Below are 72,089 nucleotides of genomic sequence, written 5' to 3'. Positions count from 1 at the left end.
CCATAAATCCTGTTTTCAGACAATAAACATGTCTGAGGAAACTAATATTCATGAAGCTAGAGCACTGAGCTACAGTCACACTGGAGCTTGCAATTTTGATGGACGACATGAGGAAAATATCCAGAGCATAAATCACCACCTTGTTAACCATTTAAAAGGCTCCTAGTCAATTTGTAAACATCCTTCCCACAAGCCTCACCAGTTTTAGTCGGGGCCCAAACCTTACCCCCATTTAAATTAAAGGATCAAGATTGTGCTTGTTATTTTTGCCTCAGAAACTTTTGTAAACTTATCCCCCTTTATGATCTTTAATATAGATATATATTTTCTTCCCTAAAGCTAATCAAAGCTATAGTTATTAAGGAGATAATGCCACAGTAGTAAAGGGACTGCTGTGTCATCACTAAATTATAATTAATAAAATAATGTGAGTTATTCAATAACTATGGGCTATATACAACAATTGTTCCTCACACAGAACTCCTGTTGAAGTCAATGGGAGTCTGGGGTACAGACTGACTGCCATATGTGAAGTTTGTGTAATTAACTCATGATCATTATACTAATAAAGACAATAATAGCAAAACTAAGGGTCTGACTTACCAGTACCGTCCAGCTGCTTTGCACTGCACTGGAGACACAAAGCAACCATTAAACTTGGCTTAACTAGAAGTGAAGGTAATGCATAGATTTATAGATTCTAAGATCAGAAAAGATCACTATGATCATCTAGTCTGACCTCTTGCACATACAGGCCATATAATTTCACCAAGTGATTCCTGCATCATTCCCATTTTGGTTATTTTGCATCTGAGTGCCATACAGAAGCCCTGTTGTCGAAATGTGAATCAACATCACACACCCCTTCCACTCATATTTTATTTACTCATATTGTATACAGATGTACTTTGCTAGCAATTGCAAATTCTTGTAATGTAGGAGAGCCCATTCAAGTTCAAGACTAGCTTAAAATACCGATGCCCAAATTAGAAGCTGTTTTATATAATAGATAACATTTTATCATTCCACAGCACCCAATGATTGGAAAACACTATACAAACGGTATAAAAGTATCATTATCCCTGTAATACAAATGTGAAAACTGAGGCATATCACTGTGGCAGGACTTGCTTAACAACACACAGGTTGTCAGAGTTAGACACAGGAATGGAATCTACAGTGCTTGGTTCTCGGGCCCATCTTCAATCCACTAGAACACAGACTCATATGCTTTGCCAGCTTAAAACCAGGCAGTGGTTGTATTCAGTATCTCCCACTTGGCAGAGCTTGGGGGTTCAATGAGGAAAAAAATTTTGGCTTTTCCCTAGTTCTAGGGTTTTTTTTAAAAAAATGCTATTGAAAATTAATTAAAACATGCTGGGGCCTGATTAGATAAAAATCAGCAGGATTTATTAAAAAAACAAAACAAAACCACAAATGTCTAGCAAGTTTTTTTATGGGTTTCAGAGTAGCAGCCGTGTTAGTCTGTATTCGCAAAAAGAAAAGGAGTACTTGTGGCACCTTAGAGACTAACCAATTTATTTGAGCATGAGCTTTCGTGAGCTACAGCTCACTTCATCGGATGGACATGAGCTTTCGTGAGCTACAGCTCACTTCATCGGATGCTGTCCATCCGATGAAGTGAGCTGTAGCTCACGAAAGCTCATGCTCAAATAAATTGGTTAGTCTCTAAGGTGCCACAAGTACTCCTTTTCTTTTTGCGAAGTTTTTTTATGGTATAACTGAATATTCAAAAATTGAAAGTAAAAGTATAAGATTTAGGACCATTGAAAATTGACTGGTCATAATTACCAAAACTCTTCTACTCAATATTTTTCAGCTGACCAAATTCTGCACAAATCTTGAGAGCAATAATCTTCAATGTTTTTAATGTATGCTGTGGTTGTCTAGTGGTTACCTATTGGGCCTCCAAATTTACCCAGGAAAGTCTCAGCTAAAATTTAACATCAGTTTTGACATCTGCTCATTTTACCCAATTGTCCAGCTAAACTAAAGATGTGAAGGAGTGAGGTAATTAATCCATGCTTAGAATGTGAATAAGTATTTGTAGCGATAAGGTATTTAGGGCTGCATTCTTTTCTCAGTTACATAGCCGTAAATTTTGGCAAACTCCTTTGATATCAGTAGTCTTATACAAAATTTCCAATAGTATAAGTGAGGGCAGCATTTGGTCCTTAATGCTTAGATTCTTTGGAAATGTGTACACTTGAAGCAACTAAAATTAAATGATAGATTTAAAACTAGGACCCTGTTAGTCCTTAGTATTTTATTCTATTACTTCTAAATCTAAAGTTCATTGAAGCCAATGAGAAAACTTCATTGACTTCCATGGACTTTGGATCATGCCCTTAGAACCCACAGTAAAGATATTAGCTCAATGGACTGTTTTGATACCAACTATAGAAGACACTTTGCTCAATGTCTTTATGCCTTTAATTGTATTTATCACATTTTAAAGATGGCATAACAGGCCCTTCTAGTTACAGGACTTCATTTGAAAAATGTTGCTATCATCACATAGAACATCCACTGATGGAGGATTTATTTCTAAACAGTAGAATGTGGTTTGCTTGCTTTGAGAAATATTGAATGCATAGTTATTCTGATGTTAACATTGTTACAAGGTAAATCTCTTGTAGCAAATATTCATGTATATAAGGGGATAAAACAGGTATCCAAAAATGATTTTGTTATAAAAACACTCACTAAAGGGAACGAAGACATAAGTAAACCAAGGAGTCTCTCTAGCTGTAACCACATGCCTTGTTAGAAAGCCATAAGAATTAACCACATGTGCAGAGAAAAAAATGTCATTTTTGAGAGTTTGTTCTATATCTTTAATAAATTTAATGCACAGGGATTGTGTGCATCTTTTATGTACTGAAGTATTTTACTAGCAACATTAAAGTATTTTAAAAAGTTAAAGGAGAAGAGTTAAAGAGGGGCTATGAGGTGACATGGTAGGTGTGAGGGACATTCACTTCCACTTAATGTGGAGAGCAGTAACTGAGCTATTGAAATAGAGTAGGAACATTCTGGAAGATTGAGGAGACAGCCTATGTCAACTCTGAAGTCTACAATCCCACACATCTACCATTCAACTTTTTTGATGTGACTTGATTCCACAAAATGGAGACCTTGTATAGAGGCCAGATTTAAACAGGGACCAAGGCCTAGACAGCAGGTGAGCAGAATCTGAGGATTTATCACTGAGGCTTCAATATGAGGAAGTACCTTTTCTCCCTAAAGCTTTTCCCTCCCACCCCCCATGAACATAACTTTTGGCTTTCAAGGCTCAACACTATCCTCATCATCATTGCTTGAAAAGACAACTCTGAGAAACAACAATGCCAAATTAAGGACAGGAACCAGGCCGGTAGAATATGATCTTCTTACACACATTGGCTAATAATAAAAGTAATGTTAGGCCGTAAAGACTGAGCCACACATGATTAGATTAAAATTATATGTATTATTTTCACAGATTTAAGCCTTCATTCAAAGCCCACTGAAGTTGATGGGAGTCTTTTTGTGGACTTCAATGGACTTTGAATCAGGTCCAGAGAAGCAAAATGGACTTTCATTCCAATGTTTAATGTGCTACTCTATCTGGCCTTCCTACTATCTGACTCAAAAGAGAAGAGAATAATTTTTGTTTCAGGTCAAGAATCACTCCTACAGCCCTGCAGTCTCTGAAAATACAGATCTTTTTTCTTTAATGCACAAACATTTTAAATCTAAACACACAATCCCAATCCATCTAGTATAAATCTACATAAAAGACATCTAGAGCCTCAATGATTGTTTTCCAGATGGTTTAAACAAAAGAGAGTAGCACAACAAACATTTCTTTGACCTGTACTATGAACATACACATCTGAAGTCTGCAAGGTATGCTAATAGAATATTCCTTGTAGCATTCAAGTAGAAAGAGCTCTTTTCTGACCTCAAGATTTTTACGTTTTCCCATTATGTAGATTGACTGTTCTGATAGGCTAAGGTGACTGATGATAACTGGGTCTCGAGGTGGGAATAAATCAGATTGTCTGTGAATTGGTAGAGAAATGAATACTCAAAGCAATTGTCAGTTGCAGTATTGGCATTGCATTAACTGCAAATCAAATAAAGCTTTGAAGGAGCTAATAATTTTCAGAATGGTCATTGAATGACAACATTGGCAAAACTGAAACGATAAAGAGACCAAAAAAAAAAAAAAAGTGAGTGAGATAGAACAATAAAAAAGGCCTGGATATTGTCTTTCTGATGAGTATCATTTTTATTGTCTAGTTCTAAGAAAAGATTAAATGAAATGATCTCTGTGGCAGTTAAAACATTGACACACAGCTGCAAACTGAAATGGAGAGGGTCCATTTTCCTAAGGAGCTCAGTTCCCTTTGGAATTGCAATGTAAGCATACCCGTTTTTAAAGGTACTATATTTCATAGGGTGGTGAGTGGCAAATGCTACAGTTTATCATATGGCAGTCAATGGGATTTAGGCCCCTACATGCTTCCATCCCTTTCAAAAATTAGATTTAAGTTCCTAAATTAGTTAGGAATGCTGCACACACAACACCTAGACCTAAGTGACTTGCTCAGGGTCCCATGAGACATCTGTGGCAGAACCAGGAACAGAACCTAACTCCCCTAAACTCCACTCTAGTGACTAAAGCACAGGACCATACTGAATGTAATTAACCATGGCATACAGCAGAATGGTCAAAGAAGCATTGTTCGTAATTCCTCTCAACTGTCCCAAGAATTGAGAGAATCCTGGATGCTAGGCCTTGCCAAAGGGCTGACTGCATTTCTATAATTATGTCTAGACATGGGAGGGAAAACTTCTCACTCTGATTCTCTGAGAGGAGTTCTGAGAGTAATCCAACTGCTTCTTTGGGTGGGGAGACAAAAAAGATGTGTGTCTTTAGACAGAAGATTTTTTTGCTTCCTTTGAAGCAAAGGAAGTAAGGAAGGGACCTGGTAGATAGCTTCATCTTTTGACCCAGGATTATGCAGGATCACAACCTATAGGTGACTACAGCCACTTGGAGAGTTAGCCCTTCTCATTCTCACCGGCCCTTTAGAGAAGGATCCTACCTCATTTTTTTTCTGGCTTTTTCCTGTATTTCATATACTGGTAAATTTTAATGGAAAGCCCAATATTAAAAGGCTACTTAAGGAACTTTATGGTACCAGTTAAATTAATGAATGCAAAAACAAATGTTTAATTTACCAAATGCAAACAGAAGCTGTTTTAATTAGTTTCCCCCCTTATACTCTGGAAATGCAAACAGGGCACTGACAACCAGTGTCTCTTTAGGTTCAGTAATTCCACCGTGAAATAGCCCTCCCACCTACTCTTGAGCAAGTTAATAGAATTCAAGCCAAAACCTTATTAGAAATAAAGTTTTTGATTTAAAAGAGTAATGAGCTACTGTAATTTCAGCTGAAAGTCTGTGTTGTTTTAAGATGAATCCATTCAGCAGAGCAAAAATTTTGCTGGTGAAAATTGCTAGAACCACTGACATATCTCCTAAGTAGGGCACAATGTTTACCACTAGAATGTACAATTTAATGGTAATAACAGCGATGAATTACTGTGCACTAGAATATCTTCCAAGTCTTGTATCTTTCATCACACACCTTTTTGTGTTCAGTAATCCCTAAATTACATAATGCAGAGAAAATGGCATTCAAAGTGATCTTTATGAACGTTTTTTATGTTTCATAGCTTGAAGATAAGAGCTTCTGTCTGCCGTGGAAAGTCTCTGTCAACAGAATCTGCTTGATCAAAGCATCCTTTGTCAGTTATTAGTAGGAGAGAAAATCCACTAAATTGTGATTCTCTGTTATCTGTAGCATTTCCAGCTTGCAGCTTTTGCAATTTTCATGCTTTCCAAATTGTAACAAAAGTTTAACATTTCAGATATATTTTTGGTATGCATCTAGAGGAGCATCCAGGAAAATGTTTATTTTGTTTATTTTCCTTGGAGAATAATTGAGGATTTTTCTCCTGAGACATATTATTGCCCTGACTTGTACAGTTCTCCATCATTCCTGGACTCCTAACTTATATTTTTATGAGTCATTAACCATTACAATTGAATGAGTCCCAGCTTAGCCTCTGTGGTGAGCTAAGCCACTGTCATATGCAGGATAATGGCCAATCCATGGTAAGAAAATGGAAAGTAAATCACTTTTTCATTGTATAAGGAAATAGCTCCCGCAGGTATAAATTGGAAGATACAACAGTAAAATATGAGGTAAACCTGAATTCTCCTTCTGTCTCCTTAATCCAACATAAATTGAGTTCCAGTATCTTTTCTCTGATCTTTCCCAAATTATAAATTCTTTATAGTTTTTAAAATCAAAATATATTATTTCCCCCCTTGCTGATTCCAATATTTTAAAACAATTGAATCACTCCACTGACTTCCACCACTATGCCTCATTAGATAATTGAGTTAAATTGATTCAGAATAAAGTGACACACTTTATTCCACAATGATTGGTTTGCATCAACATTTGCCTTTTTTCTTTCTTTTCATCTCAGGTTTTCTCAGTCTACTGTTCACAAAGTTCTTTCATTGTCTTCAGCAAGACGGGCAATGAAGACAAGTGTTGATCAGCTGTAGCTTTATAGAACACATTGTCAAAACTCCCTTGAGCACAATTACTTCTCTATATAATACAATTAAAGCTGTTAAAACATGCCAATTATTTTTCATGGGAAATGTTTAAAAAATTATTTTTACAACCTTTTCCCATAAAAATTCAGCAGTTTTTCAATGAACTGAAAAACAACAACAACCAAACAAGAAACAAACTGAAAAAGGTTAGTTTTCAAAAACTATTCTTGATATAAGAAAGTTGGAGTTTGGTAACAAGTCTTGGTTTTTGAAAATCAAAGTCCCACTTTTTTTTAATACAGAAAATGTTCTAGTCTTTATTTTCCAGCTTCTCATCAAAGAGTTGGAAAATATCAACCAAAGTAAAAAAAAATATGAAAATGTGCATTTTGATGGAAAAGCTATTATCTCTCAAAAATGTTTTGACAAAAATCTTTGAACCACCTCTGACTATAATACCTTTATAACACTGAATGAATTTTAAAGGGCCAGCCAGCACTGTATATGTTGTCATTAAAGATTACAGACAAAAAGCAATTTTAATCAGTTGTGCAGTGTACCACCACTCTTGTGATCGTGCACCCTCAAAATTTTGATCATTTTACAAAATTTGGGGAGGCTGGGAAATAGTTTGCACTGAAGCACTTACAGAGTCAAAAAGGGAACTTTTTCCTGAAAATTTGCCCATGCATATATTTTAACCTGAAGTGCAAGGAGTCTGAGCTTCATTGTGCTCTGAATTACATCTGTGTAAATCAGCACTTACTCCACTGAAGTCACACTAATATAAAACTGGTGTAAGGGACTTCAGAATCAGGCCCAGGGTGCATTTCTTGTGATTTGTTTCCCCCTCTGCCATTAGATGGCCTTTATAACATTTGCCCTTACAAATAAAGGTAAAAATCACCCTAGGCTTACTCCATTTTTAATCACTCTTTACACAGACAAAGTCTCTTTGACTTCAGTGAGACATTCCCTTGAGTAAGGACTTCAGGATCTGGCTGGGTATTTATTTATGTCTTACAACACACCTACAACATTGGTGGTAAATACTATCATTACCTCGAAAGCCGATTTTGTATGTATACTTTGATAGTCTAAGAGTTCCATGTGTATATTTGAGGAATCTTCTTTCCCACACACCATTACAGATCAACAAAGGGAAGGCCAGCTTTTCTTCAAGCAGGCCAATAATGGGAGAGGTACATTTTGGGGTGGCCTATTGCGGGAGTGTGACAACCTAGACAGACACAGAAAGAAGTAGCTAAGGCCCCACACACTGCAATCCAGTTTCCTAAAGTGGCTGAGCACACTGTACCTTACCCTGCAGCCAGATGATCTCTTGGCCCCAGAAGTCTATGCTGCTCCTAAGGTGTAGAGGTAACAGTGAGTATGAGGTAGGTGGAAACAGGAGGAGGAAAATACTGCTGCTGCAGGTGAGCAGATGATAGCCCACATGGCAATTTCTTGTTTTTTTGAGGCCACCCTTTTTCATCACTCTGGTAGTCTAGATGTAGGCCATAGCTAAGTGGCAGCCTGGCTTACAGCAGGGGTAGCACACCCGTCAAGAATACCAAGAAATTGTAGTTAATCAGTAGGAGACAGCTACAGCCCACCTCTGTGCATCAGGGGAGTCATTGTTGGCCCCTTATCTTGAATATTATGTCCTGCACCTGGTGATGCTAGTAGATGGAATGAATGCCTGTGGGGTGGAGGGTCACTTCCTGCGGCCCCACTGTTAGGACAGTTTCTAACACTGCAAGCTTCTCTTGTGCTTCCGGTAGCAACTTCTCCTCTCCCACCTAGGGGACAGGTAATATATACTGTGGCAAATTGCTGGCACTTTATTATGATGGGTCTCGCGGTCCTCTTCTTGGGAAGGGGGAGCGGGTTCAGGGCACCGTTCCTTGCCCCTGAACTGGGGTATTAACTTCCCCACTAGTGTCCTAGAGGAGGGGAGTGGAGAGGGAGGGACCTGGGCCCACCCTCTACTCCAAGTCCCAGCCCAGGGGCCCTAGGGATAGCGGTAAACCACTAGAACTAGCGGTTCCTTCCTCTACAGGGAATAAGGCTCCCGTCTAACACTCTTCTGCTGCCCTCTGGTCATGCTGTATCACATATCCCCCCTTCATCCCCTCCCCCGCTTGACCCCATGGGGTTGAGCTACTTGGGATGAGAGGCAATGCTTTTGTGTTGCCGTGTTGGCTTCCGGCCCTATGTTGTACCCGGAAATGGAAGAGCTGCAGGGATAGGAACCACCTAGTCACTCTTGAGTTCTTCTCCTTGTTTGTGTGCATCCATTGGAGTGAGTAAACCGCCGTCCCAGTAGGTAGTAGCAGAGAGTCTCCATAGCCCATTTTACCGCCAGACATTCCTTTTCAACGACGGCATACTTTTGTTCCCTGGGGAGAAGTTTCTGGCTGAAGTACAAGACTGGGTGTTCCTCCTCCCCTACCATCTGCAAAAGGACAGCTCCTAGCCCTACCTCCAAGGCATCTGTTTGTAGGATGAATTCCTTCTCGAAGTCTGGGGCTATGAGTACTGGATGGCAGCAAAGGGCTGTCCTTAAATCTGCAAATGCTCCTTCTGCCACATCAGTCCACTTTACTAGCTCAGGGCCCCAAGCCTTTATCAAATCTGTCAATGGCCCTGCTCTTGTGGTGAAATGAGGGATGAATCTCCAATAGTATCCTATTATCCCAGAAATGCTCTGACCTGCTTTTTGCAGACTGGTCAAGGTCAACCTTGCATTTCCTCCACTCAGGGCCGGTGCAAGGAGGTTTCACGCCCTAGGCGAAACTTCCACCTTACGCCCCCCCCACTCCCGCCACCCACGGGAGCTCCCCGCCGCCCCCTCTCTTCCCTCGGCCCGGGGAGCCCCCCTGCGGCAGCTCCCCACCCAGCTCACCTCTGCTCTGCCTCCTCCCCAAGCATGCCGCTGCCACCGCTTCTCCCGCCTCCCATGCTTGCGGCGCCAATCAGCTGTTTGGCACGCAAGCCTGGGAGGGAGAGAAGCAGAGGAGGGCGGTGCTCAGGGGAGGAGGCGGAGCAGAGGTGAGCTGGGACAGGGAGCAGTTCCCCTGTGCGTCACCCCCCCATTACTTGCTGCAGGTGGCTCTCCCTGCGCCCCCCGTCCCCAGCTCACCGCCGCTCCACCGCACGCCCCCAACCACTTGGTGCCCTATGCGACTGCCTAGTTCGCCTAGTGATTGCACCAGCCCTGCCTCCACTTTATTCCATTGGGGTTTCACCAAACCTCTTCCTACTACATACCCGAGGTATCTGGCCTTAGCTAATCCTATCACACACTTGAGAAGGTTGGCAGTGAGGCCAGCCTTCTGCAGGGAGTCTAGCACTGCTTCTACTTTTCCTAGGTGCCAGAGTAACAGCCGTGTTAGTCTGTATTCGCAAAAAGAACAGGAGTACTTGTGGCACCTTAGAGACTAACCAATTTATTTGAGCATAAGCTTTCGTGAGCTACAGCTCACTTCATCGGATGCATTCAGTGGAAAATACGGAAGATGTTTTTAAACACACAAACCATGAAAAAATGGGTGTTTATCACTACAAAAGGTTTTCTCTCCCCCCACCCCACTCTCCTGCTGGTAATAGCTTATCTAAAGTGATCACTCTCCTTACAATATGTATAATAATCAAGTTGGGCCATTTCCAGCACAAATCCAGGGTTTAACAAGAATGTCTGAGGAACGTTGGGGGGGGAGGGGTAGGAAAAAACTAGGGGAAATAGGTTACCTTGTATAATGACTTAGCCATTCCCAGTCTCTATTCAAGCCTAAGTTAATTGTATCCAATTTGCAAATGAATTCCAATTCACCAGTCTCTCGCTGGAGTCTGGTTTTGAAGTTTTTCTATTGTAATATCGCAACTTTCATGTCTGTATCACGTGACCAGAGAGATTGAAGTGTTCTCCGACTGGTTTATGAATGTTATAATTCTTGACATCTGATTTCTGTCCATTTATTCTTTTACGGAGAGACTGTCCAGTTTGACCAATGTAAATGGCAGAGGGGCATTGCTGGCACATGATGGCATATATCACATTGGTAGATGTGCAGGTGAACAAGCCTCTGATAGGGTGGCTGATGTTATTAGGCCCTGTGATGGTGTCCCCTGAATAGATATGTGGGTACAGTTGGCAACGGGCTTTGTTGCAAGGATAGGTTCCTGGGTTAGTGGTTCTGTTGTGTGGTATGTGGTTGCTGGTGAGTATTTGCTTCAGGTTGGGGGGCTGTCTGTAGGCAAGGACTGGCCTGTCTCCCAAGATTTGTGAGAGTGTTGGGTCATCCTTCAGGATAGGTTGTAGATCCTTGATAATGCGTTGGAGGGGTTTTAGTTGGGCCTGAAGGTGATGGCTAGTGGCGTTCTGTTATTTTCTTTGTTAGGCCTGTCCTGTAGTAGTCTCCAAGGTGCCACAAGTACTCCTTTTCTTTTTCCTAGCTGCGTTTCCCAGTCGGGGCTATGGATGACTATGTCGTCTAGATAGGCAGCAGCATACTTGGCATGGGGTAGCAGCAATTTGTCCGTAAGTCACTGGAATGTTGCAGGGGCCCCATGGAGTCCGAAAGGGAGGACAGCGTATTGGAACAGACCATCGGGTGTAGAGAAGGCAGTCTTTTCCTTGGCATTCTTGGCCAGGGGAATTTGCCAATATCCTTTGGTCAGGTCCAGGGTGGTTAGGTATCGGGCCTTGCCTAACTGATCAACTAGCTTGCTAATGCATGTTTGATAGGCATCGAATTGGGATACTTCATTCAACTTCTGGAAGTCGTTGCAAAACCTCAGTGTGCCGTCAGGCTTGGGGACTAGGATGATAGGGCTGGATCACTGGCTGTGGGATTCTTCAATAACCCCAAGTTCGAGCATCTTCTTCACTTCTGTCATAATTTCTTCCCTTTTAGCTTCCGGTATCCAGTATGGTCTTATCGTCACCCTTACTCCGGGCCTGGTGACAATATGATTTTGGACCACTGTCGTATGGCCTGGCTGTGTACAGAACATGTTCTGGTTCCATTGGATCATCTCAATGACCTCTGTTCGTTGTTCTGGAGTTAACTCAGGAGGTATCGTCACCTGCCCCTGTGAGTCATCTGTCTGGGGTGGAGCTCCCCGAATGACCAGGCATGTCTCTCGGTCATGCCAGGGCTTCAGTAAGTTGATGTGGTAGATTTGCTCTGGCCTTCGGTGGTCTGGTTGTCTGACCTTATAGTCCACTTCCCCAATGGCTTCCACTATCTCATATGGTCCATGCCAGATGCCCAGGAGTTTGCTTTCTGCTGTCAGCACTAGCACCATCACCCATTCCCCTGGCTGAAATCGACGTATTTTCGCTCAGTGGTTGTAATATGTCCACTGGGCCTCTTGTACTTTTTCCAAATGTTCTTGTACTATAGGGATTACTTGAGTTATTCACTCTCTCATCTGTGTCACATGCTCAATGACATTCTTTTCTGGGTTGGGTTGTTCTTCCCAATCTTCCTTTGCAATATCTAGTATCCCGCGTGGGTGGCGTCCGTATAGTAGTTCAAAGGGAGAGAAACCAGTGGACGCCTGGGGGACTTCCTGTATAGCAAACATTAGATACGGTAGAAGGGTATCCCAGTCTTTTCCATCCTGAGCTACCACCTTCCGGATCATACTTTTAAGGGTACGGTTAAACCGCTCGACCAGTCCATCTGTTTGTGGATGATAGACTGAGGTCCGTATGGCCTGGATGAGGAATAGGGTACATACGTCTTTCATTAATTTTGACATGAAAGGGGTTCCTTGGTCTGTCAGGATCTCCTTAGGGATGCCTACTCTGGCAAAAACCTGGAGCAGTTCTTTTGCTGTTGCCTTGGATGTGGGGTTTCTTAAAGGAATGGCTTCTGGATACCGTGTGGCAAAGTCAAGGATGACTAGTATGTTTCGTTGGCCCCGTGCTGATCTTTCCAGTGGGCCCACTATGTCCATGGCTATCCTCTTGAAAGGGACTTCAATAATAGGCAAAGGTACTAATGGGGCCCGGAAGTGAGGTCGAGGGCTATGCAACTGGCATTCAGGGTAGGAGGCACAATAGCGCTGGACCTCTGCACATATTCCTGGCCAATAAAACCTTCTTAGGGCTCTATCCAGTGTCTTGTCTACTCCTAGATATCCCCCAAAAAGATGACTGTGAGCTAACTCTAGTACTGCCCTTGTGTGTTTCCTTGGGTCTAAGAGTTGCTCTACTTCTTCCCCTCATATTTGTGCTATCCTGTACAGCAGATCGCGTTTGAGCACATAATATGGCCTTGGGCCTTTGGTCTTTCCTTCCACGGGTAAGCCATTTACTTCCATTACCTCCTCCCTTACATTTGCATATAGTGGGTCATTGGCTTGGTCCTGCCCGAAATTCTCACGTGCGGTACCAATCTGACCTAATTCCAGGGGGCCTATTTCTACTCTGCCCCTTGGGTTGCCCCTACTTGGGCTAGGAACCGCTTCCGAGTCCTCACTGGCCTGAATTATCTCCTGGCCTCCTGAACGGGTTCGCCTACCAACAAGGGAGGTTTTCTGGTTCTCTGCTAGAATCCTGGTCCCCAATCTTTTATCTGTCCTTCTTTCCCGCCTAGACTTTTGGGGTTTTCTGGGGGATGAGAATAACTCTGGGGCAAATTCGGCAAACATTGGGGTGAGGCTATCTGTAGGTGCCTCCGTCTCAACCCCGGGGTTGCTACCGTCCCCTGGCTCTACTGGGGGAAATAAGCTCTCAAATCCAGGGAAGTCCCTACCAATTAAGACAGGGTAGGGTAGCCTTGGGACCACCTCTGCAGTCACCCTGGTAGTACTCCCCTGGATCTCAATCCTTACCAGGATTGTGGGGTAGAAGTTTATAGTGCCATGAACACATGTTTCCCCTGTGTTTTTGGCCCAGGTTAGTAGGTCTTGCCCCACCAACTTCCCCAAGACCAGCTTGACAGCACTCCCAGAATCTATTAATGCTATGGTCTCAATACAATTCATTTTTACTGGTCTTGTATACCCATGCAAGGTCATTGCAACCCCTATGAGGCTGATTAGGCCACATTGCTCCCCGTGATCCCCCAGATTACATAGGCTCTTCCCTTTTGGGGCATTGGGTTGCAATATGCCCCAATTCCCCACACTTGTAATACCATCCCCTTATTCCAGTTGCCACCCTCTGCCTGGTGCTATTTGGCTGCCCTCCCCAGTCCTCTCTTCCTAAACCCCCAGGTTCTTCTTGACCTCAGGCCATTCCTCGGTGTCTTTCCTCCCAGTTATGGTTCTCCTGGAGTTCTGGACAGTCCAGGGCCTTGGGTTTGGGACTGGCTTCCTGGTTTGCCGTGTCTCACCCCCTGGGGTCTGGAACATTTTGCAGGCTGCCAGCTGTCTTTCCATGAGGGAGACCAACTCATCATAGGTGGAGGGGTCATTCTGACCAACCCAAGCCTGGAGGCCTGGTGGTAGCCCCCTCATAAACCAGTCCAGTACCAGGAACTCCATCATCTTCTCAGAGCTGAGGGCCTTAGGGTGCAGCCATTTCCGGGTCAGGTGGATCAGGTCAAACAGTTGTGATCGGGGTGTCTTGTCCTCTGCATACTGCCTCTCATGGAACCTCTGGGCTTGCAACGCCGTCGTTACTCTGCATCTGGCCAGGATCTTTGCCTTCAGCTGGGGGTAATCTGCTGTAGTCTCCGCGGCCAAATAGTAGTAGACCTTCTGGGCCTCCCCATACAGGAACAGCGCAAGGATACCAGACCATTGATCTGGGGGCCAGGCCTCCTGCAGGGCTGCTCTTTCAAAAGCGAGGAGGTATGCCTCCACATCATCTTCCCATGTCATTTTCTGTAGGCAGTGGCTGGCCCGTATGGTCCGGGTCCCATCACAGTTGCGGTTCAGCTCCATAAGGGCCTTCATCTGGTTCACCAGCTCTTGCAGCAGGGCTCGGTCCTGGGCAACCTGACTCATCAACAGATGATTAGTCTTCTGCTGCATCCGAGTCGCCTCCTGTTGGGCGGTTGCTTGGACCCAGGTAGCCTCCTGCTGGGCTGCAGTGGCTTGTATTAGGGCCTTGACCACATCATACATCTTAAGGATGGGAGAGTTTTGGCTAACCCTGGTTTAAGTCCCCAGTGCATAGATCCCACGGTTGACACCACTTGTGGCAAATTGCCGGCACTACTATGATGGGTCTCGCGCTTTCTCTTCTTGGGGCGGGGTTCAGGGCACCATTTCTTGCCCCTGAACTGGGTTATTAACTGCCCCACTAGTGTCCTAGAGGAGGGGAGTGGAGAGGGAGGGACCCGGGCCAGCCCAGGGGCCCTAGGGATAGCGGTAAACCACTAGAACTAGCAGTTCCTTCCCTCTACAGGAAATAGGGTTCCCTTCTAACACTCTTCTGCTGCCCTCTGGCCATGCTGTATCACAATACACACATGTAGGTACCTTTGGACGTTGGTAAAATAGTCTGGAAGCTCAATCATTGCTCCTTCTTGGCCACTACTGGCTGGTACTTCTCATCTTATACATCCTCTGGACTAACATGGTATCATCCTACTGTATATCAGGTATTTCCTTTCCAAATGAATCCTCTTCTCTTGATTCTGCCACAGTTACCTCATCATTATCAGAATCAGATTCTGCGGGGACAGCATGCTGCCCGTTGTCTGACCTCAAAAAGTGCTCCTGGGTCCATGGCTGTCTGCTTCTTTCTGTCAAATTAGCCATAACTTTCCCTGCAACAGCAATCTGTGGTCTGCTTCAGGCAAAGTTGCTTGGTTGAAAGGTGCCCAGCAAAGCCATGCAGCTGCTGGAAGCCTGTACCCTAATGTTTGGCTTTGGCCCATTTTATATTTGTGCCTATTTTGAAGTCACATCTCTCCCTTTTGCAAATGTCTTGCAACCACTGCTATTATTGTTGCTGCTACTGTCCTCCTCCATTGTGTGCAGATGCTTCATTTGAACAGAACAGACCTCAGAGGGCAGTTTCCCTTAGGGCATGATACACTGAATGTAATGCAAGCAGGAGAAATATGAAACCAATGGTGACAAAATAAATTCCTGTCATATCAAAGTTAGAGGGGCAGTTGCCCTTAGGACAAGGACACACACTTGCAAAATGGTGTACTTCAACAACATGATGTAAAATAAAAAAAAATAAAGTGTGCAGCAAATAACTGTCAAAGCCAGTGAAATCCAGTCTGTAGTTTGATCATGGGAAAAAAAGAGACTCTGGTCAGATCCCTGTTTAATCAGGATGAATTAAAACATAATAAATCATGATAATTAAAAATTCACAGCACACATAGAGTACTTTACATTTTTGAAGTGCTTTACAAGCATTAACTGTTTAATCTTGGAAGGATAGCAAACCTTATATCACAATGAGTGAGGTCTGATGGATGGCCCAGCAGAAAGGAGTGCACAAGGAGGTGGCTGTGTTCAGGGCAAGGACCCAGTCCTACACCAGGATAATGTATTTTGTTTATGGACTGATAAATAATAATCAATTGTGTAGCAAATGCGTTTCAAAGGTTGAAGCAAAATGACCTTTATTTATATTACTCTGAGGTACGCCTCACGTATGCGAGGACAGAATGCCTGTAATAATGGCTCAGGAAGGAACGCAGTCAGACAGTATACCAAGTAAATGTCAAGCAATGGTATGTGAGTAGGTCAGCACTGCTCTGAAACACAGTCCACTCATGTAGTGTAGCCTCAAAACTCGCCCGCTCCCTGGGGTTTGATTGTTTTAACAAATAGACGAACAGTAAAACAAATCCATTCCTAGCATATTTCCTCAAGTCCTAGCTCAAGGTTGTGGGGTCCACACTCTAGATCCTCTCCACCTCAGACCCACCATTCCTCTGCCAGGGCAGCCAGCTCTGAAGTCTGCTGCCATCCATTTTATTCCTTCCACCTTCAGGGAGGAACTTTGTGATGATGACAGGTGGAGTTAGGTGCAGCCAGCTTCCACCCCATCTCCAGGTCGGTCCATTAACTCCTTCCTGGCCTGTTCCAGTGTGGGGGCCTAAGACAGGATATAAATGCCTCTGATATTCATCAAAATATAGAGGGGACATAAAATGGTTTCCTAATGCTTGCTTTGAAGAATAAAATTCGTATGTAATGGCTGTTTTATGCTCATCTGAGTCAAACCAGACAGTCAGGAGCTATGGGGGAAGGGGAAGGAAGAGTGAGGTGGGGGAGAGACATTTTTCCAGGAATAAATCTGTGAACTGAATCAAAAGCAGGTAGTTAAAGATTAGAGCTGTACAAGCTTTTAACGAGTGGCTTTTACTCCATACAGCACATAGCTACTAAAAAAAGATTTAATCTGAATTAATATAGAAAAGTGTTCATTTCAATGTTTTCTGTCTGCTGAAAACTGTACTAGGAGAAATGGCTGTATTATATTAAAATGGCATTTGCTTAAGAAAGCCTCATGCCTTTAAAAAAAGGGGGGAAAATGCTGTCAATATTATTTTGAACCTAAATATATTTTTCAGCAGATATAAAATATACTTCTAGTCCCTTGAGTCTGATCACAGCAGAATCTTACTGGATACTCCAGATAGATGAATTTCTCCATAAACATGGCAGTGTTCGTATGAACAGTGAAAATATTCAGACATTGAAACCTCTCTTTCTCTCTCTCATACACACACACACATGCACACACACACATATACTGATTGGAGTTAAAATTAATAAACTTTCTCATTTCCATCAGTCTCACTAACAAAGTTACTGAGGTAAATCAAATATTGGGCCCAATTGTGCAATCGTTACCCCTAAGATTAGTCCTGTGAAAGTCAACAAGATTATTTGCATAAAAATTTCTTGTGTTGAGTAAAGGTTGCAGATTGGATCCCATTGTCTCTTTCTAAGACCTCAAATGTAAAATAGCAAATGTGTAGGTCCGCAGTCTAAGTGTTAAAAGGCGCAAAATTGCATTCCATAGTCATGTGCTTTGTATGGACTAGAATCTGTGTATGCACTCTTGTCCCTAAACTTTAAGAAATGGGGTGTGGGTAAACCTGGGTTTTTGCTTCTAGTCATGGCCTGAATTCACCTGTACACTCATGTGGAGGTGAGAACAGGGTCTGGAACACCCACCATGGCAACCAGAATCCAGCTGGGAAGCAGGTAGGAACCCCCAGCTCCAGATGCAAAGCACCCACCACACTCTCCCTCTTATCCTTGACACCCAAACCTCCTCCCTCCAAGCAAACTTCCATCACCTCTGTTTCTGAACCCATGGTTGTCACCAGTGTGAGGTGGTAACATATGGCCAAACATGTGCTTAAGCAAACACAAACTGCTGCAAGAAGAATGACACACGGTCTGACTTCAAGGTGTAAAATGGCTGATCAAATAAGTCAATGCTGGGCAGCTGGTCACTTAAGGGAGGCATTACCAGGCACAATTTATGGCACAAATGTGTCACGAGCAACCAGACTCATCCCTTTGGAAAAGCCATCCTGGGTGCATTTTCCAGGCCAACTCTTCCCACCACAGCCCTATTGACAGGAACAAATGCAATTAGTTTGTGCCCCTTTTGAAAACAAGTCAGACGATCAAACATCATTTGTGCCTGTTATTACAGATGTAAAAGCCCATTTGCTGCTGGAAATCCTTTGAAAATGTAGCCCTAGAGGTTTGTTAGCCCACATTAAAATCCTTCTAGGCTTACATATCTAAGTATAGGCAGCTTAATTCTCCAAATCAATATACAAGGGGGAAAAAAGTCAGCTGGTGTTTGACAACAAGATAATACAAGTTGTATGGTTTCTTCCAGCCTGCTCAATTATTACAAAGGCTGGGGATTATTTAACACACTTAAGAGTTGTTAATTTTCATAGCAGTAGCTTGCAGACAACCTAAATTAAAACAGACTGCTATTGTGCTAGGTTTCAGAGTAACAGCCGTGTTAGTCTGTATTCGCAAAAAGAAAAGGAGTACTTGTGGCACCTTAGAGACTAACCAATTTATTTGAGCATGAGCTTTCGTGAGCTACACCGATGAAGTGAGCTGTAGCTCACGAAAGCTCATGCTCAAATAAATTGGTTAGTCTCTAAGGTGCCACAAGTACTCCTTTTCTTTTTGCTATTGTGCTGTTACTTTGGATAATTTCTCAGATAGGTGCTCTGCATTTCCAGACAAGTTTGTTGAACGCAAATCAGTAGAACTGGAGAACTTACGTGTAAAACTATTGCCAAATAGATGTAATAATTTATTAAGTCGTGCCATGCTAATGCTGTATTCTTTTCCTAAAGGCATGTCACCTTGTGTTACGTTGTATCATGCAAATATTATGCTATACTCAGCATGTGACATCATGTCATGCCACACTATGGGAGCTTACAGCAATATGACATCAAAAGTATGATTTGGTGCTTTTTTTTTTTTTTTTTTTTACTGTGCAAGGTTTATAAAGAAGCATATTTAATTTTCAATTTTGTGAGTGCTATCCCCAGCATCAACTCAAACAAATTTAGGGTATAGAAGACAGGCATATAGTAAAATAGCCATACAGGACTACTGTTTGCATCACATCTGACCTCTTACCTGATTTAGACCTGCTCAATATGGTATATTGGTGTTTGGGAAGACTGCAATTAATTGCTCCTCCCTTTCCTGATTGATTTATAATCTTGATTTATAAACAAAGAAAATCTGCATATTGCATTCAACATTAGCTGAACATCAAAGGGGATAGCCTATTAATCGTTAGCAATTTGTGCGTGTGTGTGTGTGTGTGTGGTGGGGGAGCTGTTGTAATGTTTTCTTTTAACATTAGAGCTCAGCAGGGTCCATTTATTGTAAAATAAGTTTAACGTGATCTTAACTGATCAGTAAGATACAGTAAAAGTGTATGGAAATAGAGGCTGTTCGATTTCTAGATGAAATGACTGCTGTTGGCATTTGCAAGAAATGTTTGGTGTGTGGTGGAGAGGAGGCATGTCACAGAGAAAAGAACAAGCAAGAGAGAACATGAATAACAGAAAAGGGCTGTGTTTGACATATTTATGAAGTACATATGTTACACAGATATAAATTAAAGAAGTATTTTAAAAAATGATAGAGCCCATAGCTGATGATAAAAGCATCTCTGAGTTCTGCTATGGGAGAGTCTGCAAATATACTGTACAGAGAATATTTGCATCCATCAACTGCTGCTACATTTTCATTGGAATTCTTATATTTTGCTTACCCATTCAGACTACAGTACCACAAACAAACTATAGCTTAAACATACATTTGTACAGGAAACTAGGTCCTGAGAAAGGTTTTCTTGCTGTTATTAACCTTGCTGTCTTAACCATATACACACAAATATAATGTGGAGGGGAGCACAGGAAATATTTGGTAATGCAAAAACAAATGGCTGTTCAATAATTGACTGAACACGTGAACTAGTCTGGAACAGTTTCAAAGTATCTGAAGTAGAGGTAGATCTGAGCTGATTTTCAAATCCAGACCTGCCCAAATTTGGGGGGAGGGTGTTGATAGTAGCTGAATTCAAACCCCTAGATCTGAACTTGTCACGATGGTTTTTACTTTATGTTGGATATGAAATGGAAGAAGCCTGCTTTTCTGGATCTGGTTCAGACTTGGACTTAGATGGAAACCATAAGAGAACAAAGGCTTACATATGAAGATACAAAAAGAAAAGGAGTACTTGTGGCACCTTAGAGACTAACCAATTTATTTGAGCATAAGCTTTCGTGAGCTACAGCTCACTTCATCAGATGCATACTGTGGAAAGTGTAGAAGATCTTATTATATACACACAAAGCATGAAAAAATACCTCCTCTCACCCCACTCTCCTGCTGGTAATAGCTTATCTAAAGTGACCACTCTCCTTACAATGTGTACGATAATCAAGGTGGGCCAAAACCTGGATTTGTGTTGGAAATGGCCCACCTTGATTACAACAAAAAAACTTCAAAACCAGACTCCAGCAAGATACTGTTGAATTGGAATTCATTTGCAAATTGGATACAATTAACTTAGGCTTGAATAGAGACTGGGAGTGGCTAAGTCATTATGCAAGGTAACCTATTTCCCCTTGTTTTTTCCTACCCCCCCCCCAGACGTTCTTGTTTAACTATGGATTTGTGTTTGGAAATGGCCCACCTTGATTATCATACACATTGTAAGGAGAGTGATCACTTTAGATAAGCTATTACCAGCAGGAGAGTGGGGTGGGAGGAGGTATTTTTTCATGCTTTGTGTGTATATAATAAGATCTTCTACACTTTCCACAGTATGCATCCGATGAAGTGAGCTGTAGCTCACGAAAGCTTTTGCTCAAATAAATTGGTTAGTCTCTAAGGTGCCACAAGTTCTCCTTTTCTTTGTGCGAATCCAGACTAACACGGCTGTTACTCTGAAACATATGAAGATACAAAATCTCATGATTTTTTTTTTGGGGGGGGGGAGTCATTTTGGAAGAATGGCTTGCGAAGGTTTGATGCCATTGAATCCACACACAAACTTTAGTAAGGCCAGAGCTACACTACTAACTTACATTGGTATAACTATGTCACTCAGGGGTTTGAATAATCCCCAGTGTAGACAGAGGCTATGTCAACATGAAAGCTTCTCCTGTCAACATAGCTATCACCTCTTGCAGAGGTAGATTAACTATGCTTCACTAAAGTGCTGCAGCATTTTAAGTGTGGATCTGCCCTGAGTTTGACACCAAACTGAATTCTGAAACCTCTTCCAGACCTAGATCCATAGCCCTTAGGTCCAGCTGTTCTTTGAAGACATATAGAGTAATTTTTTTTTAAAAAGAAGAGCACCTAAGTGCATTAGGAGTCTATGGACTTGTGTAGATGAACACTTAGCCTGGGGCAAGTTGGCAAAATCTACACTGCATTAGCCTGCAGCACACTAACCATCTTTATGGACCCTCCTGCACTGAAAGTTCCCTGGTGCACTTTAATCTGCTCTTGTTTCAAAGAAGGATTGATCACAGTAGGCTAAGGAATTGGCAGCAGGGTCCACAGCAAGCTAGTGTGGGGAACGTTTACACACCAGCTTTCTGTGAACGAAGTGTTCATCTAGATCAGGGTAGTCTATTTTTTGTCAACATCCAAATTTATTGGTCAAGGTACAGTTAAGTCCCATACTCCAGATAAATATTTTTCACACTGCAATAACAATAATAATGCCAGGTAAATAAAAAGATTTCGGGGTCCATTCAAAAACATCTGGTAGTCTAGATTTGGCCTGCATTCCACCTATTGACTACCCCCAATCTAGGTAAACCTTAAGTCTTATTGAAAGTCAATGACTTTTAGGCAATGAATTTCAGTGGGACTTTGGCACTAAAGTGATGTAAGTACTTTTAAAAACAGGACTAAGCCTCTTGAGCCAGTTATTCACTTTTGACAATTTTTCCCATGGTCACTGTTCAAATTTTGTCAAGTAGATGGGAAATTTTAACTATTTGGCCTAGCTGGTGACCACTGCCACTATGCTTTCAACTGACAAAGACACAATTGCATTGACCTACATGTATTAGTAAAACCAATGGCATTGCTCAGAGATACTGCTTTCCAAAAGTATCATTTCCAGGAATAACATAAAAACGTGCTAGGTGGCTAGTCCCCGATGCGGAGGTTGGATATCTAAGGGGCAAGTGCAGCAATCGAGTGTCATTACTCGATCACTTCATTGGCCCTCAGATATCCAATCCACCCCCTTGTACATCCACCTTCTGTTTTCTAAAATCAATTTAAGAGCAATAGATACCAAAATGGGAAGGTCATTTAAAAATCCCCAAAGACAACAAACCCACATTTCTTTAAATAGTACTGCATTTTGGGAATGGGATTTGAATGTTTCACAGAGTAAGTTTGTAAATGTTATGTTGAAGAAATGGTGTCAGCAGTAATAAAAGAGCACAACACATGGGAACAAAAATGTGACTTCTCACATTTAAAGAGCTGACAGGAAAGTCAAATGCCAGGGGGACAAGAATAGCACTCCATTGGCACTGTCAGCTCAAGTTAGATGGTAACACAGTCACCTGACCAAACAGAAACATATGGTCCTCGGTAATAGTAGACTTCACAATTACACTTGCAAGCAACATTATGTTTTGTAAATATTGCTGTGATGTTGATTTCTCTGTAGAGTACTTGTGTTTGTTTAAATGGTACTAGCCTTTAAAAATAATGTGTTCTCTGCCTCTTGCTGTTCTAAGAATTGTTCCTACAATAAACCACCCTCTATCCATGAGCTGGTAGGTTTTTATAAAAATCTTTTAGCCTCCACAATTTACTTGACTTTTAGTGGCTCCTTCATATCCTCTTCCTCAGCTTTGTTCTCACAGGCACACCCAGTTTTATAGAGCTTCAGGTGCAGAAATCTTGATTGCTGATTTGATTATCACATTCTTTTTAAATGCTTATGTGCTGGCTATGTGGGAGGTAAAGAACAAATCCTCTGGCTCTACCCCAGCATCCATAACATCTCAGTCAGCATATATTTTTGGGTATCATTAATCCTGGATATCTCTACTGAGTGACTGATTTGAATTCCTCCTAATTGTGAGGAAATTGTTGGTTATGCTGTGGAGAAAATTGATTGGAATCAGCCTGAATTGTCTTCATCCAGGAAAGCAGAACAGTGTCTTTTGGGGGCAAATACTGCATTGGTTCTACTTGAATTTCAGATAATAGTGTATTCTGTCTGAGGATCCGTGGGTGTTGGAAGAACTTGTGCTACAACCTGTGACACGTATCCACATTCATCCTGATGAAAGCTAGTGGGGAGATACTGGGATGAGAACTAATAGAGATTGTCAAGGCCTCCCTTAAGGAGGGGAAGCTGCCAGCTCCTCTGAAAGAACCACGTAGTGTTCTATGCTTTGGAAATCATCACCTGATATTGACAATCTTGCTAACTATCAGCCTATACCTAATCTTCCTTTTAAGATTATCAAAAAAGTTGTGAACAACTCTCATAATATCTAGATGCCTCTGATTTCTTTGACCCTTGTAAATCTGGGTACCTGCCTAGGTGTGGTAACGATGATTGTGATCATTGCATTGGTTGATAGTTTCCTCCTAGTGATGGATGAAAATAAGTATTCTTACTGATATTGTTAGATTGCCTGACCTGAGATCTTTGATCACAAAGTGTTGCTAATGCTCTTGCAGACCTTTTGGGGAATGGCTGGAGCTGTTTTCAAGTAGCTTCATTCTGATCTCATAGGTTAGATATTAGGAAAACTTTCTAAGGATAGTTAAGTACTAGAAGGTGACTAAGTAAGGCTATGGAATCCTCATCACTGAAGGTTTTTAAGAACAGATTAGACAAACACGTGTCAGAGAGGATCCATGTATACTTGGTCCTGCTCCAGGGGGATCGACTGGATGAGCTCTCAAGTTTCCTTCCAGCTTTACATTTCTATGATTCTATGGTGTCTCTGAGAGATCCCAGATAATAGTGTGTCTGTCTGTCACATTTTGGGGTGCAATTCACACCATTTAGAGGTTATGTCACTGCCTGCCCTGTAATCCTGGGTGCTTTAAAATGCTCTGCTACTGTAGTTCCCTTGTCTGGATGCTCCCAACGGCGCACTCAGTGTCTGTGTGATTAGCAGCCCTGGTTCAGTAACTCTGAATCCTGAAGCCTGCTTGTTACTCTACAGCCACACTCTGGTCTCCACCAGTCTTTGTACTACTAGTCAAGTGTTACCAACACACACTCCTGAATTTTCCCCAATCCATCTGCCCTGAAGTGTCCACTCATCTCCGGGACCACTCAAAGAACTAATAAGGTTTGTTTGCTTCCTTAAAGAGACAATAACCAGCAGCTTGCCATATTAACTGTAGTTGGCAATTGCTTCAATTCAGACACAGCACTGGATGGTTTAGATTAAAATTCAGCATATTTATTAACAACAGAACATAGGTTACAAGATGCCATGTAAAAGAATTAAAGGTAGAGATGATTACAAGCAAATAAAAGTGAAAACGGAAATATAAAAGTCTAAAACTTAATCTAGTACGACACAGTCTTTGTAAGATGGTTTCGCTCAGCAATTACACTTGGTCCAGCATGGCTGACTGTCTCTCAGTCAGAACCTTCCATGAAAGTTCAAGGTGTGGGTTTCTCTTGTCTTTTTAGGTGAAAGATAACTTAGGGGTTCATTGCCCATCTCTGTAGAGTCCACTAAACCTTTGAAAAAATCTCTCTTAAAGTTCATGGAAGCATCGTTTGTATTCAAGTCCTGGGTAGATCTGTTTTCTGCTTTGTTAAAATACAAACTCTCTTAGAATCATAGAAGATTAGAGTTGAAAGAGACCTGAGGAGATCTAGTCCAATCTCCTGCTCAAATCAGGACCAACCCCAACTCAATCATCCCAGCCAGGGCTTTGTCAAGCTGGACCTTAAAAACCTCCATAGGTAACCCATTCCAGTGCTTCACCACCCTCGTAGTGAAATAGTTTTTCCTAATATCCAACCTAAACCTCCCCCACTGCAACTTGAGACCATTGCTCCTTGTTCAGTCATCTGCCACCACTGAAAACAGCCTAGCTCCATCCTCCTTGGAACCCCCCCCTTAAGATAGTTGAAGGCTGTTATCAAATCCTCCCTCACTCTTCTCTTCTGCAGATTAAATAAGCCCAGTTCCCTCAGCCTCTCCTCATAAGTCATGTGCCCCAGCCCCCTAATCATTTTCGTGGCCCTCCGCTGGACTCTCTCCAATTTGTCCACATCCTTTCTGTAGTGGGGGGCCCAAAACTGGACACAGTACTCCAGATGTGGCCTCACCAGTGCCAAATAGAGGGGAATAATCACTTCCCTTGATCTGCTGGCAATGCTCCTACTAATACAGCCCAATATACCATTAGCCTTATTGGCAACAAGGACACACTGTTGACTTATATCCAGCTTCTCGTCCACCATAATCCCCAGGTCCTTTTCTGCAGATCTGCCGCTTAGCCAGTCGGTCCCCAGCCTGTAGCAGTGCATGGGATTCTTCCGTCCTAAGTACAGGACTTTGCTCTTGACCTTGTTGAAACTCATCAGATTTTTTTAGCCCAATCCTACAATTTGTCTAGGTCACTCTGGACCCTATCCCTACCCTCCAGTGTATCTACCTCTCCCCCCAGCTTAGTGTCATCTGCGAAATTGCTGAGGTTGCAATCCATCGCATTATCCAGATCATTAATGAAGATGTTGAACAAAACTGGCCCCAGGACAGACCCCTGGAGCACTCCGCTTGATACTGGATTCCAACTAGACATCGAGCCATTGATCACTAGCCATTGAGCCAGACGATCTGGCCAGTTTTCTATCTACCTTATAGTCCATTCATCCAATCCATACTTTTTTTAATTTGCTGGCAAGAATACTGTGGAAGACCATATCAAAAGCTTTGCTAAAGTCAAGATATATCATGTCCACCACTTTCCCCATATCCACAGAACTGGTTATCTCATCATATAAGGCAATCAGTTGGTCAGGCATGACTTGCCCTTGGTGAATCCATGTTGACTGTTTCTGATCACTGTCCTCTCCTCCAAGTGCTTCAAAATGGATTCCTTGAGGACCTGCTCCATGATTTTTCCAGGGACTGAGGTGACGCTGACCAGTCTGTTGTTCCCCAGATTCTCCTTCTTCTCTTTTTTAAAAATGGACACTATATTTGCCTTTTTCCAATTGTCTGGGACCTCCTCCGATTGCCATGAGTTTTCAAAGATAATGGCCAATGTCTCTGCCATCACATCAGCCAACTGACTGCCTCAGCACCCTCAGATGCATTAGATCAGGCCCCGTGGACTTGTGCACATCCAGCTTTTCTAAATAGTTCTTAATCTGTACTTTCACCACTGAGGGCTGCTCACCTCTTCCCCATACTGTGCTGCCCAGTGCAGCAGTCTGGGAACTGACCTTGTCTATGAAAACCGAGGCAAAAAAAGCATTGAGTACTTCAGCTTTTTCCAAATCATCTGTCACTAGGCTGCCTCCCCCTTAGTAAGGGTTATACACTTTCCCTAATCTTCTTCTTGTTGCTAACATACCTGTAGAAACCCTTCTTGTTACCCTTCACATCCCTTGCTGGCTGCAACTCCAGTCGTGCTTTGGCCTTCCTGATTACAACCCTGCATGCGCAAGCAATATTCTTATACCCCTCCCTTGTCATCTGTCCAAGGTTCCACTTCTTTTAAGCTTCCTTTTTGTGTTTAAGTTCACCGAAGATTTCTCTGTTAAGCCAAGCCGGTCACCTGCCATATTTGCTATTGTTTCTGCACATCGGAATGGTTTGTTCCTGCACCCTCAATAAGGCTTCTTTAAAATGCAGCCAGCTCTCTTTGACTCCTTTCCCCATCATGTTAGCCTTCCAGATGATCCTGCCCATCAGTTCCCTGAGGGAGTCAAAGTCTGCTTTTCTGAAGTTCAGGGTCCGTATTCTGCTGCTCTCCTTTTGTCAGGATCCTGAACTTGACCATCTCATGGTCACTGCTGCCCAGAGGACACACATAATAATATCAGAGGACATTTGTAACTCCACATGCAGCATTGTCACATATATTCCACAATGATATTACTGACCAGTGCGTTGCTAATTTTCAAACAATACCTCACAAAGCCTATTTTGTACAGATATCATTACAGTAGTGTGTAGGGTATAAATACAGGGATGCTTAGGGTCACATTGGCATTGCTTTTCTTTGATAAGAGAACATTCCTGTGGAATAATGAATGTTTTCATCTTGTTCACCCTTTTGTTCAATATGTATACGAGGCCATGAATAAGGTAGTAAGGAAGCATGAATAATACCTCTGCCGCATGTCTCTATTTCTTTCAATTCAGATGGTATATCTGAATGCCTTTCTTAGTGCCTGGTGCACATGAGAGCATAGCTGAAAGCAAGCTGGCTGAGGTTCATTCTGGATAAAATAGGTGATGTTAGTGGACTAGGCTTGAGAAAGATCTTGCAAGGATTGTACCAACTATTCTGATTATTTGCCTGCCATTTCTTACTCCTGTAGATATCCAGGGTTTCAGCATTAAACAGGATTGCCTTTATGCATTTGCATCTGGCTAGGAGGTTGTAACTTCCTTTCTGATGCAGATCTCACTATCATGATTCATTCCTCTGTCATCTTAAAACTAGATTACAGATACATGCCCTACTTCAGGCTACATCCTAAATCCATGTGGAAACTGAAGCTGGTGCACAATGCAGTAACCAGAGTAACTCACCATATACATAGTACAGTGGTGATCTGCAACAAACTCCTGTAGGATTCCAGGTAGAATTTCAGGGGCAGATTGTGACCTATATAGCTCTTGATGGCCTGGGACTCTCCACTTGAGAAACCACATCCTGGTGACAAATATCAGTCAACCCACTTAATACACTACTGGAAGGCATTCAGATACTGTGATGATAAGAGCAGTATTAGGATAGAATAGAAGAGTTGAGGCACTCAAGCTCGAGTTCTTTTGATATAAAAAAAAGGGGGCTGCTGGTAGGATGTTCACCTTGATGTACCCTTGCCTTTAGAACTCATCATCACTCCTTGTTGGTTTGTCTTCAAGGTATGTTGCAAGGATCATGATTTTAGGCAGACTTTTGGGGAGAGAGGAAGGTGCTTGAAGGCCAGTTTTTCAGGAGGGAAGGGGGATTCTCTCCCAGAGCCAGACTTTTAAAGGTATTTAGGTATCTGATGCCCATTGTGAGTTAGACACCTAAGTACCTTTAAAAACCTGGCCCATAGAATTTAAGAGAAGCTCTTTGTCCATTTATTATACATCTCCATACCCAAATGCGATACATACATACAAATAATGCGGGAACTACCATCCTTGCCTTTGCTGCGGAAACTGCTCAACAGGGCTACAGAAATTAGCCACAAAGGGAGTGACACCGAAATACATGGTCTTTCATTACAGCAACACTGGTGATTTGGCCCTCATCAACAATACTTATCGAATTGGTTTGGAAGTTGTCAGTCAACAACTTTAGGTTGTTTTAATCAAAGTTGACATATTCTGGCATTAGATTATATGGTCAGAACATGTTTCAGATTGGACATAATAATACTAACAAATGTTGTCACATTTTTACACTAAACATTCTTGAGCTAAAAATGTGCATGGATGCACTGAAGATATGTTTTTGACTATGTCCTTGCAGAGGGGTCAGACAGAGCAAGGCATGAAGATAAAATTAATATTCTTTTGAAGACAGTTATTAACTTGATCTCCCCTGCCCCTCATCCCATTACACTTTGCAATTTTAATTCCTCCTGTGTAATGAGGCCTCCATCTTCCTGCTGTCCCCATCCACACTGGTATGCTTGAAGGAAATATTGGAGTAGAGCTTACCAGGAGGGGCAATAGTGTGTGATGTAGCTGCTGTAAGTAACTCTTTTAGAATTGCCTCAACCACCCCTTTGTCCTATTTATAATTTGTGTGATCTCACTGCTGATTACTCTGGTAGTTTATTATTATAGATAATATTTTAAGAAATCCAACTTTTCAACTGTACAAAAACCTAACACGCTGTCCTTTCATTTGTTGAGTCTAATCGTCACTTCACAATATATATTATATACAGATGTGCATGCATCCCATACATCTATACACAACAGACATCTCATTTCATGCTGTCTGTATGTGATGGCCACCCATTTGGCCAACATACCAGGGACTGCATCAGGGACCTTCAATGCTAAAAGCACGAGCTTCTGCAGCTAGAGATAAAGAGCCATGGCTTTATAGCTGGGGACTATAAAAATTCATATATATTTATCAGCACAGAGGGGACCTTGTAACATACTCACATGTACATGCCTCTGCTCTCTGCAATACACCAAAATGGTGAAAACTATGGATCAGATTCCATGTTATTGTTAATTCATTGTAAAATTCCTTTTGAATTCAGCATTAGAGTGAATACTTCACAGTAAATAATTTATAAGACAATTTTAGTCTCCTTTTTAGCGTATGGAGTATGTGCAAAGAGATTGTGATCTCCTCCAATGAATTTGTTATTTGAATGCATTCAATGAATAACTTTTCAAACATTTGTACTTTATGGCTTGATGGTGATCATTTAGAATGTGAGTTGTGTTGGTAAGCTGTGACTGGTCACAGAAGTCACATGATATTGCTTCCATTCCTCCACTGATGAGGTTGCAAGCAATCCCAGGGTTAATTCTTGCATGTGCAAATTTAAAATTGGGTTCCCATGAATGCTCGTATGTGAGACTTTGAAGTTTGATTTCCACAATTATTGAATTCTTATTGTTTGTAGAACAAACTCAATGGGGGGAAAAGAAGACTGAAGCTAATTCATTTCAAAACTCAAATGAATATTCATGGGAAATATTTTGCTTTATTCATCCAGGTCTACTGAGCATCAAACCCCAAAATGGTGTTGTAGTCATAAAAAGGATTATATTAACATGACACATCATTGCTCAGCATAGAAATATTTGTTTATCTGCTTATTTATTATATCCTTAGTCTTATTCTTATTTAATGTTTATACCCCAATCCTGCAACTTCTTGTTTGTAGACAAACTGCTATCCCCTCATGGAGCTTTATTGGAGTCAACTGGTTTCCAGATAGGTGCAGCAGACTGCTTGACTGCAAGAAGTTGCAGGACTGAGGCCTTAAACTGTAATAATACTCTGGTATTTCAAGCTCTGGACCCCATTGTCCCTGAAATGTATCTGCTTTCTTTAGTGTGGCACATGCTTATGTGTTTACCTGAACACCTAAAGAGATCTGTTCTTTAGTTAGCATCAAAGAGCTGGTATGGCTCAAGATTAGTGAGCTGGGTTCTTATCTGCTTAGACCATACTCAACAAAATTGTCAGGCAGCTGCAGCGTTCCCTCATCTCCTGCTGGTGCCCTGGGTTGAAGCTGCTCCTCAGCTCCCAGGTCCCAGCCCGCTTTGCTCCCCCAGAGGCAGCCGGTAAGAGCTGCCTGGGTGGGCAGACCCGGCTCCATGGCTGGCAGACACCTCCGGGAACAGGGACTGCAGGGAAGCCCTCCCAGCACACAACCCCTAGTACCCCTCTCCCTGCACCCTGAGCTACGTCCTCCCTGCACTCTTAGCTACCCCCTACCTGCACATAGCCTCTAGCCACCCCCACCTTGCACCCACAGCCACCACCTGTGTGCACACAGCCCCAGCTACCCCCTCTCCACACCTTGAGCTACCCCCTGCGTGCACACAGCCCCTAGCTAACCTCTCCCTGCACCCCGAGTTACCCCCTGCCTCCACACAGCCCCTATCTACTCCCTCCCTGTGCCCTAAACTGTGTTCAAACTTTTTGAGTTAAGCTCCCCACCTTTGAGTTATAATTTTTGGTTGCACCCCCACCCCAGACAGGAGGTGAAGGTGGAGCTTCCTCCCTGGACCGCTGGCTCCTCCCTCCCCCCAATAGAAGTCAAACTACAGCTATGCTCAAGGCCCCTGCCCGAAGCCCTCCCAGCCCTGCACCACCGCTGGGCCATGGAGTTTTTATACCATGTTGAGGGGGGCCTCAGAGAGAAAAAGGCTGAGAACCCCTCTTCTAGACCATTGTGTAACTCAGCAATTTTGCATTTCAGTACATTTTTGTGAAATGGACAGTTTCACATAAAAGCGTATGAAAAATTAAATATATTGCCCATTGTTTAAAGGCAGGAAAAGATCTCCCTCTGAAAAAAAAATATTTAAAATTTTCAGGGTTTATGCTCGTGGATTCATGTTTATAAATCTGCACTTCGGACCACTCTAAAGCAATTAAAATAGGATAATTTTGAATGAAAACCTTAACATTTCACAGGCATTTTTCAAAACAAGAGCAATGAAGTCAACTTAAACTGAAAATGCAAAAGCCAATAATTTTGACGTGTTTTGAATTTTATTGAATATTCCACACAGCCCTGGAAAGAACATTACTTATTTTTCAGGTCCCAGATTGAATTTAGAGCACTGGCAGTTAGAAAAATCATCTCTGGACCTGTAAACTGCATGCATTTGATGTGAAAGCCATTGAGAGAGAATAAATATGGTATCCCACTATGTCATTCATACAGAGTCACTTTTTAGCACATAACAGCTAGCTTGACAGAAGAATTGTAACTAAATATAAGTTCAGCCAAGCATGGAGAGATTGGCTTTTTCCAAGTGAAAAGCAGCAGTCTCTTGACTAGTCCTGAAGTTGTTTTTAACTTTGTTATACTTTCAAGGACATTTTGTCCTCACTTATGTAGAAATGTCTGTACTGTGCACTCACACTGCCACTCACTCACCTACACACATATATGGAGGATGAAAATAAAAACCTGCATAAAAACTTTGTTTGGAATCAATATTTCATTCCATTTATCAAATCTTGTTCAACTTTATTCATAAATATTTCAGGCCTGACAATATAATTTTTGAAGGACAATGGAACAAGAAATAAAAAGAAGAGAGAGAGAGACAGAAAAGCGGGAAAAGCAGTTTCTTTGCTCTCATTATTACTATCTTGTCAAAAATGTGCAGAGTCCTCTGTCAGCACACAGACCCTTTCTTCTTTGTTCTTTTTTAATGATATTCTTGGAGAAGTTACAGCTAAGTTCCTGCGTGTGTATCTTTCACTGACTGTGAATCAGAAGGTATATGAGGATCCATTCATTTACATCATAATTCTGATACCAACCTTGCCTGTTACCACAGAAACACAGTCCATGACCACGGCTTTGTATTATAAAAGAAATATATGATACTATCAATGATGACAGCTCCCATGATTTAATCCTTGATTTTTGCCATAAAATCTGACCTTTACAGGATCTTACTGCTTTACTTGCACATCTGATTTTCAAGACTGCTGATAGCTTAGCTTCATTTGTTTCCTTGGTCTGCTCTAGTGCAAATCTGCAGGCATCAGAGTTTTCTAAATGCATTGGCACTTTATGTATTTCTGTGGTAAACAGAATGTTTTATTTTTGCTTCAAAGCTCTCTAATAACAAATTCTGGAATCTCTAATGCCTATAATATTTATCACAAATTATCTTGACTTCTTTATCTGAAATAGTGTCTCCCCAGAATATTTTCTCTATTTCATTGTTTCTTTTTGTCTGCCTGGTTATCAGTTTTTACACTCTCTAACAGACCAAGCACATTCAGAGTTTTCAATGGCTACTAGTGTGGGTATAGGTCACAATCATTTGATATCCTGTTCTGATGTTTCTTATTTAACTTCTCTTACTGAGAAATCTGATAAGTGAGTTGTATGTGCTATTATACCCGCATTCTAACTTCTGGAATTCAGGAAGACTGGAATTAGTTAATAAAGATTTGAACCTATACATCATCCTGTGAGAAGGTTGACAACATAAATCTTTCCACAAACGAACAAAAGGTCTAAAAGCATGTTCACATCTCTTAGTTTCCAATGATAAGACAGCCATTTGCAAAACAGCAATTAAAGTCACACCATAGAAACACATATTGTAATTCTGTTCTTCACAAAACGGAGACAGAGCTGCCTTGCATTTTTACTCTGGAAGGACTGATATCCTCATAATAAATCTGATTCCTTAAAATTGTATCCCTACTTATTTCTTTTTCTTGTTAACAATTGACATTTCTTCTATCTCACTAAAATGTTTTCTTTTGTTGTGGCTTTTGGATCTAAAATGTTCTCTTTTGTTGTGGCTTTTCAATCTTTAGCCTTCAATTTCACGTTAGGTATTATTCATTCATCTACTAGAGATTATAGGAAATTGAAGGCTACTGGTTTTGACACATTCTGAAAAGAAAAATCACAGCAATTTTTAGAGTAAACTCAATTGCTCTAAGTTTGGATACTCTCATAAAGAATGTTACCATCTGACAATAAAAATACAGAGCATTATGCAGCCCTTTGCAGCTCCAAAGTACTTTACAGACATGAGCATTTCACAGATCTGGAAAATGAAGCAGAGATGTTAAGTTGGTTACCAAAGGCTAAGAAGGGGTTATTGTCCACAACAGGATTGAGTTCTTCTTTCCCAGTCTTGTGTTCAGACCATGCCACTCTTTTCAGTAGTATTCCAACTGAGACAGGACCAAATTGCTTTTAGCACCTCTCCTCTCACCAGCATGCTTCTGTTACAGTTGCTGAAAATGCCTTGGCCAAGTCTGCAACAGCAACCAAACCATTTTCAAACATGACTGAAGCATCCTACTTATCTTGTACTATCTACCATGATTAATATTTCCAGGGTAGACAGGGCTTTAAAGGGGTCACTCACTGTAAGCAATATGTTCTGTTTAGCCTGTTTGTTTCATTATATCTTTGTCCAGTGGGAGTCAGGATATGAGTTCTGGATATCTAGGTACCTGGCTTCTGATCAGATCAGTGCCTCTGACTCTTTGTGTGAATTTGGGTATGCTACTTCGTCTCTTCCTCAGATTTCTCTGCTATGAAATAGAGTAGTTAACAATGCTTAGCCAGTCTTGTAAAGCACCTTAAGTTCTCTGGGTAAAACATATTAAACTGAGATTAAGTCTCCATACTGCCTGTGTTGACATTGTCCAATTTACCAAATGTCTCCTCTACCCCACATCTTCAAATATGAGTTCATTATTAGAACTTGGGAGAGGTGCATCTGGAAAGTGTTCCCCTTTTTCCTTCAACAGACTGTTTATGTACCTCTGACTTCTGTTCTTGAATTGAGAGCAGATTTAAAAACAATTCCATCAGAGATTTGTCAGTTGATCCAGCCACTGGCACAGCACAGCCAGGACCTTCTATTATTTCATCTTTTTTGAGGGCAGAAGAAAAAAGAAAGTGGGAAGGGTTATTTGCTTCCATCCTGCAACATCACCTTTCACTGCAGCAATGGCTAACTGAGCTGGACCACAAGATACTGAATAACAAAAGAGGAAAAAGTGACAACAGCTGGGATTTAAATAAACTTGCCGGGATTTAAATAAATGTAGAATATATCAACATGGCAAGAGCCAGCAGCATCTCAACTGTGAGGAGATGAACTAATTGGAGTGGGATTTTTATTTGTGTATGAATTCAAGAATGAAGTTGTGAGTATGCCAGGAACTTGACCTGTATTCTATCATATTAGTATTCCCTGCATTTCTTGTTGGGAAACAGTGTATCTGTAGCTGACGATCTGTATGGAAAATATGATTAACTAGTGTGGTTTAAAGATTTTGGAGGAGGTTTCCAAAGGCATACGCTGCCCAACACTCACTGATGTTCAGTGGGAATTAGGCACCTGTAGTGAGGTGGAGTGGCCTCCCTCCAAGGCTAACTGGAAGGAACCACTCACTGCCCCCTGGTGGGTGGAGTCAGGCTGAGCCTACCCCTCATGCTGCAAGCAGAGGGGAGGGGCAGGAAGTATAAGAGGCAGGGCTTCCAGTTCAGTTGGACTGGAGCCAGCAAAGGAGGCACATGCCTCTGCCATTTGCTAAATAGCCCAAGGAACTGCTAGGACTGCCGTCCACCAAGTACCCTGAGGAGACAGGGTACCTGCAAATGACAGAGCCCTGTGAACAGACTGGGGTAAGAAGTAGCCAGGAAAACCAGACATTAGTCCGGTTTTGGTACCAGTAGTTGAGTCAGCGTGTTGCAGTGGGATCCCCACTGACCCAGTGGGAGGATCATTTGCCACTGCTGGATCCAGGGCTGGGACCCGGTGGACTAGGGTGGGCCCAGATCTCTCTATCCCCCCACTGCCCACCCCTCCCCTGGGAGACAACCTACCCACCTGAGGCCAGGAGGCCTGTGTTTGCGATCTGCCTAAGAAAGTTGGGTTAAAGACTGCTAGCTGCTCTGCCTGCCCAGAGGGCTAGAGCCTGATTGTGGTTGCTGTCTGCTCAAGTGAGGGAGCTTGGATGACAGACTGCTGGTTACCTGTTCCCCGCCCCAATGGGCTGGGGCCATAGACCATTAACTGCTACTATACCTTGCTAATCCCCTGCCATTTGATTATTGATAGCTAGGTGTCATAGTGAGATAGAGTGGCCTCCCTCCAAGGCTGACCAGGAGGAACCACCAGAAGCCACTACAGTACCTAGCTGCCCTTTGTGAATTTCTACCTTTATCAGTACCAGTTAGGAAGCGCCACAAAACTCACAAGTGGCAACAGTATGCAAATCATCCCAAATAAATGCCTTTAAACCTACATCACAACATCATAGGTGAGCCAGATTATCTACTCTTTTCATTGGATTCACAATCACATGAAGCCAGAGTAGCAAATCTAGCCTCATGTTTTCTATGTATGCCTCATAGTAAATTCTTTTTGTTAGGAATGATTTGGAGGTTTTTTAAAAAAATAATATTAGTACTATTTTTGTGTTCCTCTTCCTATAAAGCCAGGTGCCTTAGTCACCAGGAGCCCAACAGTGCAGGGCCCAGAGGGAGCCATTAAAACTTTTGAATATTTCTTTGCCTTTAAAGTAAAAAGTTGCATTGTTAAAGTCTGATAGCTGTCAACTATGATGGGCCAGAAGTAAGTACTAGGTCCCATTGGGAACCTGCGACTGTCCCCTTTCCAATAGTACAAATTTTCATTTGTTAGTCCTGCAAGACCGTGAGATAGTGAACCTTCCATTGTGACATTTGATGTGGAGAAAAGCCTTCACTGGTCTAGGACTGAAACGACACCTGGTTGGGGCCACAGTCAGAGCTGCCAACTGCACAGAGTTGCTGAAGAGGCACAGGGATTCCATGAAGATGGCCCTAACCACCTCCTGCTGATTTCCGAAGGTTGACTCCATTCTCTGGGCAACATTTGAGATTTGGAGGTGGGTCCTGTGGGCTATTTTTGTGGGGTAGGGAGAAGGAAGTGTTTCACATGCAATATTATAGTGGAATTTCAATGATAGGAGCAACCTTTTATGTAAGCAGAAATGGTTTGGAAGTCATGGAAGGAATGTAAACAAGCACATAAGCAAGTAATCTGAAGTGCACAGGTACACTGTCACTTGGGAATGATCTTAACTCCTAAAATTCAGTCCAATTAGAGATACAAATCACAGAGATTTTCGTTTACTGGGGTCTCCTGAAATATGTTCATTAGACGAAACACAGGAAAGGAGATCTCCACAAACCAAGGATTAGGATTGTGTTACATTATTTTTGTACTTCCTCCTCCTCTGTATAGTCACAAGGTGAGAGGTAAAATTCTAGTGAAGAGACAGAAAACAAACATTAGAAATTAATGGTCTATTCTCAGTATAGTGAAATGCTAGCAGTGCAGCATGTCAATGCTCTCTGCTAGGATGGGTGGTGTTTAATATAATAATTAAAGGTCTTGAGAAGATGGGAGACAGTGAAATAATACAAAATTATTTAGGTTAGTCAAAACTAGGGAAGACTGTGGGGATTTCCAGAGGGACCTGACAAAGAGTCTGTCAAATCTGCAAATGTTAACTGAGTTTGTAACAAGTTATTGACATGGCTCACTCTAACCATGTGTCCACACAAAACATGGTTAAAACTCATTTAGTACTAATCAGCTAACAGTGCTTTTCCATGCCACAGACCTGGGCTGGAACATGATTATCTATCTACAGCTAGTTGGCCCACTTTTTTGGCAGAGCAGCCATGGCATCCATGACCACGTTAGTGTGAGTGGTTTGGCCTGTCCTCTTTTGTTCTCTGTGGGTCTGTCTACAATGCTGCTGGGACCAAGTCTCCCAGCATGGGTAGACACTTGCACTAGCTGCGTTTGAGCTAGTGTGCTAAAAATAGCAGTGTGGACATTGCAACTCAGGCAGCAACTTGGATTCTCAAGCCCACCTGACCCCCTGAGCTTGGGTAGCTAGCCTGAGTCTTTTTTTTGGTGTGTGGTACCTTGAGTCAAGTTTGTGCAAGTCTGTCTACCCATGCTGCAGCATAGACATTATCAATGTGCTGGGACATTCCAAGAATACATTGTCCCTCCTGCTGCTGGAGCCTCACTCATTCCTTCCAGACACACTCTATCTCTCGCTGGAACACTATATGTAAGCAACTTACTCATTGCTAATAATGGGTGAGAGCAGTGGGTGCAGCTGAAACAGTGATGAATGAGGTTTACCTGAAAGCAAACACAAATCCAACCATGGTCTGCATCAGTTTAGACCATAGCTGAGCCCTGCTTAGACTAAGATTCAACCACAGTTTCTGAAATTGTGTTAAACAGAGTTTGGACCTGTGTACATTTTCAGTTAATTCATGTTCACCAGCAGCTACCTATTACAGATGGCTATTGTCAACAATTGAGACATTTCATAGTGTACACAAGGCTTATTGGATGGCTGTTCAGATTTTCTTAAGAAGCATGGAAACAAAGAAAGCTAAGAAGTGTGTTAGGTGAAGTGTTTAAGGAGATGGTGTCTCAGAGAATGATCCAAGGAATAGAGAACCTACCTTATAAGAGGAAAGGTAAGGAGCTTGGCTTAATTAGGAATTGGCTACACTTGCAGATATAGAGCAGCCTTTGGAGAACGCGGCAGGGAAAATGTTGCCGTGTATTTGCCACATTAGCAGCTCTTGCAAGGCCACAGAGAGCGGTGCATTGTGGTAGCTATCCCAGTGTGCAAGTGGCTGCAGCGTGCTTTTCAAACGGGGGTGGGTGGGGTGGGGTGGAGCGTGACAGAGAGTGTGTTGTGTGTAGGTGGGGGGCAGAGAGTGTGTCAGCATGCTGTCTTGTAAGTTCAGACAGCAGCAGACCCCCCCACCCCACCTCTCTCTCTCTCTCACACACATGCCTCAGCAGCAGCAGCATTCCACAGTAATGGTTGCTTTGTCCCGGCGCAGATAAGCAGCCGGCTGTCAGAAACAGAGTTTTGAAAGGGGATATCCGCATGCCTGCAGCCGAGTTCAAAACAATGACAAGTGTGGCCACTTGACTTCAGGGGATTATGGGACATTTCCAGAGGCCAATCACAGTGCAGTAATGCAACACCTCGTCCACACTGACACCCGGGCGTTTCAGCCAGGGCACAGCAAGCGTTATGCTTCTTATGGAGGTGGATTACCAGGAGCGCTCCAGCTGCAGAGTCCAGGCGCTCTATGTGCCTTGCCAGTGTGGACCCCTCAGGAGTTAGGGCACCTGGGGCTGATTTAATGTGCTCTAACTTGCAAGTGTAGCCAAGCACTTAGTGTAACAAAGGGAAGGATGAAGGGAGATTGCTTTCTATAAATATATCAGATGTATAAATACATCTCTATTAAAACATCTCTATATAAACACCAGGGAGGGAGGGGAGTTATTTAAGTTAAAAGCCAGTGTTGGCATAAGATGGAAACTGTCCATCAATAAGTTTAGTCTTGAAATTAGATGACGGTTTCCAACCATCAGAGGAGGGATGACCTGGAACAGCCTTCCAAAGGGAGTAGGGGGGACAAAACAACTAACTTGTTTTAAGAGTGAGATAGATAAGTTTATGGAGTGGATGATATGATGAAATTGCCTACAATGGCATATGGCCTATCCATGAGTGCTATCAGCAAATATCTCAAACTGCTGAAGATAGGACACTAGAGAGGGAGGGCTCTGAGTTACCAGATAATTTTTTTCCCAGATGTTTGGCTGGTGGGTCTTGCCCACATACTCAGGGTCTAACTGGTCGCCATATATGGTGTCAGGAAAGAATTTCCCCCCAGATGAGACTGGCAGAAACTCTGGGACTTTTCACCTTCCTCTGCAGCATGGGGCACAGGTCACTTGCTGGTTTGAGCTAGAATAAATGATGGATCCTCTATAACTTGAAGTCTTTAAATCAAAATTGGAGAACTTCAATAACTCAGCCAGAGGTTAGGGGTCTATTACAGGAGTGGGTGGCTGAGGTTCTGTGACCTGCAATGTACAGGAGGTCAGACTAGGTGATCATGATGGTCCCATCTGACCATAAAGTATGAATCTTTGCATCTCTAACTTGTTAAAAATATCATAGCTAAAATTTTTAGAGTGACGATGACCAAAGCTAGGCAATTGGGCAGCATGATGGCAGGTGAAATTCAGGGTTGAAAATTATAAACTAATGCACAGTGCAAGAAATAATTCATACTTTCCTGGCTTCTAAAGTAACTGTAACCTCTGAGGAAAAAGACCTTGGGAACCATTGTGGAGAGCTCAATTAAAATGTTACTTCAGTGCATGCAGCAGTCAAAAAAGCAAATGAAATGTTAGGATACATAAAGAATAGAATAGAAAATAATACTTAAGCTATTATAACAGAATCATATAAATCAATGGCATGCCCTCACTCTGAATCGTGTGCTTATTTCTGGTTAGTTATCCTAACTAAAAAAAAAAACCTAGCAGATACTGCCAGTGTGGCAATGAAGAAGAGAAGAGAGGGGAGAGACAAATGATCAGCGGCACCAAAAGGCTCCCATATAGAAAGATTGTACAGATTAGTTCAGAGAGGAGATAATTAGAGCCAGTCAACAGTGCAAAATTTTACAGTGTCAGAACACAGCTGCCAGGGATTGAAGTAACTGATATAATGCTGTACACATTTGAGTGCTTAGTGTAGACCAAGACAAGTTGTTCTCACCATTGTGCCAGCTAATGGAGGGTTAAGCCTGGTAAAAATCTGTGGTGTGCACCATGCCTATGAGGGGTCACATTAAAGGTATCAAAATAGTGAAGTGAATCAAGAAGAGAAATTGGGCAGTACTCTTTGCCCTTTCTGATAATAGAAGAACATGGGAACATCAACTGCAATGGAATAGAAACAAATTTAAAACAGATCAAAGGAAATATCTTTTGACACAAGACATAATTAGCCAGGGGACTTCATTGCCATAAAATATCATTGAGTCAAAGAGCCATAGCAGGATTCTGAAAGGATTAGACAATTCTCAGAGTTAAGCATAAATTTCCCCTACTGGAAGGTTGCTACTAACTGTCTTATTGTAGCAGGATTCACTTGTAGTGACCTAGTGGGCAGGCTATGGCTTATCAGTTCTTCAGAGTCCTGGGATGGCCCAGCTGAGCAATCTGAAGGTTTGGTAGTCAAGTGACAATGTCGTCCCCTGGTATTCCATGGGTGTTCCTGGTTGGATGAAGGGGGAAGGGAATGGATGGGAACCCAGGTCCGCCCTCTTCACCAGGTGCAGGCCCAGTGCCCAAGTGGAAAAGAGGAAGAGTGTCTTAGTCTCCTCTTGTTGACCCATCAAACCAGCCTCCTCTGGGTTACTTCCTACCTTCCCTGTTCTCTTCAGTTTGGAGCGTGGACACAGCACCCTGCTTCCCTCCAATGGAGGGTTCCTCAAACAGTCTCAACAATTCAGATAGTCATTCTTAGCTCACTTCTCAGTGCTCAGTTATTCTCCCTTGCCAGGGAGAAGCGAAGAGAAAAAAGGTCAAGCCCCTGGCCTTCTGGGTCTTACCCACAATCTAGACCCTTCACCTGTTGATCCCTCTGTCCCTGGAGCTACAGACTGGCTTCAGTCCTGCAGACCACCTCTCCTTTACTTTCTCCACCTAACAGTCAGAGTCCCCTTTTAAGCAGGTCCTTCATTTGGAGCATGTTCTGCAGTTTCTGAGTAGCAAGGCCTTCTTGATCCAGTACTGCTCCATCTCTTCTTTGGCCTTAGTGTTGGGTCTGTAAACCTCATCATATCTGTACAAGATTTTTTTGTTTCTTCCTCTGTCAAACACAAGACCTTTGTTCTGACCATTGTGGCAATTCTTATGTTCTCTCATTCTTTGTGCCTGTTCATTTCTTTTAGTTTGTAACATATGTTCCCTGTGAGTCTGAAATGTAGGGATGGAAAGAAATAGGGTGACTGGATGTCCTGATTTTATAAGGGCAGTCCTGATATTTGGGACTTTTTCTTATTTCGGCACCTATTAACCCCCACCCCCGTCCCGATTTTTCATGCTTGCTGTCCCTAGTAGGAAATGCCATTAATACATAATGGCTGTTAGTAAGTACAAAATATCTGGGCACAGGGTAAGGAGTTTACTTGGCAGCAACAGGTATCTAGTGTCCAGACTATTTGGACCTATTGCTCAAGTAGTAGGAACACAGATGAGAGAGCTTGTGAATTTTACCACATCTTTCTACTCTACCATTCTGTTCATAAATCAGTGGATCCTGCTTCCATCAGCATCAGTGGGACTAGAATAGTGTCCCAGGGCAGGAGGTTAAATACATATCCAGTTTTTAGGACTATGCCAGACTTCTTCTTTTGGGTGATTGGCAGTTAATCCATTGAAAAGCAACCTCCCTTGTACGTTTTAAAATGTCAGTTTCTCTAAGTATCACAGGTGACACATGCCTGTATAAGAAGCTACTATTTTAGTTCTGATTTCCTGGGCAATGAGTCACCGTGTGACATACCACTGTAGTTTCATTTAGAACCATCAAGTTTTGTTTGGGGGTGGCAAATCTGACATGGATAAAATAAGATTTGACCTGAATCTTCACCCACTATTTGAACAGCTCTGAGGCCAAACTACTTCTGAGGTTCAACAAAGATTGGTAACTTTTTTGTTTTATTATCGCACACCTCTGTGCTTTGGGATTCCTGCTGTGGCCAGAAAATACTATACCACTCAGATTATGGCCATACTAACCACAAGGCCCATGAAACTAAGGCCTGATGTGCAGCAGTTCTTTGGAGAAACAGGCAGGCACCATGCGTACGAGGGAGAAAAAGCAGTAAGGAGAGCTGGGGAAGTGGAAGGGTCTAGAAGAGATGAGTGGGATCCACAGGGAATGGCTGGCAGACGAACATGTTTAGTAACTGGTGCTGTGATGGCTGGTAGGTGGAGCTGTAACTGTGTGCTGCCCACGAACAGCAGGGGAACATGCTGGAGTTAGAGGAGAGCAAGGAAAGAAGAAGTTGGCTGATGGGAGGCGCTGTACAACTGGTGAGCTAGCTGTGTGAAAAGAAAGGGCTTCAGAACTGTGACACTTTGATCTTTGCCCTGTTTCTGAGGAACCACTTCAGTGGAATATCAGGAATAAAGGGCTAAGAATAGAAGAGGATGGAAGCAATTTTAGAACACAAGGTAGGGAGGTATCACTGAGGATCCAGTGCTAGACAGACTGTCCTTGTGGTGTCTTCAATCTTGAAAGCAGTAAAAGGCAACAGAATATTTTTAGATATCCATCCCAATTTTGCATATTCAAGATATTCAAAGTGAATCAAGTCTCTGAACCTTTTGTGGTTCATCCCTTTCTAATTTTGACACATGACATGAAGTATCAGCATGAGATGGTATGCGCTATGAAAAGATGCTTTGGCTAGAACATTTGGGTGCGTGGTGGAAATCTTTTTCAAATAATGGTGTTATACAGATCAGGCTTTAGAAAATCAGACATTTCATATGGTTCATTCTGAAAGACTCCTTCCCTGAAAAGGTGTAGATCAAGTGTTAAGGATTTACAACTCCTACATTCTATTGATTTCAATGGAAGTTTGGAGTTTAAATAAAATTTAGGAGCCTAAATCCTTTTGAGCATTCAGTGCTTAGGCCCTGATTTAACAAGGTACTTAAGCACTTACCTAAGCACAAGATTTTTCCCATTGAAGGTAGTGGGACTATTCAGTACTTAAAGTTAGGCACATCTTTAAGCAGGGACAGAATCTTCCCAGTAGCATCTACTCAAGCACAATGGGGACAAGGGTTACCCTTGCATAGACAACATGCATAGATAGCCCTTATTTCTAGGCAACTGAATGTCGGGTACCTCTCTATTAGGAACCTAAGTGGGAGGTATGTGAGTTCTGGAGTGTTGATAATTACAAAAATGTACCCAGGCATAGACTTTGCAGGGAGTGCATGCTCTTTCTTTCAGATGGCATCTCTTATACACTCTTGTTCTCTTTATTCTGTCACAGTTCCTTCTGCCTCTAGTACAAACCTAGCCTTGGGAAGATAGAAAAGGCAGAGGCCTTCAGCTAACATCTTTTCCTATTGTGAAAATGTACACAGCCTTATCGCTTACATAGCTGTTTGCATAGTGTTCCTGTATAATGCTGGGTGGTGCCGTTTTGGTTAAATAAGGATGGTCTTGTTTTTGTTTGAAGGTAAACATCTTTTCTGCAGTATTTTGTGTTGCATATTATGTCAGAAATCACTCAAGTTCTCTGCATGGTGGGAGGGTGTGTGTGTGTGTGTGTAAAATCACTGCTGTGACCAAATGGCTGTCTGATCAGCAATGTTTCCCTTCTTTCTCTCTCCCTTATCTCTCTGAGCCATCACTGACGCATCAGGATATGACTAACAAGCTCCATGCACAGTAGCAGTGTTTTATCTCTGGTGTTATATATCAAAGACATCTACTCCTTGGAAGCTGGTCATGGCTTCTACAAATTCGTATTAGGAAGCATACATGATAAAACTGTTTTTGCCAGCACATATATTTATCTGACTACTTATTTTGTGAAGGATTTGAGAAAGGCTTTTTTGACTTTAGTAAAAATGTAATCACTCTTTATTTCTACCTGAATGTGCGTGTATTGTTCTTGGAGTATTTTTCACTGATAACAAGCTTCTCAGTTTTTCTGTGCTTATCTTGCAGCATGAGGAACCTGTTATTGTTCAGTACAGAGAAACAGAGATAATACCCAATTTTCAACTTTCAAGTGGAGCTTTGTCTTGTATCCAGTGAGCAGAATTAAGATATACTCCACAATTGGCTCTTTACATAACTTTACCTGTCTTTTTTTTCCATCCAGAGACCTAGGCATACATAAGGATACAGTGAATGATATTGAATAAAAAATCCAGGCCGCCTCTAAGATTGGGAATGAAGGGCACAAGATGAACTCAGAGATTATTCAGTTTTAGAGACCAAAGCCAAAATTCTCTGCATTGCCTTTTTAATGGGTCAGTGGCCTTAAAAAAGTCCAGGGTCTGACATTTAAAGTACTTAGGGATAGATTGTGACTGGGTCCAATGGAGGAATGCCAGGCAGGAGGGAGAAATGAAGTCCCCTCAACCTCCTTGAATAGCTACATTAGATCTGTCTGGATCACAAGAAGCACAGTGGGAAAGAGCAGGGGCATTGCACTTGATGTTGCCTTTGTGTGCTGTTGAGAGGGCTGGGAGCAAGTAAAGAGGAGTAGAGCTATGAGTCCCCTCCCATATGTGCCAGCCAGCAGACTTAGGTGGACACTAGAGGGAGTGTATCTTACATCTGCATAAGGGCTGTAACTGATTATTTCCCTGTCAGCTCAAGAGCACAATGCCAGACGAACTGTGCCACATGCAACCCCTCTGAGGTGCAAGAGCTCTTCTGCACCATACCTTGCTCAGGACTGTGTCTAAAGGTACAATCCAGCCTATAGTGATTTGGGCAAAAAAGTTGATTAAACCTGAATCCCTCATCCCAAGTGCATAGAGCTGGGAAGGTGATGGAATCAATGCATTGGGTTTTGCAACAGAATTCGGGTGCGACTGGATGGTTCAGGCATTGATTATGGTAATACAGATTTTTTTTCACCTCTGGATGCTGCACTGAATCAAGCCTGTGTTGGTAGTGACTGAATTATCCTCTGTCCAAATGGACACAGTGGCAAGTGGCCACATCACAAAAAATGCCATGACAGTTGACACTAGTTGACATGCTTTTTCTCAGTCTCTGCAGAGAGACCGAAAAATGAATGGTCATAAAGTCTGGACTAGCATCTCAACCCTAGCTTTGATCCTTTCAGAGCAGAGATGCTGGCAGACCAGTGTGGGGAATCCTGCACTGGTACTGCCTGTTGAGTATGTATCTATTCTGCTGGTAAACAGAGGACTTCAATCTTCAGGTCTGTCAGTCCAGTGTCTGTTAAAAAGATTGGTCTCTGTTTCTTCCTTGTCAATAGCAAGGCAGAGCTTTGGCAGTAGCCACATACACGAACTCACTCTTATCATCAATCATACCCGTCTCGTTAGTGGGGTTTCTTATACAGAACAACGGCAAGATTAGGGCCAAAAATAATTCTGGTGCAACAGATAAAAGCAGTTGCTGATGCTCAAATGGTATTGGAGTAACTTTCCTTACTCCTATAGTACTCTGGGCAGAAAACATTCATTACAAGAAATCTGTCACTGTTAGAAACTATCCGTTCAAAGATGGGGCATGGACTAGGAAACTATAATCCAGCTAGCTATAGTCCAATGACCTTACAGCAGGTTTTCAATCTGTCGTTTTTTGTGGATGTCGTATATTGTTGTATAGTATAATTTTCTGTTCTTTTTCTGCTGCATGAGATGATAGTTATTCATGTGCTGATAACCTGAAAAGGGACTGGAAATGAGAAGATTTATTTACTAGCCAAATACAGGTAATCTGTTCTTTTGATGATGGTGCATATCACAAATGGAAGCATTCCTTCTGTACCCATTCAAGTTCTCCTGATCTTGGCAAAAGGTTCCATTTGGCCATCCTTCATTTCCACCTAGGAAGGCTCCCTTTTAATGTGTACAAGGCATGCTATTTTATCCAATATTCTCCCTAAGATTATAACCCTGCCATTACTTGAGGGAGCCATGTCAGGGAGAGAGTGTGGAATGTTGCCAATCATACATTCTGCACAAAAGTAATGCTAGGCACTGTTTATTGCGCCTCTTAGCAGAACAACAGTGTTTGCATAGCTTTTTCTCAGCATGCACTCCACTGAGCTAAGCATACCATCTAACTGTCAGGCTGTGGTTCCTGAATGTGGTGTATTGGCCAAGAGGCTATCTGGGTACCTCTAGTGTTGTCTGAGGCATTATGGCCTCTATCCAACGCCCACTGAAGTCAATGGAAAGACTCCTACTGACATAATTAGGCATTGGATCAGAGCTTATGAAAAGTCTTGCACTGAAGTTGCTAAGGGCAGAAGTGGCTTCTATGCCTTTACCCCCACTATCCAGAACAGCAGATAGCATAGTTATTCTGCTGTAACACTCTTGCTTGCCATAGTCCATACCATGCTTAAAGTAAAACAATGCCTAGAATTTGAGGAGATAGAAGTAACGACTTGTATGCACTACATTTTTTTGCACTGGTGTAACTGACTGGTAGGGGATCCCAGGTTACTAAGGAAGGTGGGGTGAAAAACCAGAAGTAAGGGATGTAAGGCCCATAGAGCCGAGAGACAGACTGAAAACCTGCTATAAGGTCATTGGCTATAGCTAGTTGGATTCTGTTACCCCAGAAAGGGGTGGCCTAAAGCATGACATGTCTGGAGGTCCAAGTGGCAGGAGCAAACCATTGCAATGATGGGGCAACTATCAGCAGGAGGTGCCATACAGAGAGATAGCTGCTATGCCATGCCTCGAAACAAAGAGTGCTTCCTGTGGTGAAGGAACCCCTTTATACTACCCCATGATGCTAAAAATCAGTGTAGACAAGGCCATAGACTGATCACATTAATCATTCAAGACATAGTTATCAAAATTTAAGTTTAGCGGTGGCTATCCACCTACTACAGATGTGTTTAAACTCAGTACACATGTTTTAAATAATCAATTGGTATTTAATTAGCAAACAATAGCTGCCTTAATACTGAATTAAATCCTCTTAAAATGTGACTATAATTCCCATTACAGTGGTAATGTCCTAACAGTGAAGGAAATATCCTGTGATCATTAGAAGAGTATTGTAATTTATGAATTTTTTTTGTGGAGAGATTAAGCAATGCCAGAATCTATTAGCCAGGAAAAAAAATAGAAAAGAATTAAACTTCTTCTTGCCTATCATTTAAAATATGTGCATTCCAAAACAATACGTTGGCTTTAAGAAACAAAATATCCTCTCCAACTAATGCAAATAAAGCTACTGTGCAGAGAATTAAATCAAATATGACATAGGAAAACTACATGTTTGCCAAGTCTTACTTATGAAACTATAGCACGAATCTTAATCCATAATGAACATAAGACCTTTTTGCATCTTATATAATTTTGCTAATAGCACTGCTATGAAGATAATTCATTTAAAAAAAAACAATTCCAGCCTTAAAGACCTTGATTTTCCTTTCTACAGAAGTCAAACATTATTTCATAATTGATTATTTAATTAATAAAAGCAATGGACTATTACATATAATGAACTAATATTAAACCAACATACGAACAGTTCATTTGGAATATACATAGATGGGGAATAAAGAGTAGAAGGGTGAACACAGTTTCCATATATAGACTCCTTCAGATTTTAGAGAGATTTTACATGTAGGATGTGTATGTTGATTTGTACAGGTGGAAAGATGCATAAAGTCAATAAGAGCTGCTGCTCCACATCTGTGGTAAACAGGCCCTCAGAGTCAGGAAAAAAAATGTGGTCATGTCTATGCACATAATATAAAAGCCACATACAGAAGGGGAACATGGGTTGGGATTTTTCCAGATGGGATAAGTGACAAACAGAAGGTGAAATCCTGGTGCTGTTGAAATTAATGAGGGTTTTTGCCATTGACTTCAACAGAGCCAGGATGTCACCCAGAGCTTAGTTTATGTGTAAAACGTTATATAGAAAGTCTATCACAGAGTTGGGAACAATATCCTGAACTCTTACCCATATCTCTTTGTTGGTAGACCTGTATCTTATCCATTTGACCACAGTGTCTCTCATACAAATGTCTTCAAATATCTTATTTAAACCAGCGAATATGGGAATAATAATGTGAACTCCTTTTTGTAAAGCATTTTGAGTTCTACAGAGAAAAAAGTGTTGGTAAAGTACTTTCCTGGATCATCCCCAAGAGGTCTATGCATGAAATGTTCTCTCCCCATCCCCATGATGTTCTTAACTAGTTATATCCTTGATTGTAAGTGCTTGGCTTACTGTAAATGATGTGACAGAAAATATCACTGTATTTTTGTCAAAGTTCCTAACTTAGTTTTGAAATAGATTTAGTTGGTTTTGAACTTTTATAAGGAGGATTTAATTTTTTTATTCTTTGCATGCCCAATATTACCATTAAAGCTAATTAGCATTTGAAGTGTGAAAGAAGTGCAATTTCTATCCTACATAGTTTTAAACTTAACTATTGGGTGTTGGAGGGTGGGATGGGGAACGTGGGCTCATAGAAAACAAAGATACAAACAAAAACCTCTTAACTAATATAAGGGAAAAGCATAATATAATAAAAATAATAATTGAAAAATAATAATTGAAAAAGAGCAGTTGGCAACTCAAGCACAGAACTGACTAATATCCCTTTAACTTCTTAGATTCCCACACAATCATCCAGTTTTTCTTTTAATACAATTATACCACTTAACTCTACCACCTCAATTGGAAGTTCATTCCGTCTCTTCACTATTCTCTCTATAAAACAATAAATCATAGAATCATAGACTTTAAGGTCAGAAGGGACCATTATGATCATCTAGTCTGACCTCCAGCACAATGCAGGCCACAGAATCTCACCCACCCACTCCTGTAACAAACCTCTAACCTGTGTCTGAGCTATTGAAGTCCTTAAATTGTGGTTTAAAGACTTTGAGGTGCAGAGAATCCTTTAGCAAGTGACCCGTGCCCCACGCTGCAGAAGAAGGCAAAAACCCCCCAAGGCCTCTGCCAATCTGCCCTGGAGGAAAATTCCTTCCCGACCCCAAATATGGCAATCAGCTAAACCCTAAACATGTGGGCAAGACTCACCAGCCAGACACCCAGGAAATAATTCTCTGTAGTAACTCAGATCCCACCCCATCTAACATCCCATTACAGGCCATTGGGCGTATCTACCGCTAATAGTTGAAGATCAATTAATTGCCAAAATTAGGCTATCCCATCATATTATCCCTTCCATTAACTTATCAAGCTTAGTCTTGAAGCCAGATATGTCTTCCCCCCCCACTGCTTCCCTTGGAAGGCTGTTCCAGAACTTCACTCCTCTGATGGTTAGAAACCTTCATCTAATTTCAAGTCTAAACTTCCTGATGGCCAGTTTATATCCATTTGTTCTTGTGTCCACATTGGTACTGATCTTAAATATTTCTTCTCCCTCCATGGTTTTTATCGGTCTGTTATATCTATAGAGAGCAATCATATTTCCTCTCAGCCTTCTTTTGGTTAGGCTAAACAAGCCAAGCTCTTTGAGTCTTCTTTCATAAGACAGGTTTTCCATTCCTCGGATCATCCTAGTAGTCATTCTCTGTACCTGTTCCAGTTTGAATTCATCCTTATTAAACATGGGAGACCAGAATTGCACACAATATTCCAGGTGAGGTCTCACCAGTGCCTTGTATAACGGTACTAAAACCTCCTTATCCCTACTAGAAATACCTCGCCTGATGCATCCCAAGACCGCATTAGCTTTTTTCATGGCCATATCACATTGGCAGCTCATAGTCATCCTGTGATCAAACAATACTCCAAGGTCCTTTTCCTCCTCTGTTACTTCCAAGTGATGCGTTCCCAGTTTGTAACAAACATTCTTGTTATTAATCCCTAAATGCATGACCTTGCACTTTTCACTATTAAATTTCATCCTATTACTATTACTCCAGCTTAAAAGGTCATCCAGATCTTCCTGTATGATATCCCGGTCCTTCTCTGTACTGACAATACCTCCCAGCTTCGTTTCATCTGTAAACTTTATTAGCACATTCCCGCTTTTTGTGCCAAGGTCAGTAATAAAAAGATGAAATAAGATTGGTCCCAAAACAGACCTGAGAAACTCCACTTCCAGCCTGACAGTTCACCTTTCAATGTGCCCCGTTGTAGTCTCCCCTTTAACCAGTTCCTTATCCACCTTTCAATTTTCATAGTGATCCCCATCTTTTCCAATTTAGCTAATAATTCCCCATGTGGAACCGTATCAAATGCCTTACTGAAATCGAGGTAAATTAGATCCACTGTGTTTCCTTTGTCTAAAAAATCTGTTACCTTCTCAAAGAAGGAGATCAGGTTGGTTTGACATGATCTACCTTTTGTAAAACCATGTTGTATTTTGTCCCAATTACCCGTTGACCTCAATGTCCTTAACTACTTTCTCCTTCAAAGTTTTTTCCAAGACCTTGCATACTACAGATGTCAAACGAACAGACCTGTAGTTACCCGGATCACGTTTTTTCCCTTTCTTAAAAATAGGAACCATGTTAGCAATTCTCCAGTCATACGAAACAACCCCGGACTTTACAGATTCATAAAAATTTTTTTCCGAATGGGCTTGCAATTTTATGTGACAATTCCTTTACTAGTCTTGGATGAAGATTATCTGGGCCCACCGATTTAGTCCCATTAAGCTGTTCAAGTTACGCTTCTATCTTGGATGTGGTAATATCTACCTCCATATTCTCCTTCCCATTTGTCATGCTACCTTTATCCCTAAGCTCCTCATTAGCCTCATTAAAAACTGAGGCAAAGTATTTGTTAAAATATTGGGCCATGCCTAGATTATCCTTAACCTCCACTCCATCCTCAGTGTTTAGCCGTCCCACTTCTTCTTTCTTTGTTTTCTTCTTATTTATATGACTATAGAACCTTTTACTATTGGTTTTAATTCCCTTTGCAAGATCTGACTCTCCATGGCTTTTGGCCTTTTTCACTTTATCCCTACATGTTCTGACCTCAATAAGGCAGCTTTCCTTGCTAATCCCTCCCATCTTCCACTCCTTGTAGGATTTCTGCTTTTTCTTAATCACCTCTCTAAGATACTTGCTCATCCACCTTGGTCTACTACTCCTGTCTATGAATTTTTTCCCCTTTCTTGGGATTCAGGCTTCTGATAGTTTCTGCAACTTTGACTTGAAGTAATTCCAGGCCTCCTCTGCCTTTAGATCCACAAGTTCTTCAGTCCAATCCACTTCCCGAACTAATTTCCTTAATTTTTTAAAGGTAGCTCTTTTGAAATTAAAATCCCTAGTTGCAGATTTATTTTTGTTTATTCTTCCATTTTGTTTGAACTGAATTAGCTCATAATTGCTCAAACCAAGGTTGTCCCCTACAACCATTTCTTCTATGAGGTCCTCACTACTCACCAAAACTAAATCTAAAATGGCATCCTCTTTTGTTGGTTCCACAACTACTTGGTGAAGGAATCCATCAGCTATTGCATCCAGGAAAATTTGAGCCCTATTATTATTACTAGCACTTGTCCACCTCTCTATCTGGGAAGTTAAAGTCTCCCCTGATCACATAAGTCCTATAAGTATTTACTTCATTAAAAACATTAAAGAGGTCTCTATCCATATCCAAATCGGATCCCGACGGTCTATAGCACACCCCAAGCACTATCCCAAGGGAGGCTCTAGTAGCTTTCTTCCCCAATGTGATTTTTGCCCAGACAGACTCTGTCTTATCCATTCCATCACTTCTTATTTCTTTACAGTCTGCCTCATCATTGTTATACAATGCTACTCCACCACCTTTGCCTTTATTTCTGTCTTTCCTAAACAGCACATACCCTCCAATACCTGGAGTCCAGTCATGACCACTATTCCACCATGTTTTTGTTATCCCTATAATATCTGGTTTCACTTCCTGCACCAGTAGCTCTAGTTCCTCCATTTTGTTACCTAGACTCCTCGCATTGGTGTACAAACATCTTAATTTTTGCTGTTTGGCCTCGCTCACATTCTTTACCCAATTAGGCACTGACATTCTACCGCCAGTATCACCTATTAGACTGGTATGTACACTACCCTTCCTCCTTATGTCCATTCTCCTACCCACAGCTGTATCCTTTCTTACTTCGTTTTCTTCCCTCTCAATGTTAAAATCCGGCATGAAGATTACCTGGACATCTCCCAACCATCTCCTCCAGATTCCTAGTTTAAAGCTCTCTTGATCAGCTGTGCCATCCTCCATCCTAGAAGTCTATTTCCCTCCTTACTCAGGTGAAGTCCATCCCGAGAGAACAGTACTTAAATTCTTTTTGTATATGTTCCTTCTAACTTAAATTGAGTTTTGGTCTGTCTTATAACCTCAGATAGATAATCAAGCCTAACTTAAATTACCTATGGATCCTTTTAAAACTGAGTTGTCCTTTGAAGAGTTTTTGTGCCAAATTTGGAGACTGAATTCAATCCGCAAGTTATGACACAGATTTTAGTAATACTTCAAGCTTTGGCGAACCGGGGAAGTCCCGGATGACTGGAAAAAGGCTAATGTAGTGCCAATCTTTAAAAAAGGGAAGAAGGAGGATCCTGGGAACTACAGGCCAGTCAGCCTCACCTCAGTCCCTGGAAAAATCATGGAGCAGGTCCTCAAAGAATCAATCCTGAAGCACTTGCATAAGAGGAAAGTGATCAGGAACAGCCAGCATGGATTCACCAAGGGAAGGTCATGCTTGACTAATCTAATCGCCTTTTATGATGAGATTATTGGTTCTGTGGATGAAGGGAAAGCAGTGGATGTATTGTTTCTTGACTTTAGCAAAGCTTTTGACACGATCTCCCACAGTATTATTGTCAGCAAGTTAAGGAAGTATGGGCTGGATGAATGCACTATAAGGTGGGTAGAAAGCTGGCTAGATTGTCGGGCTCAACGGGTAGTGATCAATGGCTCCATATCTAGTTGGCAGCCGGTATCAAGTGGAGTGCCCCAAGGGTCGGTCCTGGGGCCGGTTTTGTTCAATATCTTCATAAATGATCTGGAGGATGGTGTGGATTGCACTCTCAGCAAATTTGCGGATGATACTAAACTGGGAGGAGTGGTAGATACGCTGGAGGGGAGGGATAGGATACAGAAGGACCTAGACAAATTGGAGGATTGGGCCAAAAGAAATCTGATGAGGTTCAATAAGGATAAGTGCAGGGTCCTGCACTTAGGACGGAAGAACCCAATGCACAGCTACAGACTAGGGACCGAATGGCTAGGCAGCAGTTCTGCGGAAAAGGACCTAGGGGTGACAGTGGACGAGAAGCTGGATATGAGTCAGCAATGTGCCCTTGTTGCCAAGAAGGCCAATGGCATTTTGGGATGTATAAGTAGGGGCATAGCGAGCAGATCGAGGGACGTGATCGTTCCCCTCTATTCGACATTGGTGAGGCCTCATCTGGAGTACTGTGTCCAGTTTTGGGCCCCACACTTCAAGAAGGATGTGGATAAATTGGAGAGAGTCCAGCGAAGGGCAACAAAAATGATTAGGGGACTGGAACACATGAGTTATGAGGAGAGGCTGAGGGAGCTGGGATTGTTTAGCCTGCAGAAGAGAAGAATGAGGGGGGATTTGATAGCTGCTTTCAACTACCTGAAAGGGGGTTCCAAAGAGGATGGCTCTAGACTGTTCTCAATGGTAGCAGATGACAGAACGAGGAGTAATGGTCTCAAGTTGCAGTGGGGGAGGTTTAGATTGGATATTAGGAAAAACTTTTTCACTAAGAGGGTGGTGAAACACTGGAATGCGTTACCTAGGGAGGTGGTAGAATCTCCTTCCTTAGAGGTTTTTAAGGTCAGGCTTGACAAAGCCCTGGCTGGGATGATTTAACTGGGAATTGGTCCTGCTTCGAGCAGGGGGTTGGACTAGATGACCTCCTGAGGTCCCTTCCAACCCTGATATTCTATGATTCTATGATTCAAGTAGAAATCTCAAAGCAACCTTAACTGTGGAGTTAAAATCTCAGTACAACCTTAACCTTCATTATACTTCTGTTTTATTCAGGTCTTTATACCACGCACATCACTGTGATATCTGAGAATCTTCAAGTGGGTCATTAAGCACTGTGACTTGCTTTGTCACATGTGGTTCTTTCCTTCTGTCTCTCTTTCTCTCCCCTTGGGAAAATTGCATGTGGATTATTTTGCTCTTTTAAGTGCGTGCTACATTATATATTTATTAGAGAAGACAAGGACAAAGAGGGAAACCTTGAACTTGATGTGGAAGGTGGTGAGATTTATGGTGGTTCCTAGATCTTTTGGGAATTCATTCTACAGTACTGGACCAGCCCCGCAACGAAGTTCTGTGTCCTGCACTAAAGAGGTTTATCCTTGCAGTTCCATTATGCTTCAAAGAGTGGAAATCTTGACCACAGTTCTCATCCTGTACCTGGATGGGATCTTGTAGATATGCCAGGCTCAGATCACCCGGTGCCTTGAAGTTAAGAACTGTGACTTTGAATTGACATTATATACTTTAGAGAGCCAGGGTAGTGAACAGATAGTTCTGAGACACTCACATGGTGCTCAGAAGGCATGCTGATTTATTTTGTACTAATTTGAGTCTCCTGGGAGCTGATGGTTTCATGCTGAGACTATTTTGTTGTAGTCCAGCTGGGAGGTAAAAGAAGGCACGTGTCACAATTTCCTCTAGTCCCAAAATGCCCCCTTGAGTCTGAGCACAATAATGTCGGGGTCAGTTTCCCCTCTCAGGCTCCTTAAAGATTCCATTACATGGTTTCTCAGGGCTCATGTTACCCCTCTCCAGCACCGATTTATTATTCTTATCACAGAGTGCTTCTTCAACTTCTGGGGTGCCACACTGCTTTGCTTGCTTCTATCGCCTCAAGGTCATAAACACACCCAGGCTGTTTCCTTTCCACCACATGTGCCTTTTATTCCACAGTTCTTTTGCAAACACAACGTGGCACAGGCATATTTCAGCAAGAGCTTTCCACTCAGCTTCTCTCTGAGCTCCTCTCCCCTAAATCCTGTTCCTCCCACTTATATCCTCCCAATTACTGCCAGCTACAAGCATAGAACGCAATATGCAGCCACTGTGGTGCTGAGGCTACAAGTAATAAATAGGGATCTGTTGGCCCTTCTGTCCAATCAAGGAGCACAGTTACTCAGCGAGGGTTTATTGGGCCCAGCAGAACTCATTGGGTTACTAGGTGATCATGACCAGAGTCAGCTGAGTTCCTGACAGGTACTATACTTGGATAAGGGAATAGAGAGTATTCTTACAAAATTTGCAGATGATATGAAGCTGGGAGAGGTTGCTAGCTATTTGGAGGACAGGATTAGAATTCAAAACAACCCTGACATATTGAAGAATTGGTCTGAAATCCACAAGATTAAATTTAATAAAGACAAGTGCAAAGTTCTTCACTTATGAAGGAAAAATCAAACCCAGTTACAAAATGGGGAATAACTGGCTAGGCAGTAGTACTGCTGAGAAAGTTCTAGGGGTTACAGTGGATCACAAATAAAGTATGTGTCAATGTTGTGATGCAGTTGCAAAAAAAAAAAGACTAATGTAATTCTGGGTGTATTAACAGGAGTGTTGTATGTAAAATGGGGGAGATAATTGTCCCCCTCTACTCAGCACTGGTGAAGCCTTGGTTGGAGTATTGCATCCAGTTATGGGTGCCATGCTTTAAGAAAGATGTGGACAAATTGGAGAGAGGAGAGCAAAAAAATTATAAAAAAGTTTGTCAGGCGGCTGGCACAAGGGAGCTGGAACCACTTCATTTAAAGGGGCCAGTCACTCTGTGATAGCATATATAATTGAGGTTTCAATCATGTTATCTTAGTCAAAATCTAGTCCATACGCTATTTTAATACTAATAGTGACCTCCACCACAGAAAAAATGCTTATATAGGTAAGTACTGTATTACTATTGTTCAGTTTGTAATCTGGAAGATGGAAAACATGAGGTATTCAGAGATTAAGTAATTTAGCCAAGCCCACACAGTATATAACTAAACTGATATACTCTTGGCTCTCAGTCTGTAAACTAACAATTGAACTATATCACACCTCAGGTACTCGGGATGCCATAACACCAAAAACTAAAATCAAATTAAAGTAATCAAACTAAAATCAAAATTATAATAAAGGGACTCAGCACCCCTATAAAAATCCTAATAGTCAGTGAAATGAGTAACACAAGCAATCAGAACAATAAAATATCAGTAATGTATATTTTGTTTTACCCTGCCAGAAGAAAAGTAATTTAAAACACACTTTTTGTGGACATGTTTAAATGCCACCAGCCTTTTTCTGTAATGGGGAAAAAAAAGTCCTAGTGTGTTAAACTGGCAACGAATAACTGTTTTCATAACCAAAGTATCAAATTTGACTTCACATTTTAATAGTTTTGCAACATTATACAGCATAAATTCTTGCACATGGCCCTGTCAAAGGTTTTCCTTAGACTTCGGCCATCTTCCAATGCACATTAGTTAATGTATGTGTCGAAACTAGTCTAGTATCCTCATGGAATCTCCAGCCAAATTCACTACTGTATTCTCTGTTGTTCGACATTGAGGCTTCCTTGTCTGGAGATCAGATTTCTGGTTAAATGAAAGGCCTTGGGGATTACAGGCAAACTTTACTTTGTGTTATACACTAACATCATCTGTGGGAGCCAATTATTTAAACTGTTATGAACAGATGGTGTAATGAGAACACTGAAGCAATAAAACTCGTTTTATCACATGTCATAATAGGCCAGTATACTACACTGTTCCATTTATTTAACTCATGAAGTAAAAGATGTCTGTTTTCAAGTAGCTCATCTATATTTGGAGAGACCCAAATTATCACACACTGACTTTTTCACAATATCTACATTCTTTGATCTTGCTGTGAGATATATGTTTTAGCCTTGCAAAAGATGCTGCCTAGGACATTGTCAAAATTTCAGATTATCTTTTTGTATGAAAGTCTATAGCTTTCATCTGAAGTCATTTGTTTTCTCAAAATAAATATTCCCCTTTGCCCTTGATTTATTTAGTTAAAAGGATGAAGATAAAGCTACCCCAAATGGTGTTGGAGTTATTTAAAAAGAGCCCACTAATATGGGGGAGGGGAGTTTAAGGTTCTAAATGAAAGCTAAGAGCTGATCTTGCAGGCCTATGTAGACTTCATGCTCCTATTATAGTCCTTGCTTAGACCCTAATACTAAGGTAATTGTAACAGTTCGCTATTGTTTTCATATTGATGTTCTTTTCTCATTCTTTAGGAGCTTGAGTGATTTCCATTGTGGTAGGATTGAGAGACTCTAGCTATTTAAAATATAGGGGTCATCCTTCAGATGCATAAAGGACAAGATTTTTAGAAATGGGAGACTTAACTTAGGCTCCTAAATTCATATTTAGACCCCTGCCAAGTTTTCTAAAGTATTGGGTGAGCGCCCAACAACTTCAACTGAGCTCTAAGGAAGCAGAATAGGGCATGAATTGGCCCTCTGTTGTGTATCATATGGACTAGAAAGAAGGTGTGAACAGCTCCTTTCCTGGTATTTTGACACTTCCATTTCTGGCAAAAACCTGGGAGTGTAGAGGAATGTAAAAATGCCAAAATGTTTCAAAATGCCAAAAGTTTCTCTTTGGTTTGAGTTCTGGGCTAAAGTTTAAGGTGAGGGTGGTGCTAAGAGTAGATTTATTTTATCCAAACCTATTCAGTTATCCAGAAATCCTAAGAAGTCTCAGAATGGCTCTAAGTATTTGCTTCTAATTCACAATCATACATAATGATCCTATGCATGCTGCAAAAATAACTATAGTTTAGATTCAGACTGAATCTGAAATATACAAAGCCTTTCTTAAATTCATGAACCTCTTAAATGTATTGTACCATTGTGTATTACAGTTACATGTTTAATGCAGTACTATTCCCCAAGGGCACTTTTAAGATTCTTTTCGTATCTGTATATATTCAATAAAAATATGGCATGCTAATCTCCCAAATAGGACTTCCTTTTCCCATCTAGTGATACTGTACCTTGAGAAAGCACTAGAAATTGTTGTGTACAAATGTCAGATTTTAGGTATTAGTTAGGGGTGTACCTCAAAAAAAATTCATTTTATTTTGGATGAGGACTCTGTAATTTGGTTGTTTAGCTGAACCTTTTCTTGAACTATGTGACTCTCTTGAGACTGCTAAATTAGACCAGGCCAGTTAGATCTGAAATTTATTGTGACAAAGCTTTCATGTCAAATTCTAGCACTGCTTGCCTCTGGTTGGGCTAGACACATCTGCTTTTCTTCTGGAGTCATCTGGATGATGAACCTCAGGCAAGTTTTAGATAGAGGTTGGTTCTTTTATTCATATTTCACCTCTTCCTGATTTGAAATCTAATCCAGTTCTGATTGAAGACAGTTTGTAGATTTTCAAGACAGAAGAGTTTCAAGCCATTACATGAATCTATTCTAATCTCTTGCATAACGCAGGCCGTAGAATTTCACTAAATTTCTCCTTTAAAGCCATAATTTCTGTTTGATCTATAACATCTCCTTGAGAAAGATACCCAGTTTTGACACAAACTCTAAAAGGAACAGAGATAGGAAAGGAACGACTGTGATAAACTCCCATTGATTTCACTAAAAGCAGGAATAGACCCTAGGTTCCGATCTGGGTTCGGCTGTAAGAGGTTTTGAGTGTTTCCTGGGAGGCGGTAAGCCATGCGTAGGATAAAGCCAAAATAAGATAAATATTGATTGTCTCAATGCAACTACTGTCACACTAATATAGATTAAAAGTTATATCTGGGTTTTCATGATCAACTTCTATTTACGTGGATTTTTGAAACGGAAATGTATATTTTAAAATTGTGTATTTGTGCTCAAAAATCTCACCTTGGGACAAGTTCAAAGAGTGTGGATCAAAACATCTTCTCAAAGCTTCAGCATGGGTATTGTTGACTGTTACTCTGGTCCTCTCACATATGTAGAACTCCAGTTGATACCAGTAGGATACAAGCACATCTAGGGAGAACCAATGATTGTACCTGGGATCTACTGCAGGATCTGAAGGGGATTTTTGCCCTACGGCATGTGTATTCTTTTTTGTTTTCCTTTAAAAGAGAAAGCTTTGACTAACCTTAAACAAATAAAATTGGTTAAGTAATAAGTGCATGATATGGTATATTCTAATCACTCTAGTAGCTCTGAAGGGAAAAATGAACTATGCATTTATTTACTATGAATTTATGATTAAAAATTATGCATGTTCTAGCCACGAGAGCTTTGGAAGAGGCAATTCCCATTTGTTTTATATGATTTTTTTATTGATTTTATGGCATTAAATATGACAGGGAAATTACTGAAAAAATGTGTGCTAAATTCCCTATCCCCCAAAATGAATGAAAACATGTAAACATCAATTAATCCCTAGTATATGTTGTATATAATCTTATTTACAGTTTAATCCCTAATTGATCCTTCATATATAGTACAGATAGTGCATTTTGGATGGTTTAGGCATAACAAATCCTGCATCTTGGCAGGGGGTTAGACTAGATGGCCCTTGCGGTCCCTGCTAACTCTATGGTTCTATGATTCTATAGCTGTAGAACTAACATTAAAATAACCATCTCTGGGGTATTTATTTTAACTTAAGTATGTTCAACAGAATAAAGACAAATCTACAGTGTTCCTGTAAAAAGGAATGTACATCTTAGTAAAAAAACCAAGCCATTCTGTCCCTTATTCCGAAAATTGTTTTTCATTTGTGACTCTTTGGGGGGGGGGGGGAATCTCTTGTTGCTGTATTCTGAGGTGGGTCAATCTCAGTATGAGAGAGCTGGGTCTTTGCCAGGGCAGTAACTGTGGTGCATCCTGGTTAGGCTACTGAAAATGGGAAGGGAGGAAGCCAGACATTTTACCTCAATGATGATTTCTGTTTTTGTGGGAGAAAAAGCCCTGATGACCCTTTGAAGAGTAAAATGGATGGAGTGGGTCAGATAACCGTCCAAGATCCCAGAAAGGGAGCAAGTGTTTTAAAAAGAAAAGGAGTACTTGTGGCACCTTAGAGACTAACCAATTTATTTGAGCATGAGCTTTCGTGAGCTACAGCTCACTTCATCTGATGAAGTGAGCTGTAGCTCACGAAAGCTCATGCTCAAATAAATTGGTTAGTCTCTAAGGTGCCACAAGTACTCCTTTTCTTTTTGCGAATACAGACTAACACGGCTGTTCCTCTGAAACAAGTGTTTTAAGTCACTGTCCCAGGCTGAAATTAGTACCAGGTAAAATTGGCACAGCAGCCTGTTAGGAATGGAGACGGGATGTGGAAAAACAGGATCAGGATATTTTAGGATAAGAGTTGCTAGGTGGGGATAGAGGATCCCAAACCTTTTGCCAACCTGCATTTTCTGCAAAGTTCAGTAAACCCTGGTGAATTCCTGATTCACTTCCAAAGCCAACCGTTGGTGCGCTTAACCCTGAATTTGGATATAGATGTGCCCATTCTGCTAATCCTCAAAAAATTCCTTTTTAGAGTAGCAAAGAAATAAGTAACAAAATATTGATACTGCAAGTAAATCTTTTACTGAGAATGTTTCTCTCCCATTTCTAGTATACCAGGAGCGATTGTTTGGATAAATTCTATTTTAATTTATGTGCGAGTGTGTTTGTGTGTGAGAGAGCAAGAGCAAAACACTTATTTAGGGACAGACAGGACAAAGATACATTTTGCATTAGTTCTGCAAATGCTTTGCTCCATGGTCATTTGTATCCGTGGCGGGAACTAGTCTTTGTCCAGTTCAGTGAAAGTTCTGACTTTCCTACTGATGAGCTTCCTTAAATGCCTGATAGTCTCAAGGTTCCTCTGGAATGTAGCTGTGGTGGTGGTCATGAAGGGAAAAGCCTTTTCTTAGGTAACTAGGGCCAAACCAATGGAGGGTTTTGAAAATCAAGACTGAATATCAAAATATGCAGTAGGAAATCAGTGCAAGAGCAGAGTATCAGTGATATATCCATGGTAACGTCTAGTTGTTTAGCAGATATGGACTCTTGTACCAGCTGGATCCTTTTCAGGGCATGTGGCTTCACTCCAGGATAAGTAGCAGGATATTAAAAAAACAAAACAAACAAACAAAAAAACTGGTGGAATGGGAGCAGCCTTTTTGTACTAATTAGATGTTGAAAAGATACCAGAAATCATCTGAACCTGATCAGCTGAAAATTCTTGTGACTTGGAGGCACCTCTCAGCTGGAGCAGAATTGGCATACCTAACACCTACTCACCACACCTAATTGTGGTTTAGGGAACATATCCATGAGACAGGAAGGTGGGGGAGGGGCTAGAGTGCTCTGCACTCTGGCTTTCCCCACTCGGTATATGGTTGTTTGGAGACAGAGCTTCTATCAAAATCAGCCATCTATGCCTGGACTAATATAACAGTGGCAAATCAGCATTTCTGGTACTCCAAAGTCATTTCTTGAGCTGCCACTTTCCAGACATGTTACTTGTGGGAAAGGTGACATATTTCCCTACTGGCGTTAGTATACAGACCGCTCTCATGAGTGATTGGATACTTGCATGTTCAGAGGTATAAAAATCCTCACGTGAGCCAATGAAAATCTTTAAAAGTTAGACCTTATTCATAAATAAATAAAGCACATAAAGGAAGAGGAGTGTACATTTATGCTGATTGATTTGTTAGTGTCTGCAAAACATTTCAAACATATAAATAAGTTTTAGTATTTTATTACTGGAGTAAACTAGTACAATGTTGCAATTTTGTTTATGGTGGGGGGAAATCTATTTAATATTAGTATGCTATGACTTAATCATGTATATTTATACTTTTCTAACCTTTAACCCTCATAATCATTTGTAATTGTTCTAAATGAATAAAAGTTAAAATAAGTTTGCATCAATGGATTTGTTATAATTGCAGTTCAGTAAACAAAATATTACCTCACAGCATACATTTTGAATGGGATAGAATTATTCATATTCCTTAGCTAAAATTATTGTATCGAGTGTAAAAGCTTATTAAATTTTACAGAAAAATGTTTTTGTCGACTGGACTAAACAGAGATACCCACTCTGCTTAATCTTGCCCAGTTCAGCTGCATATAGTCAACTCAGTATACAAATAATTGTTAGGAAAATATGTCAGGCTTTTTAAGGACACCCGCAAGCTATAACTTCACGCTTTCCCTGTGCAAGACTAGCTGCAATGAAATTGCTATGAAATCACAGGAAACAATCTGATTCCATAAAAGAAAACCAATCTTTCAGGGATAGAATAATACTTATCCTAATACCACTTTCTCAAAGGAAGAATCTCCCACAGCATTTCTGATTCTGGTGAAGTTTGGATTTATATTCAGTCCCTCCCCGCTTCCATTTTCCTTTATCTTTTACCTTTTAGGCCTTTAAAAGTATATTTCCAGGATAATTCACTCTACTGCTTACTGTTTTAATCAAAGGAGCTCTGAAGAGTTAATTGGAATTTGCAAGCTGTGAGACAGATAAGAGACTCTAAATAACTAGAGAGACCAATATTTCTCCCAGATGTATACCTTTGAGGGGCTTTTCACTGAAAAGGCAGAGAAGAGGGGTCTTGTGTCAAAGGAGAGCACTGACTGCTCTCCCCATATTTTATCATTAACTGTTTTATTGTAATTTCCATATGCTTTTTATACACAGAATAGTACATGGATTATTACTGGTTGAAACATATATCCTCTCTGTGGAGCCCAGATGGGTGTATTTTATTGGAATGTAATTGTATAATGGATTGGTGGCCAGAGTGTAACTGACCCTCAAACAAGCATGTGGAGTCATGGGCACACATTGTGCTAATGCCTCAATCACAGTCAGTATCTGTGAGCAAAGGGAGGACATGAGCCATTGCCCTTCTCGCTCTCCTTGCATCATCCTGCAGTGACAAGCCTGGCACAGTGCAGGAGTTAATCTGCACCATCCTAATGAATGGCATGCCACCTAGGTGAACAGAGCATCCCTGCGAGAGAACGTGCCTTCTGATTGAGGCAAAGTATCTCTTTATGAACCCCATGTGTGGCACAGATCCACACTGGCCCTACACAGGGTGAGGTGTAGATCACACAATCTAGGCTTTGATGATTTCACACCATGAACGGATCATAATTTTGGACAAAGGGGATGGGTGAGCGGGTGTAAGGGGTAGGTAATGGGGCAATCTGAGACTATAAATATTTGTCTTGTTCTAAATCAAGCAAGAAGTAAATAGTCTATACTTCTACAGCTGGGATTTGATGGGATTGTTACTGTGTGTGAGCTTGCATCCTCCCTCCCCATGTGCATTTTTGACCATATTAAACATCTGGAGTTATAAGTAGTGCTTAATTTGTACCAGCGCTTGCCGGGGTTGAGCCTTGGCTCCTACAGGCTTGACAGTTCATAGCCCCAGCACCTCTGGATTCCTTGCCTGCCGCCGTTGGTTCTCTGCCACCCAGCTCTGAAGGCAGCTCCCCCACCAGCAGCAGGGCAGAAGTAACAGTGACGGCGCTGCCATCAGAGCTGGGTGCCCAGCCAGCAGCCACTGGTTGCTCTCCATGCTCCCCTTTCATTACAGATTCAGCACTGGTTATAAGGATTGCAACCCCCAGACTAAATTGACTGCCACTGTCTCTTTCCACTCTTCCATGAAGAGACTCTTACTATGTGTATGAACAGCAGCAACCCCAATGGCGCCATGATCTGGCTGGTGCTTCTCAGTGCTACCATGGTACAAATGGGGGACTTTTTGAACCAAAAGAAACATGCTGAAGCATCCAACTCACACTCAAAGTCAGTGAGAGTTGGGTATCCATCTCCTATTTGTTCTTTTTAAAATCTCTCCCATAATTAATAATCATTGCTCTTTCATAGGCAGTATGGATGCAGGTGGGAAAGATCCTTTACCTCTCCTCTCTCACTATCTGATATAAGGATATAAAATTATTAAATTCCATAAGGTGGCTTAAAAGAAGTAGGAAGGATATTGTTCTCCAATTAAATATATATTTTTAGCAGTCTGTAGCAACCCATTGATGCTTTAACACTTTAAGATGTTTCCAGAATGGTTAGCAATAGAAAAGGACTAGTTACCATTGATTAACCTTTTCATTGGTTGGATGTGGCATGGCATTTGGATTTGTTAATTTTTAGTGATATTCTGGGAGATAGAGAAAAACATCCATTGGTATATTTGCCCTTTAGCCTCTGTGTGCTTGCATAGACCCTCACTCTGTCAATTCTGTGCAAGTATGTGCATTAGAGATGGAGAGACAGGGAACAGATGTTGTCATGATATGAATTAAAGACCCTTTCATAATGAATCCCTGTGCCTGTTTATTGTTTCTCATTCCCAAATCAGTAAATAATGTTTATTGCCATCTTCTAATGAACAAATACTCCAAGAAAGGGAAATTTCAGTGATGGCCACATTTAATTCACTGGTCCAACACAAAATAATTAAGTTATATTGATTTCATACACTGGGGTCATATTAGAACCTTGCATAAATAGCTTTGTCTTTTATACTTTGAAGGTGGCACTATTCACAAAACACTTCAAGCTGTTATTACAGGACTATTATGAGACAGTGACTAATAGAATCATTTTAGTTGCAGTTATGGCCAAACACAAGTGGAACAACACAAAAGTAAGGAAAGTCAGTATCACAACCATACATTCTCTTAATCTGAGGAGGAACAGTGTGTAAGAGGATGCAGCTTTAGGAATGGTTTCACAATGGTCTCTTTGTTTTATTTGGTGCATCATAACTATGGCAGTGATGAATGTTGTCTTTTACAAAGAAATATCCCACCTAAATCTGGCATCCAGACAAAGTTTTTCATAAACCAGGAGCAATATTTGGTCTCTCAGACCTTGATTTCTAGTTGATTTAATAGAGCCTGTGATGGTTACAAATTGAGTTAATAAACAGTTAATCATTTGTCAGTAATATATTTGTTATGATCTTCAGATAATTGTTTTGAGAACAGTCTGGTCTGGAATGTGAAACAGGCATTGTTAATATTATCCTTAACCTTCAAGGAGCAAACGTTTTTCAATAGCAGATGAATCTGTTTCAGCCATTGACATACATATAGTGCTTCCAGCTTCTGGAGTTCCTGTCAGCCACCACTCTGCTCAGTTTTAAATCGAGTTACTTTACCGTATACCATCTGCCAGCTAATGTTAATTAATTTTATGGTATATTTGGCAACAATTGCATGTTGGTTCATTGATGAGTCTGGTATTTGGTTTATTATGTTGTTTTAAACTTCATCTTAATTAACAGAGTGCACACTGCTGGGATTATGGTTCTCTGTACAGAGCTTTAATATGTTTACTTGTCTGTCCTTGAAGGTGCATAATGTTTTAAAGAGGGATAAATAACCACACAAAAAAGAAACACATTGGTATTTAGATTGTAAGCTCTTCAAGACCTTGGGTACAAAGCACCTAATACACTGTTGGATCTGTACAAATACAGTAATAACATAATAGTTAATATAAATCAGTTATTTTCTTTTTCTCTTTTTTATTTTGGTTATTGAAATCAGACATGTCCAATCACTGTTTGCAGTGTTGTGGCTGGGTTGGTTTCATCATATTAGAGAGACAAGGTGGGAGATTTAATATGTTTTATTGAATCAACTTCGGTTGATGAAAGAGACACTTCTGAGCTACACAGAGCTTCTTCAGGAGCTGATACAGCTCTCTGTATCTTGAAAGCTTGTCTCTTTCACCAATAGAATTTGGTCCAAAAAAAAAAAAAGACTACCTACCTCACCCATCTTGTCTCTGTGATGTTCAATAATAGCATTCCTGATTTTCCTCCTACTTGCATCTGTGTAAATCAGGGTAACGTGAGGTGAAGTCAGTGAAGTGAAAAGTATGAAAACTGGTGTTTTGGAGAGGAGAATCAGATGAGCTATTTTGATCATTTGTTAAGTAATAACCATGTTCTCCTCACTGTACAAGGCACCCTGCCTTGAGGAGCTTATTCTCTAAATAAGAAGTATGAAGACAGTAGGATACTCAAACTGGACTCAAACCAGGATTAAATAGGTGTTCCACACACAGGATTTGGCCTGGGAATAGGTCAAAATGGGGAATTGAGGCTGGTGTAACTTTCTGTGTGTGTGTGTGTGTGTGTGTGTATACCAGGCATAAAATGTAAGATGAAGCACTGTTGAGTAGGACCTTGAAGGCAAAGGGACAAGAAATTTGAACATGATGTTATTGGACAATGAGGAGCCAGTGGGGGGTTTCAAGGCGGGAGAGACTGTCTGACTAATGGCCAAGTAAACCAATGTTAATTTCCTAGGCAGAACAGCATTGCTAATCACAGAACTTCATAGAGTTCTAGCTGTAGTGTTTCTAGATAAACCCAATCTTTCAGAAGTATTTCATGTAACTTCTTCTTTTATTATCCTCTGAACATTCTTCTAGCTATTCTCATTGCACTATGGGGCTGTTTCTTCCGTGGTTAGTGACCGATAATAATGCACTGGAACACATGAGCATGACATATGATTTTGGATTTTTATACGTTCTTGATCATAGTTTAAAGTATAGATACCACAACCTCTTCAGAGCACAACTGAAGAGCCCTTTAAAGATGTCCCTGTTGTGCTGATGAGGCTCATAGTGAAACTGGCCTTGCTGATATTATAGTATCTGTGCTCAACTGTAAACAATGACTTTAATCAAGATTCTAAGTGTTCTACTGACAAAATGTTCTTTCCAGGGTTTCCTGATTTTTATGGAGCCAGAGTGGGTGTCTTGTTTTCATTTCTGTTTGTGTAGTTTTTTCTCCCTTATGCCTTCTTTTCCTTATAAGTCTCAAACATGTCAAAGCAACTACTTAAACTGTATTGTTTATGAACTGACAGCTGTTCATATTATAGATTATTATATCCAGTAAATACCTTCTTTGGAATGTCTTCTCTTGACAAAAAGGAAAGATGGGAAGGGATACAAAGTTCCTATTGGGGATACACTTAGAAAGTACCTCAAGGTACGCTCCTGGAAAAGTTGCAAGTACATCCATTTGTGCTCATTTTATACAGACAGGTATTTTCATGTGCAAACCAAGGAGTGAGGGTCACTAACTTTCAATCCTATTGAACTGTGAACCCAGATCTCCAAAGGAACACTAGTTAACTTGTGTTCATACATATCCATTTGTAAACACAGAGGTATGGTTTGCACAAAAATTTGGGGGCATACTTAAATTATGTGCCTGCACATTCCACTGGTCCTTAGGAAATGTGGTCTTTAGAGTCTACATTATTTAAATTATTTTAATGAGTTAGGAATTCAATTAACCATCAGTGATCGAACAGAGGAATCTTAGGGCTAGATTGGAGCTTTTAGGAATAGCCCTGAGTTTGGGATGAAGCATAGTTGCCCCATACTACAAAGAACAGGAGAAAGGAATGGTTATCAAAGACAGTGCTCTGAGGCTCAGTTTCTCCACATCTCTCCTTTTCTGGGATTATGCTACATCAGTCCTTTAAAAGACTCAGAAGCAGAGATGGAAGTTCCGTTTCATGAAGGATTTAGAGATTTTGAAATCTGCCATTCCCCAGTACAGCTTGTTTTTGGGAGATAGTAATATCCGTCAACTGTCTATCATACTGAATATGCACCAACCCTGTGCCTCACCTCAGAAGTCCACACACAAAGCAGAACCTCAAGATGGGACACAGACAAGATGGGTAATCCTTCAAGATGCTTTCACTGTCAAGCTGCCCTTTGTCCCAAGGGCTGCTGCACTGCCTTGTGACCCAGGGCTCCATGTGTTCTAGACCCATGTCTACTAATAATTGTTAATATTAACAATTCTGTGCCCTTCCGAACTCTTATTATTGAGAAATGCCTTACAGATTACACAAATTGGGAATAGACTTCCTATCTGCAATGTGGCAGACCCAAAATCAGCTGTTTAAATGCTCTCTGCCAAATATTTGCTGTTGGCTGTGCTGTAAATTGAAGCTACTCCTACATAAATTTAATCCCTGGTGTAAATTATAACAACCTCATGGTTCCTTTAAGTAACATCAGCTAGTAACAGCCCTCTCTAGGTCATTCTGGAAACTGGGGATTACTGGAGTGAAGCAACACATTCCTCTAGCATGACCATTATGCATGTTGAGGGGCCAGGGGCAGGAAGGTGTTATGTAGACTTGGTTATACCCACTACATACGAATCAGTATTTCTGCAAGTTCAGATAATCTTCAGATGCCCTGTTGGAGCAAATTTATGGCTTCTTCACAATGCTGCAATGACATAAAGGGGGGCCTTTTCAGGTCTGAGGCTCTAGCCCCTTATAAAACCAGATTCTTTATTCTCTTTATGACAGGGAGGTTGGATTGAGTAGGTGGAGATTTTTCTTCATTCTTTGTTATAAACATTTTTGAATGCTTGGAAGTATTAGAATTTTGGACTTAACTTTTCAGGGAGCTACCAAATGCAAGCCACAGTGGATAGGTCCACACACTTGTGCTAGCATACTAAAAACAGCTATGTAGACATTGATTGCAATAGAACACTTGCAGCCGGCCCATGTCAGTTGACTTGGACTTGCAAGGCTATAAAAGTGCAGCGTGGATGTTGGGGCTTAGTCTGGTGCTCAGGTTCTAATGCTGGGGATGGGGAAATTGGGGTGAGCCGGGTGCTTCAGAGCCCAAGCTTCAGGCCAAGCCACAACATCCAAGCACCATCTACACAGTTATTTTAAGTGCACTGATGTGAACCCAACAACCACAAGTCTGTGAAGGTTCACCCCTAGATGCAGGGTAGATACACCCAGAGAGACTGGTATGTAGTGAGAAGGATACCAAACGAGTGCCTTTTAATTTCTTACTGCATGTGGATCTGGATTCCCGCAGAAGGTCTGTTTACATAAAAAGCAAACTTATGTGTTTGGACGGGCCAGTTTACGGCTATTTAAAATGAAAAATATGATCAGGTTTAAGGTTTAATAATATGAAATCATATTTTTAGCAAAAGCAAGAAGTTACCATACACATTTCCATACAGAATATATGCAGGTTGTTATTCCCAAACAGAGAATTACACCCTGTTTACCTTTTGCTGACAGTCACTGTTTCCTTAGGAGCCAGAATAGATAGGAATGCCATTCCTATGCTAATGGAACAAGAACATCTCCTTGTCACAGCAATATATCATGTAGTATTTGGATTATTTATCTTATTATTCATTTCCCCCCAATATAAGATGCTGTACACAATTATGCTCGTAAATACATCCATTAGTCCAGATACAATATAAATCTGCTGTAGACAGAGAAACGATATGATAATGGGAGTAAAATGAAAACTGATAATGTGATGCTGACGATGCCTCAAAAGAGTTGATGTAGCAAATCCATAGTTTTCAACTGCTTTTGATGTTCACAGATAAAAATCAGAATGGCATCTGGAAAATTACTACTTTACCAGAACCATCTTCTGTGCTAACTAATGTGGATGCTCTGGCTGCTGATCCAAAAGAACCAGGTTGGACCAGTCATTAAGAAATGGAAACTATATGAAGACATTAAAATGAATGAATAAATAATGATACTCCACACAAAATCATAGATAAACTAATGAGATTGCTACAGTCAATGGTTTCTACAAGCAAGATATATCAAACAAACAAAACCCCAAAGTAAACAGAAAATTGCAGAACAATTAGTCTTAAAGATATTTCATAAATGCTGATTTTGTGTCTAGTCATCCATAATAAATGCCATCATCAAGGAACAGTCTAGATCCTCAGCAAGTGTAAATCCACATAGCTCTGTCAGCATAGCTTCACTGACTTTCATAGAGTGACACTGATTTACAACAGCTGAGTATCTGGCCTGTAACTTTCTGTTGCTTCTTTTGTTTTCAGTTAAAGAGCTGCTCCATCTCCAATTTTTTGTGTCAGATACAAAAGGGGAAGGCTAACAAGAGATAGCATAGGAGGAGCACAACAGGAAACCTGTCAAACCCGATAGGCATGATCAAATATGAATACTATCTTCCACCATCTAGATAGTAGAATATTAATAGGAAGACCCAGCTTATGAATAAAAGTGGGAGATTGACCTATCTGAGTGAAAGATGGGTGCACACCTATGACAGAAGGGACTTCTAGGGGAAATCAAAGCAGATTACTTCAGATTTTTAAACAGTGGCTATTGATGAGAGATTGGGCTTGATTCTCTTTTCAATTAGCGCTGCTTAACAACAGTGTAACATCACTGATTTTGATAGCATGCCTGAGTTTTATCACCTATACTGATATAATTCAGGAGTAAGTATTTTCATTATTGTGTCATCACCAATTACTTAAATTCGTAGGGCTTGATTCCCTGAAACCCAAGGAGTTATGCCAGCATAAAATTGGAGTAACAGCAGTGAGGCCACTGATTTTAGGGGACACAAGGCTCAGTCCTGTTCTCATTATTTTTCATTCCCAGATAGAGAGCACTACATTGATCAAGCCCAGAGGTTATGAATGTGTGAATTACCATTGACAGATCCTCACCCATCAGGCGAGGTCATTACCTGCTATCCCTGCTACAGATGGATAAAGGCATTTTAGCAGCTGTGTGTTTGGGGTATCTAATACTGAGGAGTCAAGAAGATTCTTTAGGCTGTGTTCTGTCTTGATAACTAGGTGATGCTTCCTTTGGTAGCAGATGTTATAAAGTTAGTTAGTACCACAAAATGTTTCCATTTTCCCACTGCCATCATGTCTGCCTCTCAGGTTTAGCTTCAGCCATCAACTATTCATCAAGGCACTAAATTTGCTGAGTTTTCTATTCCTTGATATAAAAGCAGTGGTGAGCTAAGTGTCATTCATTTACTGCTGGCATTTAATTCCATACTGTCTCACTGTCTCCCCCAATGATTTTACAAAGATGTTTAGACAAGAGGAGAGAGGATGGAATCTTTCAGAAGTGAAAGCTCAGAATCCAGAGGTGCAACTGGCCTGCCTGACATGACTCTCTGGGCCTGCTTCTCCAGTGGCTTTTTATTTCATAAATAACATACACCTGCTTCAAATGTCCCCAAGTCTCTGATAAATGGGCAGCTTTGTGCCATTCTACCTTTTGGACCAGTTAGTGAAAAATGAATGTAAATTGCTACCAGAAGAGAATGGTAGCATTTTACATCTACAAAGCGGAACAGCTTCAGCACAATAGCCTCTATCCTGGTGACTAGGATGCTTTCCTGGGAGACAGGAAAGCTGAGTTCAAGTCCCTGCTGCAGCGTGGGGATTCAAATGTGGGTCTTCCACAGCCCAGACAAGGGCCCTAACCACTGGGCTAAAGCCTGGAAGGCAGAACATGCTGTTTTCGGGTGCAGAACAGCCTTTTCTGATTTATTCACAAATTCCAGATATTTTGGAATTGAACCAAATATGTTGTCTGACTTTCTGGTGTGCTGGCAGAACTGAAAAAAAAATATTATTTGCCCAGCTGTAAGTTGGAGATGGCTCTTAGTTAGCTTTTCTTCTTAGTTACCTTGTTCAAAAATGAGACGAGGCCTGTTGCATTCCCCAACAGCTTGAATAAAGCAAACATTGTTTTGAAAAGCACTGGCTGCCCAACTGTATGTATGGAAGGCTACATTCTTCATAGTATGTGTTGACTATTTCTGTCACCAGCCATAAAGGATATAGTCATGGATGGTAGTGGGGATTTCTTTTAATGTTTGAAGGACTCGTTGCTGTTTGAGTAGGAGGAAATCTCAGAAGACATCACCTGTGGACTCACTAGCTGGGGAAAGGTCATTAGGAATAGCTGAAAAGGTGGCTGTTATCCGAGATTGTGAAACACAAAATTTCCATCCCTGAGCAAATTTCAAGAAGAAAAAATCTTTTCTTTTCTCTTCTGAACCAAGATTGAATTCTTAGAT

This window comes from Lepidochelys kempii, chromosome 2, assembly GCF_965140285.1.
Source record: "Lepidochelys kempii isolate rLepKem1 chromosome 2, rLepKem1.hap1, whole genome shotgun sequence".
Classification (NCBI taxonomy): domain Eukaryota; kingdom Metazoa; phylum Chordata; order Testudines; family Cheloniidae; genus Lepidochelys; species Lepidochelys kempii.
The sequence above is the reverse complement of the archived record's forward strand: the minus strand, read 5'-3'. Positions refer to the sequence as shown.